The 61,180-nt window shown below is 39.1% G+C and overlaps 1 protein-coding gene and 1 pseudogene across 2 annotated transcripts; one reads left to right on the plus strand and one right to left on the minus strand.

Moving 5' to 3' along the window:
* Positions 1–23,258: 23,258 nt before the first annotated feature.
* LOC124863829 (coatomer subunit zeta-1-like) lies at positions 23,259–50,914 on the minus strand. Of its 2 annotated transcripts, XM_047358337.1 has the most exons (10): positions 50,832–50,914; positions 38,084–38,152; positions 35,187–35,271; positions 34,491–34,582; positions 33,600–33,655; positions 30,509–30,586; positions 30,250–30,301; positions 29,432–29,470; positions 26,486–26,518; positions 23,259–24,305 (listed from the first exon to the last, which is right to left on the minus strand). In XM_047358337.1, the coding sequence occupies exons 1-10, from the start codon at positions 50,847–50,849 to the stop codon at positions 24,258–24,260; spliced, it is 570 nt and encodes a 189-aa protein (XP_047214293.1). In that variant the 5' UTR covers positions 50,850–50,914; the 3' UTR covers positions 23,259–24,257. The 2 variants fall into 2 exon arrangements, with proteins under 2 accessions (XP_047214293.1, XP_047214294.1); XM_047358338.1 differs by lacking the exon at positions 26,486–26,518.
* A 1,862-nt stretch (positions 50,915–52,776) lies between these two features.
* Positions 52,777–59,400, plus strand: LOC124864016 (annotated as a pseudogene).
* The last annotated feature ends 1,780 nt before the right edge of the window (positions 59,401–61,180 follow it).

Here is a 61,180-nt window from a genome sequence, read left to right on the forward strand (position 1 = left end):
TAATATTGTTTTGTTTTTGTTCTTGTTTTATTTGTGGAGCATAATGATAATAAATAAACAAATATTAACTGTTCTGTGTTCAACTACCACTCAGTGTTGAAAGCCAGCGGGAGTTTGAAAACCCTGTGCCCGGAGTCAGGCGTTCTTTCCGGGTATAGCGAGCTGCAACTGTTCAGATAGCTGACAGCTGGCAAGGCGAGCTGGCTGTTAGGGGAGTGGGAACAGACTTCTCTGAAAAGGTCGGAGCACTTTCACAATTAAGCGGCATCTTAATAAACCAAGCAGATATTTCAGATTTGCAAAGCTACATTCTAAAAATATTGTAAAAGTAAATTTTGTTTCACAGAAAACATAATATATCAAATTTTATATATATGTTTATATATATATCAAACTATTCACAGTTTTTCTCTGTCCTCCACCCTTGCTACACGGCCGGTACAGTGAAACTGCGAATGGCTCATTAAATCAGTTATGGTTCCTCTGTCTGAACAATCCTCTTCGATCTGCAATGAACAATCCTCTTCGATCTGCAATGAATCATGAGATAGGGCTAAATGAAAACCATGTACCATGTTAAATTAAACCTTTGGAATGACCCAGCTAGATTTCAGAAGTAAAGCTGAAAGAACATCTGTGGGATCAACTTGGGCGGCAAGGGGGCTGTTATAAGAGATATATTTACAATCAGATACATTTTGAGAACCTTTGGAAGACAAATGCTGTCAAGTCTAGATGTGTGGAACTGACATACCCAAACTACCAATAAGACCAAATGCTGATATTAAATCAAAAGATTTCAACAAACTATTAAACAGTGTGTGGTATATTGTGGCCAAAGTGGCTGAAGAAGGGCAGCAGACTGATGTTCTCCAGTGTAGCAGGTGGTTTATTTACAAAAAAGAACAACCAAAAATATGTACAAAAAATGACTTAAACTTGAAAGTGACAAAATAGACATAACTATACTCAAACCAACCGAAATTAATGTCATGTGCACACAGCTACACTGACCTGGTCCTCCCCCCTTAACTTCTTTCCTGATCTGCTTCTTCTTCTTGTATTATTTTTGGCAGTTGGCAAATAACGTTATGATGTGCATTACCGCCACCGACTGATATGGAGTGTGGTTCTTCATGGTTTTAAATCTTATTTACTATTACAACAATCAAATTCTATTTATTAATTTAGTTTTCTTGAAAAATCTAATTATAATTTGAATATGTTTGCTACCTAAACTTCTTTGCAAAGTATCTATCAAAATAAAATTTTCTTTAATACCTACAAATTCTCTCCTTAAAATTGTTCTTTCTTGTTAATATTTCTGACACTTCAGTATTACATGTTCTATTGTTTCCTCCTCTCCACAATGATCAAATTTTCCTGTATTATGTTTCTTTATCTTGAACAATGTAGAATTAAGTCCTGTATGTCCAAGTCTTAATCTTGTAATTAACCTTTCCTCTTTTCTGCTCCTTCTTCCAGTTCTTACTTCTCCTACTACCTTGTTGATTCTGTAAAACCATCTTCCTTTCCTCTCTTCATCCCACCTTTTTTGCCACTCTTTCCTGATTCTCTGTTTAATTATATTTCTTGCCTCTGACCTACTAATATTAATTATAAAGCTAATGTTGTTTTGTGTTGCCTTCTTTGCTATCCTGTCCGCCTTCTCATTCCCTCCAACTCCTACATGTGCCGGTACCCATAAAAACACTAATATTAATCCCATTCTTTGTATTCTAAATAAAGTATGTTTTATTTCCAACAAAATGTCTGGTCTACCCTCTGAATGATTATGTTTCAAACTTAATAATGCTGAACTTGAGTCTGAACAAATTATTGTTTTTAATGGTTTTATATCCTCCACCCACTGCACTGCTAACAATATGGCTAATAATTCTCCTGAATATATCGATAATCCATCTGTAATTCGTTTTCCTACTTTTATTTTAAATTCTGGTATTACAAATGCTACTCCTATTTTTTCATCTGTTTTTGATGCGTCTGTCTGTGTAAATCTGGACATAATGATAGTAATTGTTTATATATTCCTGTATTTTACTTGAATCTAATCTACATTTCGTATCCTTTTTCTTTTCCATCAACACCATATCCACCACTGCTTCTGGTAACAGCCACGGTGGTATCACTGGCAAAGGCAACATTGAACTTATTTCTTTTTCATATATTTCAAATTCTTCTGCTATGTTATTGATAATCCAACCAAAACTCTTAACTTGTTTTTTTTCTTTTTCCCAGCATGGTTTTAAAATATCACGTGTGGGATAATCCGGATTATTGCTTTGTAAGTTTATCCAGTAATTTATTGCTAACTGTTTCCTTCGTAGATCTAATGGCATCTCTCCCATCTCTACCTGGAGTGCTGCTATTGGATTGGTTCTGATTGCTCCTGTACAAATTGTTAAAGCTTGATGTTGTATATTGTCTAATTTTATAAGATGAGTGTTTGCTGCTGATCCATAAACTATACTTCCATAATCAACATTTGATCTAATTAATCCTGTATAAATTCTTTTTAATGCTGTTCAGTCTGCTCCCCAATCAATAACAGCCATACATCTCACAATATTTAATATTTCTTTGCATTTATCTATGATTCTTTCTATATGTACTTTCCATATAATTTTTTCATCAAACCATATACCTAAAATATTTTATATTTTTTACTTGTTCTAAAACTTGATTGTATAATTTTATTTTTATATTTTATTTTTTCCTTTTCTGTGTAAACACCATTACTTTTGTTTATTCCACTGAGAATTTAAATCCCCTTCGATATGCCCATTGTTCTATTCTAATAATCTCATCCTGTATTTTCTTTTCAATAAGTTTGATATTACAACCCCTTTTCCATATAGCTCCATCATCTGCAAATAGTGAACAACCGACTTCCTTACCAATATTTTTAAATACATCATTTATCATTATAGAAAACAATAACGGACTTATAATACTTCCTTGAGGAGTACCATTATCTATTATATATTTACCTGACAATTCTTGACCAATTCGTACTTGTATTGTTCTATTTGATAAAAAATCTTTAATCCAGTTAAACATTTTTCCAGTAATACCCATTTTATTTAACTTAATTAATAATCCTTCGACCCACATCATGCCATATGCTTTATCTATGTCGAAAAATACATCTACTACATTTTCTTTTCTTTGTTTATTTGTGCTCTCCTTATTTCATATTCTAAACATAATGCAGTCATTTGTGCTTCTCCCTTTTCGAAACCCATTTTGATTTCTAGATATATATCAATTAATATTTAAATAATATGTTAATCTATTATTAATCATTTTTTCCATTATTTTACAAATATTTGATATTAATGCGATTGGTCTATAATTTTCTGGTTTTGTGTTATCTTTTCCTGATTTAGCTATTGGAATAATTATTGCTTCCTTTCAGTGCTGTGGCAGCTCTCCCTCCTCCCAGACTTTATTATATAATTCTAACATTTTTTCTTTTGCTTTGCCATTGAGATGTTCTATCATTGTATAGTAAATTTGATCTTTTCCAGGTGATGTATTTTTTGTTTTCCTGATTACAAAGCTCAATTCTCCTTGTGTAAATGGTTCATTTATTAATTTATTCGTATCTACATTATTTCGCATTCAATCTTTATATTTCATCTTTGTGATTTCCCTACCTTTCTTTCCCTCTTCACTAATATTATTTGAACTATGAATTTTACTAAATGTTTTAGCTAATATTTCTGCTTTTTCTTTATCTTCCGTTATAGTTGTATTATCTATTTTTAAAATAGGATATCCATATTCTTTTCTAATACCATTCATTCTTTTAATTGTTTTCCAAATTTGGTCAATTTTTGTTTCTCTCCCTACGGAATTACAAAAGTTTCTCCAATATTCTCTTTTTGCATTCTTAATGATCTTTCTCACTTTTGCTTGCTTTCTTTTGTACTCAATTAGGTTCTGATAAATTGGGTTACTTTGTAACGTTTTAAATGCTTTATTTCTTAATTTTATTACTTCACTACATTCTTTTGTCCACCATGGCACAATTTGTTTATCATTCTGTCTTTCTCCTTTTTTATTGATTCTTCTGCAGCCTGTAAGATATTTTTACAGATATTTATATTTAAACTATTTATATCAATTGACTCATCTATTTCTTCCAATTTCTTTTGACTTATTTAAATTTTTCCCAATCAGCCTTATTAAAGTTCCATCTTTTATATAATCCTGTATTCCTGTTATTTATTAATATTCCTGTTATGATTTTAATGGGATAATGATCACTGCCTACTGTTGTATCTTTGTCAATGTCCCACTCACAGTTATTAGCTAAACAATTTGATACTATTGTTAAATCAATCACAGACTCTGTACCTGTTTTTACATTAATTCTTGTTCCTCTTCCATCATTTATACATACCAAATTTTTCATTTCCATTATTTCTTCAATAACTTGTCCATTTTTATCATTACATTTTCCCCATAATGTGCTGTTAGCATTAAAATCTCCACACCAGATTACTTTTCCTTCTAAATACCCCATTAATTCATCCATCAACTCGAATGATAATATTTTACATGGATTATAAAAATTTATTATCTTACATTTTTCTTTTTTCTTGTAAATTTCAACTACTATGTATTCTAAAATTTCACCTTTTCCTAATATCTGATATTGTATTCCTTCTTTTATAAATATTCCACATCCTCCTCCACTTCCCTCTTGTCTATCCCTTCAGATACTATTGTACCCTTTAACCACAAAATCTAGGTTTGGTTTTAACCACGTCTCCTGTATACATATAACTTCTGGTTTTTCTTCAATTCCATCTATATACCCTTTAAATTCCTGTCCATTAGTTATTAAGCTTCTTGCATTCCACTGTAATATTATCATATGTTTCTATCAGCTGGGATTCCTCCTTGCCTTCCATCTGTTTCCAACTTTTTATTAATGTATTCCCAAGATCCTTCTTTACACCCTGAGAACTTTTCTGCTCCTCTGACTATTATTTTAATCTTTTCTGTTTTGTGTTTAGCCTGTTCAGTGCAGTTAATGACATAAGCTATAAATAATATCAATTTTTCCACAGACATTGTCACATTTTCCTCTGATTCTACTTTTCTTTGTTGATAATCTGGAGTCCTAATTTGACCTTCATCCCTTGATCTTTCATTCTGGACATTTATGACTGCTTCAGCATAGCTTATGTTTTTAGTCATCTTAATTTGTTGAATTTCTTTTGCTTTCTTCCTTACCTCACATCCCCCGAATGTTACTCTATGTTGCCCTCCACAATTGCAACATTTTTTCTGCACTTCTTCCCCACAATCTTCAATTCTGTGATCTTCTCCACACTTTGGACATCTTTGTTTACCTTTGCAGACAGCTGCTATATGACCATATCTCTGACATTTAAAACATCTTAGTGGTGGAGGAATGAAAGGCCTCACAGGAAAACTCAAATATCCTATTTTGACATTTTGTGGCAACACCTTTTCTTCAAAGTCTATTAAAATTCACAGGCTTCCTACTCTTTCTCCATTTACATTTTTTGTCAGTCTTTTGAGATTTTTTATCTTCGCACCAACAATGTTTTTTTTTTACTTGTCTATATCTTCCTCCAGAGGAATGCCATAAATTACCCCCCGAATGATTTTATCTTGTCCTATAATCTTCCTTGCTGTCACTGTTTTCTTGCAAATGTTTTCAACTTGTAAAGCCTTTCTTCTTTGTTCTTCGGTTTTACACAACATCATTATATTTCCATCTCTCAATACCTTCACCATTTCAACATCTCCTATCTTTTCTTTTATTTCTCTAGATAGTGAAATAGGACTCAGGTTCTCTTTTTCTTCTTCATTTTTTATCTTTAATATTATTTTACATTCTTCCGTTCCAATTTTCCTCCTAACTACTCTTTCTTCTTCAGAACTGTTTTCTTCCAGCTCTCTTTTACTCCTTTGGCTGTCTAACATTTTCCCTTCTTCTGCTACACCTCTTCCGCGTCCTCTCCCTCTACTTACTGACGTTCATTCATCAAAGTCCATATTGTCCTCCTGTGTATCCATTCTGAACCATTCACATATCAGTTTATGCCTTTTACCGCCACTTCCAAAAGTAAATAATCTCTGACACTGTGGGTTCTAAGGATTCCGGCGTTCGATACAAAAAACTTAAGGATAGCTTCCTTTGTCTTCCTGAATCCCTGGTTGCCAGTTAGCGTCCCCGAGTGCTTTCTATTAGCCAGGCTTGCTTTGTTTATTGTAGCAGCAGCTTCTGACGTCATCACCTCCTGATTTGCTTAAATACCTTCATGCCCTTTCAAACACAATTAACTCAAATGGAATCTTCCATCTTGCAGGTATATTCCAACATGAGAAATGATCTCAAATCTCTGAAGCCGCTTCTATATAGCGACAACCCTGTGTTTACAGTTTAACAATTATATCCTAACTCTAACACATCAAAACTGACAAACAAACCCTAAAGTTAACTTAATACTTTAACAGTTTCTTCTCCCCTCTTCACTTGGTACCTCCTGTGACATCACTTCCCTGAAACCTCCAAATACAGGAAGTTAGGCCACACCTCCTCCTTTAGTTCCTTGAACACAGGTAAGTGGTAAAATCACTAGCCAGAACTAGGCAAATGGTGTTCATCCATTTTACCACACAGTGTACACTAATGCAACCAATTTGCAACTTTTGTATTTCTCCCTCAAACAGATTTTTTTTTTTTTTACTAAGGCTATGTTCACACTGCAGACAAATGCAGCCCATTTTCAACTTTTTTGTCCATGTAAGACATATCTGACTTTTTCATGGCAGTTAGAATGACCCAATTCCGATCCTTACATATTCTATAGGGCTGACTATGAAGGATACATCGGACACATCCTTCAAATCTGGGGAAAAGAAGGACCAGTTCCACAGTCCACCCCCATTCCCCTACAACAAACACACCCTGAGATGGTTCCTGTTTTTCCTCTAGAGATTATTTTTGAATAACTAAGTCCTTCTGCATAGCTTTGTCAAATTGCTTTCCTGCATTTTTACTTTTGCAAACACATAAGCCACTGTTCTTCTGGCCACTGAATATCTATCAGAGTATCATGAACTGCAAGGCAGGATCTGGACCAACATGCAGACATAACCAATGTAGCGGCATTGTGAGTGAAACGGTTCAATGATGCAAAATACAAAAAAAAAAAAAAAACCTTACAAGGAGAACAGTGCATGAAACACTGACAGAGAACTGGCTTGGACAGTGAGGAAAAGAAGACATAGTAATAGAGGGATCCAGTGGAGAACAATGACAACCACAGAGCTAAAATACAGAGGCATGGGTGAAGACCTGACAAGCAAACCAGAAGAGTAATCAGTGGACATTTGGAACAGCTGTGACATAAGGAATGCAGAGCAGCTGTAGGAGGGAGGCTAATTAACACAGATGAGCTGAGCAGAAACAGGGAAACCCAAGGACGATATCAAACAGATCTAACAAATAATTTTCAATGTACAAAGAACACTAGAATAACATATGAAGCTAAATACTAGGAATGAAATATTAAGGAAAGCACAGACAATTATAAACTAAAGAAAGCAGGACCTAAAACAACATAATAAACTGAAAGGAATAGATAAAATATACACACAAAAGAAAATTAAAACTCAAACATCTCAGGATCGTGGCATACATTTTAGAAGCACACAAGGCCAACAAAGTACAAAAGACTTTGTTTTTCAACTGGACAGCTTCCATCATCACTGGTACCCAGCAACAGGTCTTCTGCTTTCCACCATCAGGCTGCAGCTCCAGGAAGCCGAATCTGCTATGGAAGCCCATTGACTAGTTAGATTCAATGTTCCCAACTTGTCTCACATGATAGGATAGCCTACCACAGAAGTCCAGCAAGAAAACATTGTTGGAGTCAATCGGGGAGGCAAATTATCATTCCTCTTGCAACTCAAAGCCGCAACAAGGCCAGATTATGATGTAGATCATGATGTAGAGAATCAGCATTCCCTCACCTGGCTCACATTGCACTCAACTTCAATTCCTCACCATAGAGGTAGAAGGTGAGGGAGTGGTTCCATAAGGCTGGAAGGTGGCCACATTCTCACCAATTATTAAATCTGGAGACAAGACTCTTATATCAAATTATCGCCTCATCAGCACATTACCAGTAGTGTCAAAAGTGATTAAAAAGTGGGTAGCCAAGCTGGTCAACCAACATCTCAGTCATGGCCTTCATCCAATGCACTTTGGCTTTCGCCAGTACCACTCCACAGAAAGAGCAAATGTTTCTTTATAGAGAACATTAAATCCATGCTTGACAAAAACACCTGTGTTGGTGCAGTCTTTTTGGATTTTAAGAAGACACTGTTGACCATCAAATCCTTCTTTCCAAACTGACTCGCGTAAACCTAGCTGATGACATTCTTGCTTGGTTTACATATTATTTGTCTAGTTGACAACAGTGTGTGAGAGTGGGAGGCTCCATGTCATCAGAATGCCCCACAGGTGTTCCACAAGGTTCTGTGTGAGGAGCTATACTTTTTTCTGTGTCAATGAGCTGCCATATGTCTGTCAAAATGTTCATTTTCAAATGCACACAAATGATGCTGTAATTTTTACACCTGCTAAAACATCAGAGGAGGCATAATGTATTCTCACAGCAGCTCTGGTGGACATACAGCAGTGGCTCACCAGCTCATCCTTACTGTTAAACAAAAAGAAAACTGTGTCAGTGATGTTCACAAAAAAAATAAACTATGAAATTGGATCGATCCGATGTGTTCCTCGGACCAAAAAAGCTTGACCTTGTTGAGGAGTTCAAGTATCTTGGGGTCACCTTGGACCCAATACTTTCTTTCAAAAACATGTTAAACTCACTGCTAATGTAATCAAGTTCAATTTACAGAACTTCGAACAAATCAGGCCATTCATGACAATAAATTCAGCAAAAATGTTTTTTACATTCAATGATATTTTACATATAGACGAATGTCTCACATCCTGGTCACTTACTGAAGAAAAAAACCGAAAGACTAAGAAACCCTTTTTAAAAAGTCCATCAAAATCTTAGATCGAAAGCCTTTGTCACATCTTCATTTCAATGTTCTTGAGAAAAACAAAATGCTCAATTTCCAAAAATTCTATCATTTTAAAAATTGCTGCCTTATTTACAAAATTGCTGCCTTATTTACAAAAAATTACAAAATTGAAGTTAAACCATTGAGGGGTCTCAGCACCAGATCCTCTTCTAGAAGAGATGTTGAGATCCCACACAGAAGAACAAAATTTGGACAAATGGTACTGTTACAGTGACGATTGCTCTAAGACTGCTAGGGAAGCTCGGCTTCCCCTAAAATGTCAAAAAATAAGTGATATACTGTTGTGTGTACATGTCATTGACTAAATATGCGCTACAACGCACTCAACTTTTGTTCAGAATCAGCTTATCACTGGTAACAACGCGGTTTTCCTCTCACTCATTACCGCAGCTTCACGGTGCTTTAAACAGTAAGTTCAATAGCGAAGCAAAAATGCTGGCCTTGTCCCGCCCATTGGACGCTCAGTGTCTCTGGGGCTCTATGGGGCAGCCATGGCTGCAGCGTAATGAGACGAGTCATTGGATAAATGCTGGGCTTTGTCCCGCCCATCGGATGCTCAGCGTCTCTGGGGTCTATGGGTCAGTGGGCTGGCCTCGGCTGAAGAAGAAGAAAAAGCAGCAGCACTAGGGCCAAGATGATGGACCAAGACTATATATTAACGACATTAAGACATGTACAAACTTTTCAACATTACCTGGCTTTGTACCGTAGTTTCTTGGTCCGTCATCTTGGCGCTAGTGCTGCTGCTTCTTCTTCTGCTAGCAGTTCGCAACAAATTCAGAGGTGCATACCGCCACCTACTGTACATTTGTATAACTCCACACTATATTCTATGTTTTAGTTTTGTATTTCATAAAAATAAGAACAATGTTTTATTTATAATACTCTTGATTCCCCCCCATCTCCCCTCTGTTCCTAATATTCCTTTTAGACTGAATGATCTCCCATTCCGGCACTACGTTTACTGGCAGTGAGGAGTGTGACAGCGCATGCGCAACGCAAATCGACTAACTGTGCTCCACTAACCAGCGTGAGATCACGTGATGCCAAGTCATTGATGTAAATTTGTATTCACATAGAAAAGAAATCGTATTCACAAACTGTTATAGCATATTGTATTCATAAAGAATAAACCACAACTGTAAACTTGAACTTTGTGTTTGTAATTTCTTGAAGCTGTAACATTTTATTTTGTATTCTTATAGAGAAAATATACAATACCTCTTTTGGATTTTACTTATGCACAACTATTGACTAATATGCACACATTTCCGTCTTTACATACACATTGTTTTTGACAGCGTTCTTACCCCATTTTCATTTTCTTCCTCATTTTGTAAGAACATACCGCCAACTAGTGGCGGGGCGGGGGAATTACATAATTTTCACATCTTTACTGTTGCCCTGTGAATGAATATTGTGTCCCTTGTAGTCCCTTGTGGAGAGGGCAGAGAATGATGTCTAGGTTTCTTTCTGCATCTGGTACCTCCATGATCCGATCTTGGATATGTGGAAGACATTGGATGGATGGATGGAATTAGGAATGGAAAAACACAAACCCTAAAAAAACTGGATACAAACTAAATATGTAAACCCTAAAATTAAAAAGAGTCATACTCTCTTTCTAGCAAGACTGTATACTGTGTCTGTTAATGAATTTTATGAATATTATATTCCTTATATTATCCAAGCTTTTAATCATGGACTTTTAAAACCTGACTCAAACCAGCTGTTTTAAAACCTTAACAAAGTTCTTCTCATATGTAACAAATATGTAGAATAAAGGAGGTCATTATATAGAGTAGAATTTAAAGGTCTTAAAAATGTCAGTCTCTGCCTCAAACAGATGTATCCTGGTGTCTTTTTCACAAGTGTTGTTATGATGGTGTGGGAGATTGACAGTCTGGTCTTTGGCCCTGTCTGCTAACATACAGCTGCTTCTCTGTTCTGTTGTTGTAAATAAAAGTTGAGGTAAAAAGCAAAGGTATCTATTTTTCAGTCCATATATATTCCGGTCCTCACCTATGATCATGAGACATGCTGGATTAGAGGAAGGCGATGTATGGATATATAGACGGATGTATGGATGTATGGATAGATGGATGGATGGATGGAGAGATGGACAGATGTGTGTATAGATGGATAGATAGATAGATAGATAGATAGATAGATAGATAGATAGATAGATAGATAGATAGATAGATAGATAGATAGATAGATAGATAGATAGATAGACAAAAGATAATCAGCAAATACAAGCTAAACTTCTTTTTGTCTTTTCATTCATTTGAAACTTTGAAACTTGGAGACTTTTTCAACCTGTAAGTGTGTGTTAACATAAGTTTACAAATTATTCCAACACCTTCCAAAAACATGACTTCAACTAGATTTATTTTAGAAAATGACAAATAGTAATTTAGAGTTGTAATGTCCGATCTTAAGAAACCACACATGCAAATAGAACATGAAGACTCCATGAAGAAAGGACCCAGTTAACCAGTACTCTCAAATGGAAATTCTAGCCATTAGGACAAAAAAAACAATGTTTTGCTAGTATTTTTCCCCTTCACATTTCAGAAAGACTTTGTTATGATACTTTAATAAATCAACATTTCATCGTAAAGCAAGTTTATCAGATAAATCTGTAGTTTTTATTTCTTTCGGCCATGTATATTTGTTGTTCTGTCAAGTTGGCCCTCCTCTTCACAGAACACAAAATGTACTTTAAAGCACCAGAATCCTCACACATTTAAACCAGCTGCAAGCAAATGTCAGTCAAATCATTCCTCAACCAACCAAAGAGGCCCGCCACTTCCCCTTTGTTCTAGATACGCTATGGTGATTTCAGACAAGCAGGACGGACAACTATTCAGAGGGGTTCTGTGTGTGTGTGTGTGTGTGTGTGTGCACATTTTAAATGCCATTGGGACAGTCACTAAGAAACAGTGGCTAGAAGGCATGTGTGGATTTATGTTCGACACATTTCACATGGGCGGAGTTAAACCAGGCACCATCGCTGTCTGAATGATACATAAAAATGTAATAACAAAACTTACACCTAAATTTAAATCAGTAAATTAATTTTACTTTAAACTTTGCAAAAAACAAAATGGTCAAGATTCGCTTATCTTTTCTGTCACTGTTTTGTCTCTAGTAGTGCTGTCTAGTATGAACTCCAATGATGTTTAGATTTATAATAGCTAAGTAAATGCATGCTTTTGAATGGTGGGAGGAAGCTAGAGGGGCAGTGAAGAAACCATGCATAGAGGTGGAGAAGATGCAAACTCCACACAAGGCAATGGTGATAACAACTGTGCCACCACCCAACATTCATTGAATGGCAAATAGAGCACTAACAAAATTTTATCTTGGTTTTAACTATGAACACAACTTGGGTTTTTGTGCTTAAACTAACCAAAAACTGGTACAATTCAGTAGGTTCATACATTTTTCATTTGCTTAAAGTTTTTCTTCCTTTCAGTGCAACTATTAACTTAATGGCCGGAAATGTCTTCCTTTCTGCTGTTGGCATTATTGACATGTACAGGGCTTGGACAATGAAACTGAAACACCTGGTTTTAGACCACAATAATTTATTAGTATGGTGTAGGGCCTCCTTTTGCAGCCAATACAGCGTCAATTCGTCTTGGGAATGACATATACAAGTCCTGCACAGTGGTCAGAGGGATTTTAAGCCATTCCTCTTGCAGGATAGTGGCCAGGTCACTGCGTGATACTGGTGGAGGAAAACGTTTCCTGACTCGCTCCTCCAAAACACCACAAAGTGGCTCAATAATATTTAGATCTGGTGACTGTGCAGGCCATGGGAGATGTTCAACTTCACTTTCATGTTCATCAAACCAATCTTTCACCAGTCTTGCTGTGTTTATTGGTGCATTGTCATCCTGATACACGGCACCGCCTTCAGGATACAATGTTTGAACCATTGGATGCACATGGTCCTCAAGAATGGTTCGGTAGTTCTTGGCAGTGACGCGTCCATCTAGCACAAGTATTGGGCCAAGGCAATGCCATGATATGGCAGTCCAAACCATCACTGATCGACCCCCATGCTTCACTCTGGGCATGCAACAGTCTGGGTGGTACGCTTCTTTGGGGCTTCTCCACACCATAACTCTCTTGGATGAGGGGAAAACAGTAAAGGTGGACTCATCAGAGAACAATACATGTTTCACATTGTCCACAGCCCAAGATTTGCGCTCCTTGCACCATTGAAACCGACGTTTGGCATTGGCATGAGTGACCAAAGGTTTGGCTATAGCAGCCCGGTCGTGTACATTGACCCTGTGGAGCTCCCGATGGACAGTTCTGGTGGAAACAGGAGAGTTGAGGTGCACATTTAATTCTGCCGTGATTTGGGCAGCCTTGGTTTTATGTTTTTTGGCTACAGTCCGGGTTAGCACCCGAACATCCCTTTCAGACAGCTTCCTCTTGCGTCCACAGTTAATCCTGTTGGATGTGGTTCGTCCTTCTTGGTGGTATGCTGACATTACCCTGGATACCGTGGCTCTTGATACATCACAAAGACTTGCTGTCTTGGTCACAGATGCGCCAGCAAGACGTGCACCAACAATGTCCTCTTTTGAACTCTGGTATGTCACCCATAATGTTGTGTGCATTTCAATATTTTGAGCAAAACTATGCTCTTACCCTGCTAATTGAATCTTTAGACTCTGCTCTTACTGGTGCAATGTGCAATCAATGAAGACTGGCTACCAGGCTTGGCCAATTTAGCCATGAAACCTCCCACACTAAAATGACAGGTGTTTCAGTTTCATTGTCCAACCCCTGTAGTTGCACATGGAAACACTTCTTTTCTGTATTAGGCGCCCATAGCGACTACTGATCTTGGCTTTTGGCACCACCCTGTGGTCCAAATTAGTCATTGTATTGCCCATGTAAAATACTCTGACACCATGGCATGATATAATTGAAGACAAGGTAAAATATCAGATTTGATTATTTCAAGATCAATCTGCAGCATTTGATTTGAAGGAGTAAAATGTGACTTAAAAAAGCAACCAAATGAATGACTTAAGAGGTATATAGGAAGAAAACAAAATTATAGGAACATTAAAATGTTAACCCAGAACACTCTCCTGCTTTCCAGCTTTACCATCCCCTCTGTCTCCACCCAATTTTCTATTTATCACCTGCCTGTCTCTGCTTGTTTACCTTCACACTGGGATAAATGGTTTCTCTGCTGGTAATTGCTTCTGTGTGTTTTTCTGTTGGCTGGTTTTGTGTTTCTCCAATCAGAGCACTGAGATCCTGCATGGAACCCGTTTGTTTTTTCAAGGGCAGAGGAATCATTTATAAAGTGTGTTTGTGAGTGTGTTTGTGTGACACTAACAAGTTCACCCATGACTGTTTGTTAGAAGCAGTATATGTATAAGCTAGGGTTACATTTAAATTAAACTGAGTGGAACAGAAAGTCAAGTTTAAACCTCTGACCCTGATAGTGTCTTTCTTTAGCAAACACACAGACACACTTAGCAAATCACTCATGTGATGCCAAGTGCAAAGATTGACATATCAGTATTTTAATGATATATTCATATATGACAATATATCCCTGAGCCTTTTTTGTTTGTTTGGAACACCAATGAACTTCATCCAGATGTTAGCATGAACAGCTCCTCAGTTTGCTACAGCCAAAGTCTGCATTCTATTCATTTTGTTGGTATTCGTTTATAAGGGACCCATGCAGTTCACCTCTATAGAGGCCATGTGCTTTGTGAATGAGGAATGATTGGAGCTTTGAGCTGGGTGGGGCTCCCTGATGGGGCCTGGTGGTTTTAGTTTCTACAGTTTCTTCTTCAGGTTTATACTGTAACTGTGCCAGTCATGTAGCACTGTGCAGGCTGATTTAACAAGTATGATCGATGAAAAACAATGTGTGTCAGTGTTCTGTTGCCCCATGCTGAAATGTTTCCTTTCAAGTTTCTTGATTTTCCTGCTGATATGAAAAGATACCACTAAATGTTTGAATGTTTTTGAAGTACTTAATGTAAAGTGTTTTAGGTTGAGGTTAGCTTTGAATGCCACCACGAAGCAAAACATCAGGTAATAAGTAAAAGAAAACATGACATGTTGAAGAAAACATTCTCCACTTTTGAGGATTTCTCTATCTTACCAAAGAAAAACAATTCAATCGTTTTACATTTTATAAGCATTTTGCACACCAGTCTCAAGAAAGTTCCTGATTCTGATCAAATAAAACACTCTGCAGAAAACCCAGTTAATTCTTGGCCACTTTTTTCTTACTAATTTAACCTAACCAATGCTATTGAGGAACTATAGGTGCTTAACTATTATGTTTTGAAAGAGATTCCCCTTTTAGCTTCAAGCCCAGCATATTTTGTATTGCTATGTGAGTTGATTAAGCTTTCAAAAAAATACAGCTACTTCTTTATAGAAGGTCTTGGTGTTCACATCTGGGGTTTCGGGAGATGTCCTGATTTTTGGGAACTCTGTCTGGAGTTTTCTGGAGGCTGCAGCTGCCTGCTGTTGTTGGCAGGGACTCTTGTGCTGTCACCGGACTCCTCTTGTTGTCGGCGACTTGGCACATTGAAGATGCTAATTAATTTTTACAGCCAGTGTTCCAGCTGGAGCCTGCTGTAGAAGAATTACATAATTACATTTCCACGTGAAATTAAAGGTGGGACTTTGCAGGCAGATCATTTGGCCGAGCAAAGAGGAGCCTAATGAAAAGCTGAAATGTCTCTATGAGGTTACAATATTGCTTTTGGAAGGAAGTTTATATTACAGCAACAAAGGCAGGACAATCATTCATAACAGAGTTTACAAAGCACTTAATCAGTCTCGACACTATGTTTGCATTGTTAAATAATGTCTCAAGTTATTCTTGGTTGTTATCCATAATGTTCTGCCAGAACAAGGGAGGTCAAGTTGAAAGTCAGGAGGTTACATCAGTGAAGAGGAAAATGCTGTAGTAATAGTTTCTGGTAAAAACTCCTATATAATGTATAACCAGACCTTTAATGTTGTGAAAAAGATACAAACACCTCAGTATGGTTACTGGAACCTGTTCCACAATGGAGGTAGAAAGGACTTTAAGTGCTCAAACACGCTAAAACCATCTAGGTGTTTAATTTTATAAAAGCAAAGCAAAATATAATCAAGCTTATATTTTGAAGTACAACCCACAACAGATATAGGCGAAGATCTCTGAATTTTAATCAGTCTGCAATTAGCCAGTTCACAGTATGTAGTAATACCATAACTCTTTTTATCTACACACACACACAAACAAGCAAACACACACACATACACAGAAAGAGAGAGAGAGAGAGAGAGAGAGTCCCAGTTCTGGCCCCACCCACCCACTTCTGCTTTTCTCTCTCACTTTCTCTCTCTTTCTTTCCAATGTTTGGGCAAGGTCTCTCTATCTTTTTTGTCCCTCCTACATGTTCGTACTTATTATGCATGAACGAACATACACTGCTTCTCTCTTTCTCCTACATCCAGCCCACAGCTGGTGAAGTCACAGTGTAATGAACCAATCACGAGCAGCCCAATCAATCACTGTCACCACGTTGGCCAATCAGCTGCTACATTATAATTGCGCATCCAGCCAATGGAAGTGGGCCTGACTCCAGTACATATAACAGCAGGCAGACATTCTGACTGTGGGATATAAACTGCTAAATAAAACCAAATGACTCAAGGTCAAAAAGAATGTACTGCATGATGACTGATTGGGAGCTGTTATGTTCCTCCATCTGTGAAGTGTCTAAGGATAATTTCTGTAAAATTTTGTAAAAATCAATTTACCTAATCAAAATAATTGTGATTAACCAAATTTTTGCTAGTCTCACAGACCTGGTTTTAGCCAGACTTTTAGAATAAAGAAATCACTTAGAACCTGTATGACAATACTAAATAGACTAAAAGATCTTGAAAAGCAACATAATGAGCCAATCTAAATTCAAGAACAGATAGTCAGTGAAGGGACTGTGGCTCGGTGGAAAGAGTAGTTGTTTTGTAATACAAAAGTTGTGGATTTTGTTCCAGCTTCCTCCTACCACATGTCAATGTGCCCCTGGGCAAGACACTTAACCTAAAGTTGTCTACTAATCTGCGTGTTGGTGTGTGAATGTGTGAGTGTTTGTGAGTGTCACTGGGTGATTGTGGAGATAGTGTAAAATGCTTTAAATGGTTGGTATGACTGGAAAAGCGATATAAATTCAGTCCATTTACCATTTTATGTTATCTATCAGTCTGGAAAGGGAAATAGAACTATTTCTAAGGCTTTGAGGCTCCAGAGAACCTCACTGAAAGTCATTATCCACAAATGAAAACAACATGGATCAGTGGTGAACCTTCCCAGGAGTGATAGGCTGGCCACTGTGCTCCTCGATAAGTGCATCGGCTCTTCCTGGAGATCACAAAAGAACTCTAAAGCACTGCCAGCCTCACTTGCCTTAGATAAGGTCAGAGTTCAAGACTTAACAATATGAAAGAGACTGGACAACAATAGCATTCATAGGAGAGTCCTAAGGCGAAAAACAGTGCTGACCAAAAAGAAAATCAAAAGCCCGTCTTAAATTTGCCAAATACATGTAAGGTGTATATCCTGCTGTAACTAGTGTAAAATGAACATTGCATTTTAGAAAATGAACATCTATCTTACATTTAAATAGGTGGTGGTAGTTTGATGGTCTGGGGCTGCATTGATGCTGTAGGTCCTGGGTGGCTTTATTGATGGAACTATGAATTATGCTTTCTAGAACATGCGCAGAAGGAGAATATACGACCATCAGTTTAGGGCTTATGCTCAAGCACACCAGGGCTATACAGCAAGACAATAATTCCCCCTCTCAATAGCAAAAACAACAGAACGGTTTTGGAGTGGTCTAGTCTGTTAGGAATAACCTTTATTAATATGCTCATAGCTGTTTTTCCCTTTTATAGTATAGTGAAATAAAGTATAAGTTCTAATGTTTCCCTTTTGTTACAATAGGATAAGAATGCTCATAGACATACAGTACAAAGATAAATGGCCCAAGGTTTGTCATAAATGACCTGAAGCTGGGGCCCTGGGGTTGATAGTGGAGCAGCTGGTATAACTGGTTTGATTAGAAACCTACAGCACACTTAGATTAAGTATGGACACCCGCTACTACACAACCTAACAGATAGACACCACAATGGTGACACATAGTCTACTGATAATCACTGAGGGAGAGCACATCCATTGCATTGGAGTGCCAGATATAAAACTACATGTGACCTTCTATCGAGGCTCTTCGTCATCCTCTAACAGATGGCGACGGTCCAAGACAAGTTTATGAAGCAACCAACTTTGCACAATAATCTCCAGAGGCTCCAGAGCAGTACGCAGAAGTCATCACTTGTATTTTCTCAGGTTATCCTTGTATGAATTTTTGATGCTCTAAAGTAAATCAGTTGGGCTTCTTCTTGGCACTCAGACAATAATTTAGTGCTACTCTGTCAGACAGGACAAGTAAATTTAAAAAAATCCAGAACAGAATTTAAAATTCTCCTTCTTACATACAAGGCCCTTAATGATCTAGCTCCATCATACATCAGATCTGATTGTTCCATACATTCCTAACAGAGCACATCGTTCACAGACTGCAGGTTTACTGGTGGTTCCTAGAGTCTCTAGAAGTAGAATGGGAGGCAGATCCTTTAGTTATCAAGCTCCTCTCCTGTGGAACCAGCTCCCAGTTATAGTCTGCCTCACAGACAACAACTTAATGCCCACCTTATACAGATTACATTTGGTTCTGTCTTTCAGTGTTTAACCCTGTCTCTCCTAGACATAGCTACTGGCTGAGCTTCTACTGTAACTAACTGTATGTGGTCTCTTTCATACTCTAGACTATAAACTGGTTCAGAGTTCATCTGCATAGCTGTTTTTCTCTGCTAGATGAAGCCTCTAAAGGAGCTATAACCATTATAGTTTTACTAGTAAGTGCTTCTGGATTTTGTGTCTTTGCTCTGTTCTCTCAAATCCCCAGTCGGCCGTGGCAGATGGCCCCTCACACTGAGCCTGGTTCTGCTCGAGATATCTTCCTGTTAAAAGGAGTTTTCCTCTCCACTGTTGTTACATGCATGCTCAGTATGAGGCATTGCTGCAAAGTCAATGCAAGCGACTGCCCAGAGTCTCTACATGCTCATCCAGGAGGAGGGAATGCTGTAAGTCACTGGCTCGATGCAGTTTGCTGGGTTTCCTTTGATAGAAAAAACCTTTTAACCAATTTGAATAATAAACTGAATCTGACTAATTAGGATTAATTGGAATGAATGGACCTGACTTGAAATCTGTATGATTCAAACCACCATCAGTATCCACCATGAATACTGATGGTGGTCAGAGGCCTTGGTGGCACCTGTGTATGGCAGCCTCACTTCTGTCAGTGTGCCCCAGGGCTGCTGTGGCTGCAATGTAGCTCACCACTGTCAGTGTGTGAATGTGTGTATGAATGGGTGGATGACTGAATGTAGTGTGAAGCGCTTTGGGGTCTCTGGGGACTTGATAAAGCGCTATACAAGTACAGGCCATTTCCCATTCGATTAAACAGACTTTCTAAAGTGCCTTGAGACGACACGTGTTGTGAACTGGCACTATATAAATAAAACTGAATTAAATAAAAAACAACTCAGCAGTATAGGGGACAAAGCAAAGATGTGGAAGAAGGTGCTTTGCTCAAATAAGACCAAAATAAAACCTGTTGGCCTGCTCACAACACTGCACATCACCTAAACACACACTATAAGACATAGTGGTGGCAGCGTGTAGAGTGAATTACTTAGCGGAGAGGATGGATGGAGCTAAAAACAAGACAATTCTGGAAGAAAACCTGTTAGAGCCTACAGTACACTTCAATTCAATTCAATTAAAAAATACTTTATTAATCCCAAAGGGAAATTAAATGTTGTTATAGCTCATATTATGAAGGTTTCCTCAAAGAGCCGTTGTAGATGCTGATGGCTGTGGGCAGGAAGGATCTCCTGTACAGACCTCTGCAGAAGCCTCTGACTGAAGACACTCTGTTGTTGTAGGACAGTCTCGTGAAGAGGATGCTCAGGGTTCTCCATAATGTTCTTCATTTTATGAAGAATCCGTCTTTCCACAATGATCTCCAGAGGTTCCAGAGGAGTCCCCAGAACAGAGCCAGACTTTTTTATCAGCTTGTTTTGCTTTTTTAAGTCCCTGGTTCTGATGCTGCTTCCCCAGCAGATGATGGTAGAAGAGATCACACTCTCCACAACAGACTTATAGAAGATATGCAGCATCTTACTGCAAACACCAAAGGACCTAAGCTTCCTCAAGAAGTACAGTCTGCTCTGTCCCTTCTTGTAGATGGCTTCACAGTTGCATCTCCACTCTAGTCTGTTGTCCAGGTGAACACCGAGGTATTTATACTCCTCCACCACCTCCACTTCTTCTCCCATGATAGAAATAGTTTTTGACTTATTCCTGTTTCTCTTAAAATCTACAATCATCTCCTTTGTTTTAGTCATGTTCAAAATGAGATGATTGTTTCCACACCATGCCACAAAGCGGTCCACCACCTTCCTGTACTCAGCTTCTTGTCCATCTCTGATCCACCCCACGACTGCAGAATCATCCGAGTATTTCTGCAGATGACAGGAGTCTGTCTTGTACTGGAAGCCTGAGGTGTACAGAGTAAAAAGGAATGGTGAGAGTACAGTCCCCTGTGGTGCTCCTGTGCTGCTGACTACCTGGTTAGACTCACAACCTTTCAGTCTCACAAACTGTGGTCTGTTTGTCAGGTAGTCTTTGATCCAGGAGATTGTTGAGGCCTCCACCTGAGTCTTCTGGAGTTTCTGACAAAGCAAATCAGGTTGGATTGTATTAAATGCACTGGAGAAATCAAAGAACATGATCCTCACAGTGCTGCTGGCTTTGTCCAGATGATAGTGGGTTTGTTGAAGCAGGAGTATGATGGCATCTTCAACTCCAACTCCACAGCGATAAGCAAACTGAAGGGGGTCCTGATGGTTTACTGTTTGCTTACTCAGGTGGGCCAACAGGAGTCTCTCTAGGACCTTCATGATGTGAGATGTCAGGGCAACAGGTCTATAGTCATTGAGGACTGATGGGTGAGTTTTCGTTGGTACTGGAACAAGACAGGAGGTCTTCCACAACACCGGAACCTTCTTCTGGGCCAGGCTAAGGTTGAAGAGGTGCTGCAGAATCCCACAGAGCTGCTCTGCACAGGCCTTCAGGACTCTAGGGCTGACATGATCTGGACCTGCAGCCTTATTCCTATTCAGTTTCTCCAGTTGTCTCTTCACCTGACTTCTGGAGACACACAGGTGGAAGGGGGAAGCAAAGGAAGCATCAGCATCTTCTGATATGGTTGAAGGCAAACATGTAGAAGCAGAAGGGTCTAGGGCTGAGGTGGAAGATAAAAAATGTGAGGTGTTACTGGACAGCTGTGGGTCAAAGGAAGGTGGAATGTCTGTTTGGCTGTGAGCAGGAGAGGAGGATGCGAAGCTGGTTTCTGAACTGAACCTATTGAAGAATGTGTTCAGTTCATTAGCTCTGTCCAGACCTCCATCGGTCTGATCATCCTTCTGCTTGAAGCCGGTGATCTTCTTCATCCCTGTCCACACATCTCTGATATTGTTTTGCTGGAGCTTGCTCTCCAAAACTTGAGAGAAAAAAAGAGTAAGTCTTGAGACTCGGGCAGAGGTTCACCTTCCAGCACTACAATGACCGAAAGCATACAGTCAGAGCTACAATGAACTAGTTTAGATCAAAGCATATCCTGTGCTAGAATGGTCCAGTCAAAGTGTAGACCGAAATACAACTGAGAATCTTTGCAAGAAAATTGATGTTTATTGCATCTCTCCATCCAACCTGGTATAACAACAAGATGTGTGCCTCCACCTGTTCTGTGAAATGAAGCATCAAAACAGATCAGCACCAATTTTGTTTTAATCAAAATATAAAAAGCTCCTGAAACTTGGAACAACTTGGGTTAAAGTCAGGTTAAAAATACTTAAATGTTTGAAAGCAATGCAGTTTACTAGCTTCTCATTTTTGGTAAAATGTAATAAATTAATGGCACATTTTCATTTTGATATTCTTCTATCCTCTTTGTCATTAGTCAAAAGTAACTGTGGAAAAACACAGATATTCGTAGGTGTGTTTATACTGCTAGATCAGTTTTTGGGTGGAATTGAGGAACTAAATAAAAACAAAGCCAGAAAGTGAGATCATTGTTTGATCAGTAATACATGACTGTAAGAAACTCTACATCCTCCGGTACAATAATGTTTTTGTCCAACAATTGTACATTTCTAACCTTTATTGTTTTTATATGGAGCAATACTCTTCCACTGCCTAGAGGACAGAATCAGACCTCCAAGGAAATGTGTGCACACACTACATTTAGATTTTACTTTGTGTTTTTCGTATGTACTTTGCTACAGAAAGAAGAAAAAGGGAAAAGAGTGGGTGGGCCTTTTCTGAACAGCAGTAACTCTGCAAAATAACATGCCTTTATATATGTACCTAAAAAAAATTCAAACATTTTTGGAAAAGTGACATTTTCAAAAGAAATGTGTATTTAATATAAGTAAAATCACAATTGTTGAGATGAAAATGTTTAGTCATTTTTCCAAATACTGAACATTTAGTTTTTTGTTTCAACAAATATTACCTGCTACAAAGTCTTTTACCATTTAATTTTTTGCTATGTACTAGGATTTTATTCCACTTTTAATCTATAATTTATAGATTATTTTGGGTGTTTTGTAGGATCATTTTCAGGAAGGTGACACACCCACCCAATCAGATCACAGACAAGTGAAAGCAGAACAGATTATTGGCTGGAGTACGCTAATCACGTGCTGACTGACATTACATGCCTTAAGCCAATTACAAACCCCCTGGTTCTAATTGGTCCTTACTGCTCATAAATATTCACAACCATTTGGGGATTTCAATTTGATTGGCTGAGAGGTCTCACATGTCCTGCTCTTAATGTTTTGTGTTTTTGCCAGCTCTTTCAAAGTCTTCACAAACTATCCTGCAAAAAATAATGAACAATACTAAAAACAGACAAAGACAGGAGACTGAAACCAGTATAAGATTTTTTATTTATTATTGTCACCAACAGCAGATCAAATTAGCTTGTTTCAGTAACATCCCCCTCCCGAAAAAGTCTTTGCCATTTTTACACTTTCAGCTATGAAAATATTTATTATATATGAACATCTCAAGTTCTCACTGTAAAAGTAACACATTCTCTGTAACACTTGGCATACATTTCCAGGTTTACCTTCTTGACATCAAAAATCAATTTATACTCTTATCAAAAAAAAGAGAAATTTTAGTTTTGCATGTTTTGTTCAGTGCATCTGTGCTGCAAACTGTTGTCTCCTAAACAGCCTGTCAGCAAACTTGGTTAGTGTCATTAGGTTTCATAATAAAGATTTCTTCACAAATTCTCAGTTTTTAAAAAAAATACAAACTCACTGCTGTTTAAGAAGGCTATTGGAGCAATGTTAAAGCATAATTGTATTACTTTCCAAACTTCCTTTAGGAAAGTTAAGTTTCAGTTTCAAATTTTTTTAAACAAACGTTTAATGGTAATTCTGAATATTTGTGCTATTATTGTGTTTCTTATTCTGTAAAATAATTAGCAGTGGACATGCTTGTGTGACAGTGGGTAAATAAAATAAACGGAATATATCAGTTTCTCTTTTTCTGTTTTCCATTTGCAACCCCTATGCTGACTTGTTAATTTCCTGGTTATCCCTTTAATAACCAGCAGCGCCATTTAGCTTGCTACATTTTTTTTCATTTTCATGTCTACACTACTATCATCATTCGTAAAGAAAAACACGACAAAACAAAATCAATCTTAAATACACGTCACACAAAATGAAACAAAATACCGTCACACAGACAGACCAGGAAAAAATATTTACTGGCTACTTATTAGTTAGATTAGGCTGACAGTCTGCTGATGACCTGCCCACATGGATCTAGAAAAATAGCTTAGAGACAGAAAATATTTACTAGAGATCGTTTGACAAATCATCCATTTTTTTCTTTTCTTTTGCTTCTTCTCAGGTCATTTAAGTATGGACCATTTTATCTGCTCTTTAGCCGACTGCAGAATCTAAAAAAGGACAGAGAGGGAGATAAAAATTCTATCAAAATAAAACTTAATTTTTACAAGCCATCTTAAGGAACCGAACAGTGCTGCAGTACCAGAATTCTACCATAAGAGGTCAGGCAACATGTTTAGAACCTTTGTAGCTTCATGCCTTCATGTCAGAACAAACAGAAACAGAAACAGATTGAATTAAAAATATATAATTGCTATTATTTCTACTTCTACTACTAATGCCCCCTCTCATCGGCTCAGCGGAAACATTGTGAGACAGAAAAGGGATTTTAAGAGGACGTCAGGAGGACTGCTGCAAATTTCAAATAAGTAGTATCGTCATCAGTGGGGATGTTGTTCTAGACTTCGTCAGCAGAGGGTGCGGTGTGTTAATTTAACACTAACAGGCAGCAAGTATACAGTGATATTCAGTCAGACCCATCTGACCATCTATGCATAGATTAAGATGTAAACAGAATGTTAGTAATGGACTGGCAGCCTGGATGTACTCTGCCTATTGCCTGCTGGCTCTTGATATAGGCCCCAACCCACAGGGCCCATCTGACCCTGAACATGATTAAGGGTAACAAAAAATGTTTAACAACTTCATTGTTGCCTGCTATTAGTAATGCAGGCAGGCAACAAGCAAACAATGCTGTACAATACACATATTTGCCTTTACATGGAAACTACACACATTTATTAATTATTTTAACTTTCTGCACTACAGTGGCTGTCAAAAGTGTACACAACCATGTTAAAATGCAAGGCTAAATTACGAGACTTTTAGAAATCATTTCTAAACTTTCCACATCTAATCTGATTTGGCACAGTATTGCCAAAGGTATTGGGTCACACCTCCAACTCAATGAAGTCCAGCATTCCAATAACTTCCATGGCAGCAGTTGTAAAAAGTTTGGTGTCAGTTTGGTTCTGACCTCAACCTTCTTGAACACCTTCGGGATAAATTAGAACAGAGGCTGCAATCCTGGTTTTCTCATCCAACTATGAACACACTCCTAAACCTTGTGGAAGATGTTTACAGAATAGTTTAAGTTGCCATGGTTGGAAAAGTGGTATGAATAACATGCAGCAACCTTGTATAAATGTGCACATCCTTAAACTAAGACTTTGTTAAAGCAGCTTTTGATTTAACATTTGATTTAACTTCACACCTGCCTTAAGTTATCATGTCTCTGATTAACATAAGATAAACATTTAGCTTCCCTAGTAGGATACTTACATCCTTCAACTGATGTCGCAGTTTGTAGAGAGGTTAAAAAGGTTCAAAAATATCTGATGTACAAAGATTTCAGTCAGGACATGAGTATAAAAAACATCAATTGCATTATTACAAAACCAATGAAAACATGAGTCAGACTTTTCATGGAGGCTGCCAGGAGCCTGGCAGCAACACTGAAGGACCTGTGGGAATTTCTGGTTAGTACTAGTTGTATTCTACATGTGACAGCAATCTATGTTTTCCTTATGCCTGGACTATGCAGCAGGGTTGCACCACAGATTTCTTTAGCATCATGCTCTGGAGTTATTTTATTCTGCAGATGGAGTTGAGATTTTGGTCAAAATGGATGAAGTTATTAATAATTGGCTAAAAATCTACAGCTGAAGAGGGTTTTTTTCAGCATCACAGTGAGTCAAAGTATAAAACCAAATCAACAGAAGAATAATTCTACAGGAGAAAATGTAGGTTTTGAAATGGCCTTTCCAGAGTACTGAATTAAATACTACAGAAAATCCGCAGGGTCACTTGTGGAAACGAGTTGCCCTCAACATCGAGTAGAATAGGTAAAGTAGGAGATACTATCAAGTCATTCTGAAATTAAAGCAAAATGTGCCTTTTTTTGTGTACATTTTTATTTTGTTCTTTTAACAGATATTTGTTTTCCAGCTGAATTGTACAGAAATAATACATTAAGTTTTGAAATAGTTTATTGTGGCATCATTTTTTAAATACAGAGTGTCATTTTAACAGGGGTGTGTAACCTTTTTAGAGCCACTGTATATACCACTGAATGTATAGAGTTGGAAATTACTTGGAAAACCTAAGAGAAAAAAGTGTCAAGCAACAAGCCTTTGGAAATATTTAGAGATGGTAAAGAGTAGCCAAGCCGGCAGCACTGACTAATACAGCTTTAATACTGGCTTGCTGTTAAGACATTAATTACACTTACATTGGTGGTCAGTGCCAGCTTCTCCGTTAGGTGCTGTTAAGGTTAAAGTAGCAAACAGAAACTTAGAGATTAAGTACACACACTAAAAAAAATACACAGACTACAACAAACAAGATGAAAAAGTCATGCAAAAGTGTTTTTAATCACAGCTAAGAAATCAGGGGAGAATATTAGTCCCTGAAAAGTTGCAGTGATTGAGAATAATCAGCACTTATTGTCCTATAACAACATGCATTCACACTGGAGCCTGTTTTGTGCTGTTATGTGAGATAGCATGAAGATCAGCAAATGTGGAGTCTGTTGCGGAAAAGCCAGAAGTCATCCTGTACGGTGAGCTTTCAGCCCTATACTATGTGTATGTCTTATTCATTAGTGATGGAATTTGGTTGTCTTCCATATCAGAAAAAATAGTTTATATGTGTATTTGTATGTAAGGTTTTCAGTCTGTGTACTTGTTGAAGCATGACCAAAACGCATCTTAGTGGTAACTTGAATATAGCACATGCTCATAAATATAGTAGATATAGTAAATATTGTTTGTAAATATTTACTTCAGGGTAGTAATTAATGCTTTTAAGTATGGTGTGGATGAATTTGGGAAATATTTTGAGCATATTGTTAAGTTAGATTCTATATCAGTTGATGTTCTCGCATTGAACTATAACCACTATGTATGCCATCATGTAAAGGTCATAACAGGATTAAGTGATGGACATTGAACCATTCCTTCAGCTAAATGTCAGTTTAGATATTTTGTTGTTAAATAGCCTCCACCTGTTTAGCTCATCCAGAGCCAAGAAATCCTTCCCTGGCTTTTATCATTGGGCTGGTAAGAGAAGGCTGATGATTAATTTGTTAAAAGAACTTCAGACAGATTTTCACACATAGAATTACAGGTGCTGGTCATTTTGCCCCTTCACCATTTTGTACTTTTAATTCAATTCAATTCAGTTTTATTTATATAGCGCCATTTCACAACACATGTTGTCTCAAGGCACTTCACAACAGTCAGGAACATACATTCCAATTAATCCTAATCATTGAACAGTGTAGTCAGATTCAGTTATTTATTCAAAATAATTTTACTGAAATCTTTTGGATAAATAATGGAACCCTCTTTCAGGCGACATTTCATACTGATAATACATAAACTTTTACACATCTCTGGGGTGTTTTGAACCTGCTTTGACAGCTCAGGTTTAAAATAATTTACTAATGTCTGCTCAGTCTTCTGTAATAAAATTTGGCTACATGGCTCCAATTAATAAAATCCATCAGCAGGAGCTTGCTCAATTATTTTGGTTTGATCAGGGCTCAGAATCTGTCATAATTAGTAGGACCCCACTGGCCCAAATAAGGATCAGAACCACAATCAATTAAATGGGTGCAAAATAAAGTCTTTAACAAACAATATACGACTAAAGTGGAAAATGAGGGGAAATAGGTACAGGTTAAAATAAACAGCAAAGCTATAACCCCTTTCCCATATTATTAAATCGAAACACATTTGTTCAAAGACTTTTAGTCCCTGGAGTGTCCATTACTGAATTCACATTAGTGCAAATTCAGGCTGAGACAGAATATTCTCAGTTTCTTTCATTTTCAATAAATGAAGAATGGAATATCTACCCTCAGTATGTAAACTTCTTCAAAATCATCATAGACTAAGAAACTCTTCAATACACTAGTCTGTTATACTATTTAACCAAGGTCAGTGAGTGGCTGTCATGTGCCAGATGGAGATTCTAATGGTTTAATAAGTCAGTATTTCCACAACGATTAAAAACTGAAATTTAAAACATGATCAAAGCGTTTTTATACAAGACAGAGACACAATAATTATTTATAGACTGAAAAACATAATCCATTTATTTATATAATACTTAAGTTATAATACTGTTCTCCACCCCATATTTATTATTTTGATGTGGACTTACGCAAAATTTTCAAATAAAATGTCTTATTGTATAGAATATTGGTCATATTTTGCTGCTGTTCCCTTCATAGAGTAATACAAGGAATCCAGTTGATAACAGCTGGTTAATAACTAGTTTCCTGATGTGGCAGAGTCTGCAGTGTGAGCTTAAAAGCCATAGCTTTAAACTGTAGCTTTAAAACAGTGTTACCTTGATAAAGTTGATAGGCTGTGCTCCTTTAAGGTTTCACTTTATGACTGAATGTGTTTTTCACTACGGCAAATATTTACAAAATGCTAAATGTATTTTTTGTAGGCAAGAGAAAAGTGTAGTAGCCTTTTTTTTTGCCAGCTGACAAGCAATGCACAACAACAAGTGGGGGAAGCTTGGAAGCTGTATGGGACATTTTTCTATGCCCCATACACCTGAAACTGCAGTAGAGATTCAAAAATTTCTTCTCGTGCATGTGTGGCTTCTCTGAGTACTCCTGCTTCCTCCCACATTCCAAAAACATGACTATTAGGTTCATTGGTCTCGTTTAATTGTCCTTAGATGTGTGTGTGTGTGTGTGTGTGTGTGTTTGTGTGTGTGTTTGTGTGTGTGTGTGTGTGTGCATGGTTGTTTGTCCTGTGTGTCTGTGTTGCCCTGGACTGGCAAACTGTCCAAGATGTATCCTGCCTCTCATTCAATGACTGCTAGAGATGGGCACCGGACCCCAAGCAACCCTGCGATAAAAGGGGGTCTAGACGATTACTTTAGTATCAGAGGAGTTTTAACAGGAAGGTCAGTACCAGAAAAGTTTTCTATAGAATTTTTAAATACGTTTTGTATTAATCCCTTTCTGTTTGTGTTGACGTATTGGGAATAACTTGACTAAAGAAGCAAGGCTCATCTCTTAGAATGACACTGTTGCATGGTGTTCAACTGCACATCTAAGACAATATATAAAATAAAATAATATAACATATTATATCCCCTCCTATAATCATATGAACTGCAGTAATGTTGCTTGACCAGCTGTATGAGTTACCTGGGCCACACTTTGTTCAGTTAATGGGTTGTCATCAGCCTGTAAAAGTAAACATTAACATTTGAATGAAGGAAAAATACAAAAGTAACACTTCAAGCACAAAGTGCCAGTGCAAAGCAGAACAGGCACCATTAGATGTATGACAGCAGTTTCCCATACAGTATTCCAGAGACACTATAAACTAGTGTTTTTAGCAAGCTAAAGGTGCGGCTCTGGGGTTAGAAGACTCTCAGTCAGTCCAGAGGCATCATTATTAGATGGATGGTGGGTGGGGTCATTTGCACAATTATGTTTCAATAAAGCTTAAAAACTTTGATCAAGGTCAATCAGAGGGTCAGTCTGCATGCTCTCAACGTGCATTCATATAATCTTGTTTTCTTTAAAGCTCCTACAGCCCCCAACTGTCTGCATCTCACATTCATTCAGTCAGTCTCTCTTTCCAGCTCACTGTCTTCCCTGAGAGCTCCTCCATCTCTCTCTCACTCTGGGTTTGTCTGACTGTCTACAGCAGCTGGCTCCTGTCTGTTTGTGCCTCTAGGTTACCGGTGATGTAATCAAACAGGACGAAGCCATAGGCTGGCTCAGACATATGCTGACACCAATCAGAACAGGAAAGACAGGGAGAAGGAGAGACAGAAAGGTGAGGCAGGAAGCCACTGAAAACACTGTGGGCAACTATAGCCAATCGTAGCAAAGTCCTTTAAAACAAGCTAAGCAGCTGCTTGAATTTTAAACTGTTAATGTGCTTCCTATTCCATTTTCCTATAGTTAAAAACATTGAAACGGATATGATTCACAATGATTTTTAGCGTTCCTACCCTGTAATTGACCTTTTGTAAGACCTGTTGGGGGTCACTCTCCAAAATAACACTGGAAACAGAAGAAAACAACCAAAACAAAACAAAAACAATGATTTATGGAATTAATTTGGACATATCTCAAGAATAATGCAACAGAGAGAAAACATTAACATGTGAATTAATGAATATTCTATACTAATAGAAATGTATGTTTTTGAGAAATAACATTTATATTAAGATTTTGGCTAAAGTGATTGCTCAGTAAATGTTTACTTACCCCCCATCAATGATTTCATCCACTACAAGGAAAACTCCTTCCATGTTGTCCAATAAACACCTCCGCTCCACATTCTTTCTGAAGAATAGAAGCAACTTTTAAACAGAAGCATACGTAATGCTTACTAGTTTTGTGATGAAGACTATCTAACCAGAGACCAAGTCAAGACCACAATCAGACAAGGCAAGACCAAATTCAAGACACATATCCTGTTCAAGAGAACTTCTGTTATACTAATATAGCTGTTGGTGCAGATGTTGAAATAAAACCAGCTATATGCTAAACGACAAACCACTCGCTGCAGGCAGAGTGAGTGGGGGCAACAGATGGAGGTGAAGGACTCATCTTACTTAGTGTTCTGTGTGTTGCACAGATAAAAACTAGATTTGCAGTGGAAAACATTTCTCCCTCTTGTTTTCTCATTCTTCGGCACAGATAGGCACACATCACAGCATTAAAGTTTTCAAAATAAAACCTTATCTGTCACAATTAAATGCAGTCAGGACTTTCACACCAAGTTTATGAGAAAAAGGATGTAGCAGTTGTAGTCTTGACTGATCTTGAGAAAAAGTCCTGTATGTCAGAGAACAAGACAAGATCAAGACTTTGAAAATGTGCTCTCAACACCAATGCAGGCCTTAAGTGCCACAACAGACATCCTCTTTCAGGGCTTTGACTTTTATATATAGAACAGCTGACAGTTTTAAGTTACAGTATGTAAACCTGATTGCTAAATTTGAAGAGCCAAAAAACAGGAAGAATCTAAAATGTGTGTTTTTCAGCAGTTCCTTGCTCTTCATGACCCCCACACTTCTTATCCTAGTCTTTGCATCAAACAGTGCCTTGTAAAGTATTTATATTCCTTTACATTTTTGCATTGCAACCACAAGCTTCAATGTATTCTGTTAGGATTTTGTGTGATAGACCAACACAAAGTAGTGTATAATATGAAGTAAAATGAAAGGATATACGGCTTTAAAAACTTTTTACAAATAATTTGAGAAATGGGGTATCAATTTGTATTCTGACTCAATCCTTTGTAGAACAACCTTTCACTGTAGATACAGCTGCAAGTCTTTTTGGGGCATGTCTTCAGCAGCTTTGCATATTCAGAGGCTTTGTTCAGGGTTGTTGTCCTGTTGAAAGGTAAACCTCTGCCCCCGTCTCAAGTCTTTTGCAGCCTCAAGCGGGTTTTTTTCTAGGATCCCCTGTGCTAGGTTTCATCCATTTCTTAATTAGCTCTAACCAGCTTCTCGTTTCCACCACCCAACAGTATCAATGTACAGGTCCTTCTCAAAATATTAGCGTATTGTGATAAAGTTAATTATTTTCCATAATGTAATGATGAAAATTTAACATTCATATATTTTAGATTCATTGCACACTAACTGAAATATTTCAGGTCTTTTATTGTCTTAATACGGATGATTTTGGCATACAGCTCGTGAAAACCCAAAATTCCTATCTCACAAAATTAGCATATTTCATCCGACCAATAAAAGAAAAGTGTTTTTAATACAAAAAATGTCAACCTTCAAATAATCATGAACAGTTATGCACTCAATACTTGGTCGGGAATCCTTTTGCAGAAATGACTGCTTCATTGCGGCGTGACATGGAGGCAATCAGCCTGTTGCACTGCTGAGGTCTTATGGAGGCCCAGGATGCTTCGATAGCGGCCTTTAGCTCATCCAGAGTGTTGGGTCTTGAGTCTCTCAACGTTCTCTTCACAATATCCCACAGATTCTCTATGGGGTTCAGGTCAGGAGAGTTGGCAGGCCAATTGAGCACAGTGATACCATGGTCAGTAAACCATTTACCAGTGGTTTTGGCACTGTGAGCAGGTGCCAGGTCGTGCTGAAAAATGAAATCTTCATCTCAATAAAGCTTTTCAGCAGATGGAAGCATGAAGTGCTCCAAAATCTCCTGATAGCTAGCTGCATTGACCCTGCCCTTGATAAAACACAGTGGACCAACACCAGCAGCTGACACGGCACCCCAGACCATCACTGACTGTGGGTACGTGACACTGGACTTCTGGCATTTTGGCATTTCCTTCTCCCCAGTCTTCCTCCAGACTCTGGCACCTTGATTTCCGAATGACATGCAGAATTTGCTTTCATCCGAAAAAAAGTACTTTGGACCACTGAGCAACAGTCCAGTGCTGCTTCTCTGTAGCCCAGGTCAGGCGCTTCTGCCGCTGTTTCTGGTTCAAAAGTGGCTTGACCTGGGGAATGCGGCACCTGTAGCCCATTTCCTGCACACGCCTGTGCACGGTGGCTCTGGATGTTTCCACTCCAGACTCAGTCCACTGCTTCCGCAGGTCCCCCAAGGTCTGGAATCGGCCCTTCTCCACAATCTTCCTCAGGGTCCGGTCACCTCTTCTCGTTGTGCAGCGTTTTCTGCCACACTTTTTCCTTCCCACAGACTTCCCACTGAGGTGCCTTGATACAGCACTCTGGGAACAACCTATTCGTTCAGAAATTTCTTTCTGTGTCTTACCCTCTTGCTTGAGGGTGTCAATAGTGGCCTTCTGGACAGCAGTCAGGTCGGCAGTCTTACCCATGATTGGGGTTTTGAGTGATGAACCAGGCTGGGAGTTTTAAAGGCCTCAGGAATCTTTTGCAGGTGTTTAGAGTTAACTCGTTGATTCAGATGATTAGGTTCATAGCTCGTTTAGAGACCCTTTTAATGATATGCTAATTTTGTAAGATAGGAATTTTGGGTTTTCATGAGCTGTATGCCAAAATCATCCGTATTAAGACAATAAAAGACCTGAAATATTTCAGTTAGTGTGCAATGAATCTAAAATATATGAATGTTAAATTTTCATCATGACATTATGGAAAATAATAAACTTTATCACAATATGCTAATTTTTTGAGAAGGACCTGTAGGTCAAAAGGGTTCAATATTGGTCCTATCTGACCAGAGTACCTTCTGCATGTTTGCTGTGTCCCTCTCAAACTTTGGTGGAAACCCTCTAGGGGTACATAGCAACCCTTTTGTTAATGCTGCCAGATATAATTTATATACTTTTAGAACAGGTTATTATTTCACAACTTTTAAAAAAAGAATCTGAGAAAAATACCTCAGGACGTGATTGAGGGAGTCAAACAGACAGTTCAGAACGGACATCAGCATCAACTACAATAGAAAAAGAAAGTAAGATGAAACAGTATTAGTAACGGATTTTAACGTAACAAAACCTAACTTCTCCTTAAACCACCAATGGATGGTTGGTACTTCTTGTAGCTCAATTTATGTCTTGTCTGACTTTTACATTTTCTCTAGAAAACATTTAACTTGCCGATACAAGTCTGAATTGATCTTGAGGTGGATTTTTTGGAACAAGAGCTCATTTCTTGCTTGGCACTGTCTCAGTCCACAGTGATGTAAAACCTGCTTCACTCTGGACATTGATGTTGATGTTTAAGCAATGTTCAGTTCAGGACAGGCTCCAGCCTTGGTGGTGGCAGGTTTCTTTCTAATCAAATCTAGCCAGTCTTTCATTTAAGGGGAGCAGTGCAGGTCTTCTTCCAGACCTTTGTAAAGTGTTGACACTTCTTAGATGTTCACAGAGTTCTTTGTATTTCCCTATGGTTGTGAGAATCTATAAATCTAATGACTGCTGTCAAACTTCTCTTTTATATGCTGGCAAAGAAAAAATATCATCTGCCTTTAATTATGATTACTACCCAAAAACCAACAGGGCTTTGTGTTGTCTTGATAAAGATATTTTAGAAATTACCACTTAGGTTACAGAAACCTAAGATTTAACAGAATGTATAAATATATTTGTGCATGTGGGTATAATTGAGACCCACATGCATTTATTCTTTTATTCTTGTTAAAAATCATTGACATTTTATGTCATACAACAATTCCACCCAGGAAAATGAATGGTTCAAATTGAGTGGTACTGAATATTTTTCTACAATCTTGACAGGTGCATTATGAATAAAAGCGAAAATCACTGTACCTCATTTTCCTGAGCACTTCCCACCACGTAGAAAAAAAGATCTATGCTGTTCTTGTACACGATAGTCATCCCCTCTAGGAAAGCTATCTCATCTACAGATATATAAAAAAAATGGATAGTTGGCATGGTAAATGCTTTTTTTCATTAATTCAAAAATTCTATACAAGGAAGGAGACTTGATGAGAGGATGAAATTGGAGAGTAGCAGAGAAAAAAATGGATAGATGGGTGGGTGGACTGGGAAAAAGGAAAAGAGAGCAGGATATAAAGTTGAAAACCGGGTGCAGAAAAGGAGTACAGAAGGTGGAGTTTGGAACCAAGGGTGGCATACTGGGTGGGGGACAGGCAAGGCAGTGGGAGATCAGGTATCAATGCTGTGAATTCTATAAAACCCAATGGACGGGTGATCAGGTTTCTCTGAACATCATACTAAAACTGGTTAAAGTCTCCCAAAGTAACAGCTAAATTTGACAAGGGTCACCCAAAAGCCCAGTGTTAGAAAAACAGTTCACCTAACAGGGTTTATTTCTATAGCAGAAATCAGCTCAGTGTAAAAACCGCTTTAGGTAACTGACAGAAGAATGCACAACAGCTGACACTGGAGATGTGTGTGAGTGCTCTATACAGTAGAACTTAAGGCAATGAGGGTGTGAGATATATAAGTTACAACAGAAGACTTGAAAAGAAAGACACTTACTGTCTGCTTTGTGTGTTTTGCTGAATATGTTGCTCTCAAAGTTCTTCTGCTCCTTCATTGTCGGGTAAAGCTCAGGGTCATAGTACTAAAACAAAGGGAAATCAGTTTAGAAGAGTAAACCCTCTTGGTGGACTTTCTTGGATGTCAGAAGTTGCTGTTTGAGTTCTTATTGCTTATTAGATGTTTATTCTACTGTGTTGGGACCCACAGCCATGAGTTACAACGTGAAAGGCCAGTACAAACTTTCTAGGAACTTTCAAAATAAATTGCATTAACCTACTTCCGGCACAGCTAAGAAACGGGATAACGGCGGACTTCCTGTGACGTCACTGCCCGAATAAGAGCACAGCTTTTGCTACATCCTGCCTCTTCCACAACGGTGTTCATCGGGATAAGAGGGGGACAAAGCGCGCTGATGTCTCTTTGCTGGCAAAAAGACAAACTCTTCAAACTGGATCCAAGAGTGTCATAGGATCATGCAATCATATGCACAAGATAAGTAGAAATAAATCACTGTCTGCGTATCCGGTGATTTTCATTCATGAATGGGGTAATCAAGGTACAAGCATCGCTTGACTGTTCTCTCTGAGATCTGCAGAAGCGAACTGTTTCCAGAGAGTTCCCAGCACGACGCCAAGTGCAGCAGTTTCCCAAGGAAGGACAATGGAGGCCGCATCGCCGTGGTAACGTGCAGTTTTGTGGGCCCGACATAGCGACTGCACCTTCAAACCCCTCCGCAGCTAAGGAGGTTAACTGTAGCTAACCATTGTTCACTGTGGATGCTTTCTTCAAACTTCGCCGCCCCAGACATCTTTTCCTCAGCATGGTCAGAGGTTAGGGTTTGGGCAGAACAATAATAGAAACGTTTAGATTGAAATTATCTAAACGTTTTTCATTTTAAGAAGTTGGGTTTTGTTTGTGTTGAACTCAGCTATCTGGATGCTAGCAGAATATCTGCAGCACACGTGTTCAGGTTGTGTTCTTTGTTTGTGTTTTTAAAGTTAAGACAAACTTTATTTAAAGGATGATATTAAACAGAAGGTTGATCATAATGTGCCATCCGCGCTTATGCATTTTAACCCTTTTATTAACCCTGGTATATTAAAGGTGTCCGTTCAGACAGAGCAGGAAAAGGCAAGGTTAGAGTGTTAAACATTCAAACTGAGAACAGGCCTAAGAAGAAAAGCAAAGTCAGTCCCCAAGTGATGCATCAGAACCAGGGGGATGGTAACTGGCATCAGCCAAAACCCAAGCCACCAGGTAAAAGACAAACACCTTTTCACAGTGCAACATCAAACTGTAAGGTTGGTGGTAAAGAGTGGAGCCACTCCAAAGATGTCATCACAAAGGAGGAGTTTGAGATGATCTGCAGGTGTGTTATAATCCTAACAACTGGCTGCACATCATCTCAAAAACAGCTAATTATTTGGGTCTGACACAATTGAGATGTCAAACCTATGAGATGAAAATCAACTAAATAGTGTGTTAGTTACAGATTTTAAATAATAAGATATCCAAAAACAACAACTTATTCGATACATAGGCACTTTGATTATTAATAAGTGTGGAAATTGTATTGACATGTGTCAATTATGCCTTGGCTGTCTTTGACTACTGCTGAACAAGTTCTGATTTCTATCAAAAACTGGAAATATGTTTTTGTTTTGGTATCTGAATTTAACTATAATCTTTATGTTTGAGTATTTTTGTACTGTTTTTAAATAGTGATTCTATAATGATACAATAAAGTGTAATATACTATTGTAATGAATGTGACTTTGGGCTGAAAACAAAGACAATTAGAAGTAAAAAAATGATACTGGAAATAGTAAAACGGCAAATATATTCGTCTAAGATCTTTTGTTAAACCTTTCATGGTACAAAAACATTTAATTAAGACGTTTTCGGATGTTTGGTCACAAGTTATTGCTTGAGGAACAAAGAAATACTCAACAATATCACTGTAACTGTACTAGTTTTTCAACCGACACTATCCTGGTATCATTTAAAGGTTTTGGGTTTGTTCCTTTTTCAGATGATACTGTAACCTTTGACATCAAAGAAAATGTTAAAATAACTCAGTTTAGGTCTGTGCTACTGAATTTGTCAATTCAGATTTTCTTCTAAAACATTTATAACCCAAATAAACTCATTTATCCAATCATTGCTTCAGTTTAACAATACAATGTAACAGACACTGACCATAAAACGTACTGTGGGTTCCTTGATAGATGTAGCAGATTGAAAGCCAACAACAAATGCAGTCAATCATCGTTTATACAATAAATAAAATAAAAACAACTTAAAATCAAATGCATGAAAGAACCTGCAGTTTGTTAAAGTGTTTACAGCTCAGATCCCAAAATGCTGGAGATTATTTGTTTTAAAACAATTAAAAATATTGCTATATTTAAGCTGCCGATCAATAGTCAGAGCCGATCATTGATTACTGGCCGTTTGATTGGTGCATCACTGCTTTTCACTGTGACAAAATATTTAGGGGGTCCTGATCCTTTGAAACAAAAAAACTGCACAAAGTGACACACTTGAAATCCGAGACTCTTAATTAGCTATAACTTAGCTAAACTCAATGGGCTGTTTCCTGGTCAGAGCTTGAATAAAACCAGGATTTAGTGAATCTGGTGTAAACGAATTCACATTATTCCAATGTCTTTCTGAGTTTTTATTGAACCTCAGATTAACTAGCTCCAGACTACACAGCATCACATGTGTCTTTAGTAAACAGCGACAACCCAACAAGGGTGATTTTTGTGGTGCCAAAAATAACAGCAGTAAATGGTTGTGAACTAACTTAATATTTAAATTTGCTAAATGTTGAGAAGAAAAAAGATTTTTTATTTGCAATGAAAGTGCTAATAAAATCCTTTATACCTTACCTTAGACAGACGTCTGTTGCCATCGTTATCAAGAATAAAAACAGCTTTTACTGTATAGAGGGAAGGTTCCTGCAACAACAAACAAAAAGAGGTTTTAACTTACATTTGTTCAGCTTTCGTTATGGGACATAATGTAAGAGCTCCAGTTACTTTTGACCACACCTGGCCATTGTGTCAATGAAGACGTTACTATCCAGGTAAAGCTAGCCTTTTCCATTAGAGAACTGTCTCATGGCATAAGGCACATACAATATGAGATATTTTTATTCTCAGGCTGCCAGTTAACGGGTTCTAAAGATTTCTAAGCCAGCTTCCTGATGTTAAAATGCTCTGTCCCTGTTATGCTTAAAATCTGTCTGTTTGGTTAAAGTTGGTACTTGGCTCTAAACTTTCTTTTTATTCATCTGTAAGCTAAGGCTGTGGACAGACATCTTTAATCTCTAGGTCACGTATCGCTCCATGATTGTGTTCCATTACTTCTACAATTCTTTTCTTCTTTTTTACAACAGGTTTTCCTCTTAAAGTGTCTATGTGTTTGTTTGAATCTCTAAACTGTACTTTTGTTTAGCAAACTGCTTGAAAAAGATCCACCCAGACTGCTTCTGCTGGAGGTCTCCTTCAGTTAAAGGGGGTCTTCTCTCCACTGGTGGAAGCAATCAATTCTAGGTACTTACTCCAGTTTGTTCTTCAAACAGCTGTGTTTTATCCCTTTTCAGGAGTAGAAAAGTGACACTTTTATAAAAAGGAAAAACTCCAACATTAATCACACTTCCTAATCTATGCATATATCTGTGCTACAGAAGAGTTTTCAGGACCGGGACAAAGTTCTGTTATGCACTGACCAGCAGAGATTCACAGTCAGAGTGTATCACAGAACTTAGACCAGAAACTCAGCCAAAAAGGCAGAGGATGATGATGGATCCATTCAGCCTCACCCTCCATCAGATTCAGAGACTCGTTTTAGAAAAGCACTAAATCTTTAGTTTATAAATAAAACATGTTGAATAAACCAAAAAAAGAGCAACTTTCAGGTAGGGTGCTGTTCTGACACTTAGTAGTGATGCAAATAAAACAGGTGTTTACAGAACCAGCTGACTGACTTTTCTAAAACAACTAATGCTCAGAAAAATACCCATAAAGAGGTGGATGTAGAATGAAAATGACAGCAAGATGGAAGATGTTTGATTCATTTACTTTCCTAACAACCATGGGAAGTGCTAAAGGAAAAACATTAATTGAATTATTGAAAGCACAGTTTATGGCATTTGCAGGAACATACTCTGGACTGCAAACAGAGTGGCAAGAATAAAGCAGAGAAGCTTTTACATGGTGAGACTCGTGAAAGGGTGTCCTGCTTCCCTTCATATTGAACACTGAGCTTTGGTGCATAATACTTATAATAGTTTTGTCTGTGTAATTTATTATTGGATTACTTCCTGGCAAGGCAATACAGAACACATCAGTGCAGTCAGTCCAAATACAGAAATGTTCAAATAGTGATATGCATTTTACATCCAGACAAAACTAACTATTAGGCTAGGCACACCTGCCCTGTCTGACTCTTCACCCTAAGTGGACTGAGTATACACCAGAGAGCAAGCCGTACTATACAAGCAGAATACTGAGATATTCAATTGCTTAAGAGTGCTGTGAAGAAATTTTTGCCCCCCATAAATTATTTTGTTTATGCTTTTTTCCCATTTAAGCGTTTCAGATCACTAAACAAATTTTAATATTGGATAAAACTAACCTATGCAAATACAATAAACAGTTTTCAAAAAATTATTTCATTCATTAAGGGAAACAAAAATTATCCAAACCAACCTGAGTCTACATGGAAAATAAATTGCCCCTAAACCTAAAAAGTAGTTGTGTCAACATTAGCAGCAACAACTGAAAACATAGGCTTGCCATAACTGGCAATGAGTCTTTAACATCACCACTGAGAAATTTAAGCCCACTCTCGTACTCGTCGTCTTCCGCTTCATCCAGGATTGGGTTGCGGGAGCACCAGACTCAGTAGAGACACTCAGACTTCCCTCTCCTCAGACACCTCCTCCAGCTCCTCCGGGGGGAGCCCAAGGCTTTCCCAGGCCAGCTGAGAGACATAGAACCTCCAGCACCTCCACCATCCAACTGGCTCCTCTCGATGTAGAGGAGCAGCAGCTCCACTCCGAGCACCTCCCGGATGACCGAGCTCCTCACCCTATCTCTAAGGGAGTGCTCGGCCACCCTACGGAGGGAACTCATTTCAGCCGGGATCTCGTTCTTTCGGTCATGACCCATAGCTAATGGCCATGGGTGAGGGTAGAAATGTAGACCGACCAGTAAATTGAGAGCTTTGCTTTTCGGCTCAGCTCTCTCTTCACCACAACGGACCGGCACAGCATCCCCATTACTGCGGCAGCCGCACCGTTCAGTCTGTCAATCTTCCGCTCCATTCTACCCTCACTTGTGAACAAGACCCCAAGATACTTGAACTCCTCCACTTGAGGCAGGAACTCCCCTCCTGGAGCACCCCTCACAGGGCCCCAGGAGGGACACAGTCGAATGCCTTCTCCAGGTTCACAAAACACATGGAGCAGTTGGGCAAACTCCCATGAACTTTCGAGTAACCCGCAGAGGGTGGAGAGCCGGTCAAGTGTTCCATGGCCAGGACGACAACCACACTGCTCTTCCTGAAGCCGAGGTTTGACTATAGGCCGGACTCTCCTCTCCAATACCCTGGCATAGGCCTTACCAGGGAGGCTGAGGAGTGTGATCCCCCTATAGTTTGAACACACTCTGCGGTCACCCTTCTTATGAAGGGGGACCACCATCCCAGTTTGCCAGTCCAGAGGCACTGTACCCGACTGCCACACAATGTTGAAGAGGAGTGTCAACTGACAGTCCCACAACATCCAGAGACTTGAGGTACTTAGGGCGAATCCCATCCACCACCTGAAGCCCTGCCACCATGGAGCTTTTTAACCACCTCAGTGACTTCAGCCTGGGTGATGAAAGAGTCCCGCCTCTGGTTCCACCAGGGACTGCGTGACGGCAGGATTGAGGACATCTACGAAGTACTCCTTCCACTGCCCGAAGACGTCCGCAGTCGAGGTCAGCAGCTCCCCACCCACACTGTAAACAGTGTTGGCGCCAGACGTTTTGCCAGAATCGTTTTGAGGCCAACCAGTAGTCCTTGTCCATAGCCGCACAAACTCTTCCCAGACCCAGGTTTTTGCCTCTGCCACAGCAAGGCCGCAGCATGCATGGCCTCACGGTACCTGTCAGCTGCCTCAGGAGTCCCAGAAGCCAACCACAGCTGATAGGCCTCCTTCAGCTTGACAGCATCCCTTACTGCCGGTGTCCACTGCGGGCGGCAGCATCAACAATAGACGAGGAGAACATGGTCCACTCTATGTCTCCAACCTCCCCCAGAATCTGGTCAAAGCTCTCCTGAAGATGGCCAAGGGCTCCACCAGATGTTCCCAGCAGTCCCTGACTATACGCTTGGGCCTGCCAAGTCTGTCCGGCTTTCTCCTCTTCCATCGGATACAACTCACTACCAAGTGTTGATCTGTGGACAGCTCAGCCCATCTCTTTACCAAAGTGTCCAAAACATGCAGCTGAAGGTCTGAAGACACGACAACGAAGTCGATCATCGACCTCCTGCCTAGGGTGTCCTGGTGCCAAGTGCACTAACGAACACCCTAATGCTTGAACATGGTGTTCATTATGGACTATCCGTGACTAGCACAGAAATCCAATAATGAAACACCACTCGGATTCAGATCGGGGAGGCCATTTCTCCCAATCACGCCACTCCAGGTGTCACTGTCATTTCCACGTGGACATTGAAGTTCCCCAGCAGATTAACGGAGTCCCCGGGTCGATATCTCTTTATGCCAACTCTCTTTTGCAGAAATGTTTTAATTCAGCCACACTGGAGGGTTTTCGAGTATGAAGTAAAGTCAAACTACAGTATATGACCTGGATTTCAGTCCAGACTTTGGCTAGGCCACTCCAAAACTTCATTTACCTTTTTTAGTCATTCAGCGGAGGCCTTGCTACTGTGCTTTGAATCACTGCCCATGCTGCATACCCAAAGTGTGATTGGGCTTAAGGTAATGTACTGATGGCTGGACATTCTCCTAGAGCATTTTTGGTAGAGAGCAGAATTCATGATCCCATCAACTATGCCAAGTTAGATGGGTCTTGAGAATGCAAAGCAGCCCTAAACCCAAATGTCAATATGATGATCCATTTCTGAAATGCTCTGTTAGTTTTAGGTCAAATGTAACATGACACCCACCTTCAAAAAATATCTTCTTTTGTCTCTTCAGTCGAGATAGGTACATCTGCAGACTGTAAGTGGGAGGTTCGAAGGTTTAGGCATTTTGTCCGCACAGACCTTGATTGGTTCATTCATTTGGCCCAGTTTTCACTCTTTTTTTTCTGTTTCCCCTCTTTTTCCCTTACTTTTGGCAGTTGCAAGGCAGAAAGAAAAGAATGAAGGTAATGCATTATTCAGTCATGAAGTTGACGTTTCGGAATTAGATTTAAAATGGTAAAAGGTGGATGCCCTGCACTTGTATAGTGCTTCATCTGGTCTAAGGACTCCAAAGCGGTTCATACTACAACCAGTAAAGCATCCATTTATACTCACACACACCGGCAGTGGTAAGCTACAATGTAACCACAGCTGCCCTGGGGCAGACTGACAGAAGTGAGGCTGCCATACAATTGGTGCCACCGAGCCCTCTGACCACCATCAGCAGGCAAGGCGGTTGAAGTGTTTTGCCCAAAGACACAACGACTGACACAGATGGAGTTGGGGCTCCGAACCAGCAACCCACAGGTTACAGGACGAACCCCTACCACCAAAGCCACCATAACCCTAAAACGGCATCGGTTTGAATAGTGTGCGTGTTTGTAAATATATGTGGAAAACTAGCTAATCATTTAAAATGTCATCCAATCAGGCTTTGAACAAAACATATACCCATGGTGACATGATTCATCCAATCATGTGGTTCACTTTACTTGCGTTATGACTTCCCTCACTTTTGTTACACATTCCATAGTTACAGATACCGCTTTGTTTCAGTCCACAGAATATTCAAAAGTCCTGGGGATTATCATTGGCAAATATGAGATGGGCCTTTATTTTCTTTTTTGTCAGCATTGGTTTTGTCCTTGAAACTCCCCAATGGATTCCATTTGGCTTTCATTTTGGATTGCTGGCGTCCCAAAGTCTGAGGTTATGTTCACACTTAAGGTCTTGATGATCAATTTAGATTTTTCTGAAATTTGATTTATTTTTTTGCGTCATCGTTCACATTACTTTTAAAATGTTGCCGATATCTGACTCCAATGTGAATTGTTTGCGGTTCCAAACTTACCCACATGAACAAAAGAACAATGGCGTCACACACAGTACGCTTTGGTTCACCAATATGGAAGAAATAGGAGTTATTGTTTTTGTAGTGCCTGTCCAACGGAAGCCGTTTAATCTGCTAGCAGGTGCTCACGAAAAAATGCATGAATGTATTCTGGGATTTTGAGGAGCATTTTTGCTGCCAGTTCATCACAGAAGGGCTGTTTGGATGCAGGGACGATACAAATTCCAATTTGGCTTTCATAGAAGTGTTACTCTATGTATTAATGAGGTCTAACATGCCACTGTCCCTCCACTGTGCAGTACAATTGCAGTTGTCGTCCATCTGGCTGACCACTATCACTTCTCGCCGGCATGAAGTTGTGACAAAGGTCAATGGAAAGTGATGTCAAAGTCACTTAAAATCTACACTGGTTGTTCCCTCTAGAATCTATTTCAAAAAGATTAGATACGAGTCAGATTCAGGACCACATACGGAAGTGGCTCAAATCTGACTTGGAAAAAAAATAGATATGGACCACAGCTAAGTTTTCATGCTTGTTCTACAAAGCCTTACCTGGCGACTTGACCCCCCCCCCAAAAAAAAGAAAAATCAGATTTTGACCACATTTGCCTGCACTGTGAGCAGGGCCTTAGAAATGGCCTTGTAACCCTCTCCAGACTGATAGATGTCATAGACTTTGTTTTGTAGGGTTTTTGAATTTTGTTTTGTTCCTTTTTGAGATTTTGTAGCCATCAGAGAGGTCCTATTTAAATTCTTTATCATATCTGCAGGTCATATAATAATCAGACCTGGGTTTTGGCATATGGAATTGAGCTTAGCTTTCTAAAAACTTTAATAACATTTGATTAATGATTTAACCAGGGATGCAATTTACTTTTTCACATATGGTCAAGTTAGTTTGGATAGCAGTTTCCCTTAATTAATGAAATATATTTTTGAAAACTCCTTTTGTCAAGTTAGCTTTAACCAATATTAAAATTTGTTTGATGATCTAAAATATTTCAGTGTGATTGAAGAAATCTGTAAGGGGGCAAACTCTTCCACAGCCCGTAATCCAGAGATGCTGGTAACATCACATTTATTAGGAAAAACATTAGTCTGTGGTATCAGCAATGGTCATGGTGTAGGCCTAACCTGTCACAAAATATTAGTTTTACAGAATGTCTGAAAGAAAGGTCTGCCTTTCCATGATTCCTGCATAAGGCCTGAGATGCCTCATTATCCATAGAGGAAAATGGTGACCATGTTAAGAAGAAACAATAATATGAGGATCACATGCAATCCACTCTGTAATCCAACATTCTGTTAGCATAAAAAGCAGTGGTGTGATGCTTTTTGAGCAGGTCAGTTCAAAGCTGTGCCTGGCTAACGGCCCAGCTTCACAACCTCTGTCTCCAAATATACCCCATTCTGTGTGTCCTCACTCAGTCAGCTGGCTATATCCTCATCGGTTGTTCATGCAGTTTCTTCTCCACACAAGGAAGGCTATTACTTACATAGGAAATGTTTTCCTGAGTAAGAAAGCTGGCTGCAGATGGTATGTTGATACAGTCAGTTGTTTAAATAACTTTACACAGGGGATTTGTTCCATTACAAGAACTGCAAAGAGATGTCGTTTGACAAAATCGATTTGATTGTCAATATAGTGTCATCATTAATGAAGTATGATGAACTATTTCAGAGGCCTTTTTTTTTTTTTAAATCAGGCCTGGCAATCAAATAAACTCTGATACAGTTTCCAACCACTTAATTTTCATTTTTATATTTGTGTTCTAAGAAATTCATCTTAGATTCTTTTAGGCAATTGAAACATCTTAAAATACAGATTTACTCTGTTTCATTTTTATTCTGATGAACATCACTATGCAAAAGGAAATAGATGACAGGGTAGAATGATACAGGAAAGGGGACAGCCACAAAGAGACAGACCAGCAAGCTGTGATGATGGTGAGGTTTAAGTAAGAACAAAGAGTTTACTTGAAGAGATACAACAAGACCTTAAAAAGACCAGAACTTGGATGACTTTCAACAGCACCTGTTTAAGCTTTACTCAAATTGGTGGTGACCACAAACAAATCACAGACTAGCCCTGGCAGAGTAAAAAGAGCAGACTGTGATGTTACAATTGAAGCATGAGTATCCTCAGAACGATTACTGTCACAAACTACAATATGATATTTAACGTTAAATCTGAGTGTAATGTTGGGAGAGTAATGTACTGCTCACACAAAAATCTTAAAGTGGTTCAGTATCGTCAGCTGCAGATGTGTTGCACATACCGACTCCTTGACATGTCCTTGTTCTATCACAGCTAAACCAAAGCAACCTGCTTCAACAAACCAGATTATTTTCAAACAAGTGTGTTGAATTATGGACATCCATTAAAAGGGAGTCGTTCCTTTCCACTGTTGCTTCATGCTTGCTCAGGATGAGGGATTGCTGCAAAGTCAATGACTTGATACAGTTGACATGGCTTTCTTATATTATGAACATTTGAACAATTAGCATTTTAAACTGAATTATACAGTTCTGTATAAGATTTAAGAACAGACTGAACTGTGTGTCACTGAATCCAATACCTATACATGACTGGATTGTACTGGTATGAATTTGATTCATTGAGTATGTCTGTAGAGATGATTTGGACCTGACTGTATTGTAAACTGCCTGGTAATGGCATCAATTGTGAATTGGCGCCACATTAAAAAACTGAATGGAATTAAACTGAATTAAAACATGCAGGATGGTTTGCCCACAACTGGACAACACACAGCTAAAGGATAGCACTAAGTATTGCTCAAGTTTGCAGTCTGTGTTTACTTAACATGTGTGAATGCAAGATTCAGATTCATTCCTTTCTAAAGATCAATAGGATGACTTGGGGGTTACAGTATGCAGTGTACGAATGCAGGGTTGTATTAACATGTACAGGTCCTTCTCAAAATATTAGCATATTGTGATAAAGTTCATTATTTTCCATAATGTAATGATGAAAATTTAACATTCATATATTTTAGATTCATTGCACACTAACTGAAATATTTCAGGTCTTTTATTGTCTTAATACGGATGATTTTGGCATACAGCTCATGAAAACCCAAAATTCCTATCTCACAAAATTAGCATATTTCATCCGACCAATAAAAGAAAAGTGTTTTTAATACAAAAAACGTCAACCTTCAAATAATCATGTACAGTTATGCACTCAATACTTGGTCGGGAATCCTTTTGCAGAAATGACTGCTTCAATGCGGCGTGGCATGGAGGTAATCAGCCTGTGGCACTGCTGAGGTCTTATGGAGGCCCAGGATGCTTCGATAGCGGCCTTTAGCTCATCTAGAGTGTTGGGTCTTGAGTCTCTCAACGTTCTCTTCACAATATCCCACAGATTCTCTATGGGGTTCAGGTCAGGAGAGTTGGCAGGCCAATTGAGCACAGTGATACCATGGTCAGTAAACCATTTACCAGTGGTTGTGGCACTGTGAGCAGGTGCCAGGTCGTGCTGAAAAATGAAATCTTCATCTCCATAAAGCTTTTCAGCAGATGGAAGCATGAAGTGCTCCAAAATCTCCTGATAGCTAGCTGCATTGACCCTGCCCTTGATAAAACACAGTGGACCAACACCAGCAGCTGACACGGCACCCCAGACCATCACTGACTGTGGGTACTTGACACTGGACTTCTGGCATTTTGGCATTTCCTTCTCCCCAGTCTTCCTCCAGACTCTGGCACCTTGATTTCCAAATGACATGCAGAATTTGCTTTCATCCAAAAAAAGTACTTTGGACCACTGAGCAACAGTCCAGTGCTGCTTCTCTGTAGCCCAGGTCAGGCGCTTCTGCCGCTGTTTCTGGTTCAAAAGTGGCTTGACCTGGGGAATGCGGCACCTGTAGCCCATTTCCTGCACACGCCTGTGCACGGTGGCTCTGGATGTTTCTACTCCAGACTCAGTCCACTGCTTCCGCAGGTCCCCCAAGGTCTGGAATCGGCCCTTCTCCACAATCTTCCTCAGGGTCCGATCACCTCTTCTCGTTGTGCAGCGTTTTCTGCCACACTTTTTCCTTCCCACAGACTTCCCACTGAGGTGCCTTGATACAGCACTCTGGGAACAGCCTATTCGTTCAGAAATTTCTTTCTGTGTCTTACCCTCTTGCTTGAGGGTGTCAATAGTGGCCTTCTGGACAGCAGTCAGGTCGGCAGTCTTACCCATGATTGGGGTTTTGAGTGATGAACCAGGCTGGGAGTTTTAAAGGCCTCAGGAATCTTTTGCAGGTGTTTAGAGTTAACTCGTTGATTCAGATGATTAGGTTCATAGCTCGTTTAGAGACCCTTTTAATGATATGCTAATTTTATGAGATAGGAATTTTGGATTTTCATGAGCTGTATGCCAAAATCATCCGTATTAAGACAATAAAAGACCTGAAATATTTCAGTTAGTGTGCAATGAATCTAAAATATATGAATGTTAAATTTTCATCATGACATTATGGAAAATAATGAACTTTATCACAATATGCTAATATTTTGAGAAGGACCTGTATATCACATTCCTGTTGTAGATGGATGGCCAGCTATGAGCTGACTTTAACAACATCATGGAGGAAGTACTCTATTTTCTTGCATGCACAGATGTTCTCCTCTGCTGGAAGGCACACATTAGGCAAGAGTAAGCGTTTGTAAAGGCAGACAGAGCACCCTAAAAGAGAAAGAGGAAAATGACCTGCAAAGTCCTTTTATAGAAATGTATCAATATAACCTCCATCCTGTAAAACTCAATCTGCAATGTGAAACATGAGAGTAGTTCACTGAAACGTTCCCATATAGCATAACTGAACACGCAATGCAAAGGTTCTCCCATTGACACAAACATTGTGGTAAAATGAAAGGATCTTAAAAAGAAAATACATCCTTTTAATGTGTTTAAAGTAAACTTGTTTTATAATGTGGTGTTGTCACACATTTTAGACTAGTATTACAAATTCTTCTTCCTCATAAAGGGCACAGCAACCTATGAAATCCAAAGAGTTGTTTTTGCCCTCACTCCTTTACAATTTGTCTAGAGCCACAGAACACTCATGACCCTTTAAAGGAATATAGCTTCTGAAATTTTATGTACAGCTACTATGTAAAATGTGTTTGATTCTGGTTAGAGAATCACAATTTTATAGCTAATTTTAGCTTTTAGAACAAAGAAAAAGAAAACTTTCACTATTATATAAAAAATCTGTCCTGGAATAAAATTTTCAGTGTTTGTGAGAAATTAAGAAAAAAAGCATAAACACTTACCACAAAAAGTAAGGAAATTTGTGTCTGGTCTATCTGTTTCTTTCCATCTTGTAACAATGCTTCTTGCCAATAAATATTATACTGTTGGTGCCACATTTCTAAGAAAATGCATTTATGTGTTGAGCTCAATAGAGTTTGTGGGTTGGAAACTTTTAAAATTTTCTCTGCCACTGTCAAACAGCATTTGGTGGAGGCAGTATGATGATATAGGGCACCCTCTTCCTCACTAGAAAAACAAGGTTTGTCATCATTTGAGGAAATCTCAATGCAGAGACGAGATTCAGCAACCTGTCTCCACTCTTAGGGACTGAACTCTAATCCCGAAGATGTCAGCGTTCACTCTCCATACAGCACGTTTATCAGAGACTACCTGCAATTCAGGAGTGGAGAGGAGGGAATGACCTGCCTGTAGTCCTGACTTCAACCTCACTGAACACTTGTGGGACCAGCTTGGACATACTGTTCGTGCCACAGTGACCAACACAGCCACACTGGCTGAGTTGCAATAAATGCTGCTTGAAGAATGAGATGCCATCCCACAGCAGTGTACAGCCAAACGTTGACCAACATCAGGATGTGGTCCTAGCCTGATGTGGCCGTCTACAGTTCTCACACGTACTGAAGCCCCTACTTGTTAAATTAATTTATTGTTAAATTATCGTTTTGTCTTGTTTTGCTCAAAATTCAACAAATTACACCAAACGAGTCAGTAGCAGAAACTGTTGTTTAGCATTGGCAGAGGGGATTTGGCAAGTTTTTCATGGACACTACCTACAAACTTAAGTCTGCTGCTCAACGCACACACCCATTTTGCTTATAAATGTGGCATCATTTAAATGAAAAATAAACAGGTTTTCCTGCTGTGTAAGATTGAAACCGTATTTTCACAACCAAGCAATAATAATAATGACCAAACACAATTTTCCACAGTTTGCAGTCCAACGGCAAAAAATATTAACAGAAAAAATGATTCCTTGTAACATCAGTCCCATTTTGTTGTAGCACTTTTATGTAAATATTAAATTAAAATGGAAACTCGCTATAACTACTTTTTAAAAATGTATTTTATGGCTAAAAACGTTGAGTATAACATTTGTCCAAAGTTATTATGAGCCACTGCGGAAGGCCTGAAGAGACTTCTGAGCCGCAGGTTGCAGACCCCTGGCAAAAGTGTTTATCATATTCGTCATATACTGGTTTGCGATCTAAGGACTTTATTGTTGGTTACAATTACAACGTTGCGTGAAGAACGACAAATCGTTTTTCAGTAACATGTGTCCTGGCGTTGAACTTTTCTCACCGATTGTTCCACATTAAACAGTTCTGCGCTCTATGAGACTGGTGTGAATACAGCGCATGAAAAACATAATAACCAGCAAACATAGTTTTATGGGAGGGCAAATGAGCGTCAGAAACCCTGAGTGAAGCTGAAGGCAGAAAGGTGGACGTGGCACCTACCCTGTTACACACGTCACTACATCAACGCTCCACGCACGCACTGAAACACGCAGACCGGCTGGAAATACGGTTACCGGATTAAAAAGTGCAGGGCTGTGTGTCTGTGGCTGCTGAATGTAAAAGTGATCTGTGCAGACAGAGATCCTTGACTTCCACTTTCTGTCTTGTTGCGCTCCATTAAGGACCAAACAGCTGGGGATCAGCTAGTCCGCTGTAATGGAGTTAACACCCGGGGAAGTTCTTAACATGACCAGCACACACTACTATTTTTAAACAAATATAGGATTAAAAATAAATCGAACGGTTTTATTGATGCATCAAAGCACTGATCAAACCAGCGGCTGTGAGCTGAAAACAAGTTGACAGTCACCGTGAGATCCAATCAGCTTTGAGGATGAAATAAAATCGATCCTATGGAGAATATGCAACCAAGCTCCGTCCACTCCCCCGCTTGGCTTCTTCAAGACTGCCTCCTGTAATGTCCACCACCGACACGCCAGCAGCCTAATACAACACATGCCCGGCACATTGACGGCAACAAGCATTCTGCACCCTAACATATTACTGCCTCTGCCCACCAACGGAGCTGCTGTGTCCGATCAAACAGCGAAGAAGCTTACCAGGTACGTGGAATCCATCTCTGCTGCCGCTGCGCTCACTCTGTTGACGTGGACTGCTCTGAGATGTCACACGGAGCGCGCTCCCGATCCTGAGCCACGAGCAAACAACCGAGCGCTCTATGGGCACGCGCCCTTTCCTCTTCAGACCTTTCACAATAAAAGTCTGTTTCTCTCCTGCTTGGCTTTTAAAGTGAGAAGGGCTGAATGAATATGATACTGTATATTAATCCATCCATTGTCTTTACCCGTGTATATGAACGTATTTTATCTTTTTAGATAATATTTATTGTTTTATAAATGCTAATGTTTTAGAATTAATTTCTAATTAATTTTAAATTAATTCTAATTTCTTTATATAAAGCTAACTCAGGGCTGCAGTTGTTAGCATTGCTGCCTTGCAGCAAGAGTTTGAATCCCGGTCGGGTGTCTGCATGGCATTGCATGTTCTCTCTGGGTATTGCTTCTCTTCATTAACTTTCCACTAAATCCAGGGTATGATTTGTTTAAAAATGTTAACGTTTTTATGTATAAAGATTTAAATGAGTGATCTTCATATTTATCTTAAATAAATCACTGTCCTATATTTTCCTAACAGAGCAGAGGTCTCAGTCAAAGTTCCTGTGCAAGTTAAGGTAATTCAAAGAACTTTTCCGGTAAATAAAGAAACATAGATAAACTGAATCACATTAAAAACACAAAACAATTTAAAAAACTCAAATTTGCTGAGTTGCTCCTCTCCACATTCCCCATGTGCAATCTCAAGATGAGTGACTGTATTCTGCTGGTTTCTTCAGACAGACTACTTTATACTAACTGGTATTGTGTGATCTACCAAATCTCATTTTACTGACTAATAATTTGATGGAACAGAAGTGTCTGTAATTTGAATCTGAAAATGATTCTGCTGTATTCGATTGTATTAGAGTAAATCAGACTGAACAGAGTGAATATGGACTGGATTAAAGATGTTTGGATATAAATTGGATTTATTGTTGATGTTTGTTGTGAACTGGCATCACACACCATCACAGGGTTAAATGAGCACGGGCCTGTCGCCCTGACGTTTGTTATAAGGAAATCCTTTGAGTGACTGGTGTTGAAGCATCTGAAGGACCATCCTGTTTGTGGACTTTAGCCCGGCATTCAAAACCATAAACCCAAATATCCTCCACCAGCAGCTCACCCAGCTCACAGTGCATGCTACCTGTCAGTGGATCACTAGAACTTCTGACCAGCTGGCAGCAGCAGGGGATACTGGGGAGCATCTCCTTCCACACAAGCACCATCAGCGCCGGCGCCCCCCAGGGGTGTGTTCTCTCCCTGCTCCTCTTCTCCCCTGTAGATGACATCACTGTCATTGGTCTGTACCAGGACAGTGACATGCCTGCATACAGAGCGGAGGTAAATTGGCTAGTCCACCACTGGTGTGGTCAGAACCACCTGGAGCTTAACCCGCTCTACACTGTGGAGATGAAGGTTGACTTCCAGAGAACAATGGATGTACTTATACATACATGTACCTTCTAGTCCTTTTTTTCTTATTTTTATTGACTCTAAGGTTAATATATTTATACTTAATTTCTGTACGTTGAGAGCACTTGGAACATTGTTTGTGCACTCAGTTTTGGCTCAGTTAAAGCTAATAATGATTCTTCCAAAAAAAAAAAAAAAAAACGATTGAACTGAGATAGGAGCTTTGCTAGTGCTGATAAGCGTGTGACTATTGAATTAAATATCTGTCTTTCGACGAGAGTTTCGTTTTATTTATTTATTTAGGCTTTAATTAGCAATAGAATCCTCAGTATGTTGATACGGTGAGCTTAATCAAGCAGGCATGATAAAATTCAGCAATATGAAGTTCACTTCCGTTAAACGGATGCGCGCCTATCCACCTCCCGTTCCCACCGCGCTGCATTCTGGGTAACAGTTTATTTCTGGTTTGGGAAAGATGGCAGGCGTGCAGCCGCCTCCCCTCCGCAGCCTGGATGATTTTCTGCTGAGCTCGGCTTGGTTTGCGGTGCCAGATGTGCGAGACCTGGAACGCCCTGGAACGTATGATAAACAACCTTTTATACTATCAGACCAATTACTTCCTGTCCACACTGGGCGTCCTGCTTATTGTGGGGTAAGTTTCATTATTATGACGTCTTCCCGTAGATCTTTCCTTTCTCTCCATCTCACACACTTCTTAACTTTACTGAACAGTGTATACAGGTCCTTCTCAAAATATTAGCATATTGTGATAAAGTTCATTATTTTCCATAATGTCATGATGAAAATTTAACATTCATATATTTTAGATTCATTGCACACTAACTGAAATATTTTAGGTCTTTTATTGTCTTAATACGGATGATTTTGGCATACAGCTCATGAAAACCAAAAATTCCTATCTCACAAAATTAGCATATAATTAAAAGGGTCTCTAAACGAGCTATGAACCTAATCATCTGAATCAACGAGTTAACTCTAAACACCTGCAAAAGATTCCTGAGGCCTTTAAAACTCCCAGCCTGGTTCATCACTCAAAACCCCAATCATGGGTAAGACTGCCGACCTGACTGCTGTCCAGAAGGCCACTATTGACACCCTCAAGCAAGAGGGTAAGACACAGAAAGAAATTTCTGAACGAATAGGCTGTTCCCAGAGTGCTGTATCAAGGCACCTCAGTGGGAAGTCTGTGGGAAGGAAAAAGTGTGGCAGAAAACGCTGCACAACGAGAAGAGGTGATCGGACCCTGAGGAAGATTGTGGAGAAGGGCCGATTCCAGACCTTGGGGGACCTGCGGAAGCAGTGGACTGAGTCTGGAGTAGAAACATCCAGAGCCACCGTGCACAGGCGTGTGCAGGAAATGGGCTACAGGTGCCGCATTCCCCAGGTCAAGCCACTTTTGAACTAGAAACAGCGGCAGAAGCGCCTGACCTGGGCTACAGAGAAGCAGCACTGGACTGTTGCTCAGTGGTCCAAAGTACTTTTTTCGGATGAAAGCAAATTCTGCATGTCATTCGGAAATCAAGGTGCCAGAGTCTGGAGGAAAAATGGGGAGAAGGAAATGCCAAAATGCCAGAAGTCCAGTGTCAAGTACCCACAGTCAGTGATGGTCTGGGGTGCCGTGTCAGCTGCTGGTGTTGGTCCACTGTGTTTTATCAAGGGCAGGGTCAATGCAGCTAGCTATCAGGAGATTTTGGAGCACTTCATGCTTCCATCTGCTGAAAGGCTTTATGGAGATGAAGATTTCATTTTTCAGCACGACCTGGCACCTGCTCACAGTGCCAAAACCACTGGTAAATGGTTTACTGACCATGGTATCACTGTGCTCAATTGGCCTGCCAACTCTCCTGACCTGAACCCCATAGAGAATCTGTGGGATATTGTGAAGAGAACGTTGAGAGACTCAAGACCCAACACTCTGGATGAGCTAAAGGCCGCTATCGAAGCATCCTGGGCCTCCATAAGACCTCAGCAGTGCCACAGGCTGATTGCCTCCATGCCACGCCGCATTGAAGCTGTCATTTCTGCAAAAGGATTCCCGACCAAGTATTGAGTGCATAACTGTACATGATTATTTGAAGGTTGACGTTTTTTGTATTAAAAACACTTTTCTTTATTGGTCGGATGAAATATGCTAATTTTGTGAGATAGGAATTTTGGGTTTTCATGAGCTGTATGCCAAAATCATCCGTATTAAGACAATAAAAGACCTGAAATATTTCAGTTAGTGTGCAATGAATCTAAAATATATGAATGTTAAATTTTCATCATGACATTATGGAAAATAATGAACTTTATCACAATATGCTAATATTTTGAGAAGGACCTGTAATTCTCGGCCTAGAAGGACATTTCGTATGGGGTCGATCCGCTCCCCCTTTGCAGCGTGTTTCATGCAGCTTTTACAAACATCTCCACTGCTGGAACCCAGAAGGTGTGCTGTGGTTTCTGGCACCAAGATGTTAACAGCAGGTCTTTAAGTTCTGGAAGCTGTGAGATGGCGCCTTTATGGATTGGAGTTTTTTGTCCCACAGATGCTGCATTGCCTGGGGACTTAGGGAATTTAGAGGCCAAGTCAGCACCACAAACTGATTGTTGTGTTCTTCAAAACAATCTTAAAGCATTTTTTAAGATTGAAGGCATATTATCTATGCTAGAAAGGACAGCAATACTGTTTACAGGAAAGGCGGAACATGGTCTGGAGCAACACTTAGGTATGTGATACATGTCACAGTAACATTCACATGGCTGGCAGAACCCAAGGTCTGCCAGCAGAACATTGCCAGAACCTTCACCAGTCTCTAGTGGCTTGTCGTCTTCCCATAGTGCCTCCTGGTGCCATCTCTTCCTCAGCTAAGGGATGAACACCCACCCAGCGATCCACATGATGGAAAAGAACGCACAAACCCAACCAAGTCTTTTTGAGCTGCATGCTCCAGTTCTCCCCATGTCCATTCTTGGTTCTTTCTTTGGTGGACCAGCATGGTCACCCTTATTGGTTGGCAGCAATGCTGCACCATACACAACAAACTGCAATACACCGTGTATTCTAAGACATTTCTTACAGAACCAGGAATAACTTCTTCGTGCAATTTAAGCTACAGCATAGGCCAGATTTAGTTGTGCATCATCCCCCCGGTCACTCATGGCCCTGTCTTCTGTTCATCACTGTTCCTTCCTTGGACCACTTTTAGTAGATACTGATCACTGCAGACAAGTTACTCCCCACAGATCTGATCCATTCGTTTAGCCCTTGTCAATCTTGCTCAAATCCTTATGGGGCCCACTTTTTCTTGCTGCACATCAACACTGAGAACAAAACGTTCACTTGCTGCCTATGATATTCGACCCACTAACCCACTGTTATGATGAGAAAATCTGTCATTGAATTCACCTGTGAGTAGTCATAATGTTATGATGGGTGTAATTGACTAAATCTGAAATTTGTATTCAGATTTAAGTAATTGTCTTTTTTGGGTAAAGGTTAGGACACTCTCTTTTTGTTTAAAAGGTTTTTTTTTTTTTTTACAGAAGGTTGTGCAAAAGAGGTCCACATCACTGATTCAGCTGCTTGTAGAACCACCTTCAGCTATTAGTGGTAGTAGGTGAAGATTATTAATTTTAGTTGTAGTGGAGAAGGCTAAAGTAACTAGAGCTGTAAAAGGCACAATAATTGGACATTTAAAAAAATAAAAGGAAGTGCTTTATCCAAGAAAGTCTAATGACTCATATTTATTCAACTTAAAATCTGCCCTTAACAGTACAGTGTCTGCAAAGGTCATCGCTCAAAAAGCTGTGTGACAGTTTTTATTCTCGTAGGGCAATAAGGCTGAAGCAGATTTTGGACTTCTGCATGTGAACTTAATTCACTGAAGATGTTCATAACTTCCATATCTGTTTCTTCCCTCAGGTATTTCCAGCCCCTCCAGCTGTTTGTTGGGATGACAATGGTCACTGTGTTATTCCTGGGCTTTGTTTGGGCTGCAGAGAACAAAGCTTCAATCCGTCGTTTTCGTAGAAACCACCCATTAGTTATTGTGCTCACCATCCTCTTGGCCAGTTACCTCTTCATATCAGCTTTAGGAGGAGTGGCCGTGTTCCTGCTTGGTATAGCATTCCCAGTACTGAGTAAGACAATATACACCTATATGCTGCTCTATATTTACCATAAACTAAAACTCTTAAGTTATCAAATAAAAGTACAGTTACAATGGGGTGAACAAGTATCGAAAACACTGGTCCCAGCTCTCTTCAGGTCATTGACTAGGTCCTGCCGTGTAGTTCTGGGCTGATCCCTCACCTTCCTCATGATCATTGGTGAGATCCTGCATGGAGACCCAGACCGAGGGAGATTGACCCTCATTCTTCCATTTTCTTATAATTGAGCCAACAGTTGTTTCCTTCTCACCTACCTGCTGGGCTATTTTCCTGTAGCCCATCCCATCCTTGTGCAGGTCTACTATTGTATCCCTGATGTCCTTACATAGCTCTCTGGTGTTGGCCAGTGTAGAGAGGTTGGAGTTTGAAGTGTGTGGACAGGTGTCTCTTATACAGATAACTAGTTCAAACAGGTGCAGTTTAAACAGGTGATGAGTGGACAACAGGAGGGCTTCTTAAAGAAGAACTAACAGGCCTGTGAGAGCTGGGATTCTTACTGGTTGTTAGATGATCAAATACTTATGTCGTGCAATAAAATGCTAATTAATTACTTAAAAATCACACAATGTTATTTTCTGGATTTTTGAATTAGATTCCGTCACTCACAGTTAAAGAGAACCTATGATAAAAATGGAAGACTTCTACATGCTTTGTAGAAAAACCTGCAAAATCTGTAGTGAATCAAATAATTGTTCTCCTCAATGTATATCTTTGAAGATTACAGCTTACAACGAATGAAAAGACAAAATCTGGGTTCTCAGAAAATGTGATTCATTAGAAAAATAAAAAAGGATTTTTAACACAGAAATGTGGTCCAGCTGAAAACTGTCCATGCGTATGCACTCTAAAGTTGGTCAGGGCTACTTTAGATAAATAACTGCATCAGTGCAGCTTTGCATGGAAGAGATCAGTCTATGGTTCTGCTGAGGTGTTCTGGAAGGCCTAATTGCTTTTTAGGGACCTTCAGCTTATCTGCTTTGTTGGGTCTGGAGCTTCTTGATAATACTCCACAGCTTGTTCATAGTGTTTAGGTCAGACCAGTTTGCTGGTCAGTAAAAGCACCTTAATCCCATGGTCATTAAAGCAGGCATCGGTACTTCTGACGGTATTGGCAGGTTCCAAGTCCTGCTGGAAAATGACATCACCATAAATCTTGCAACAGAGGAAGGCATGACCACCTGGATGCATCTGTGTGTGGAGGCTTTGCTTCACAATTCTCTGTAGGCTGCAGTGATCCGTGATGCAGAGTTTTTCCTTTCTCCCAACTTTCCCTCAATATGCTTGGATACAAATCTCTGTGAACAGTGAGCCTCTTTAGCAATTACCATTTGTAGCATTGCCTCTTGTGGAGGGTGTCAGTGACTGCTGCCACCAGGTCAACGGTCCTCCTCATGGTTGTGTAAACCACAGCATATATTCTGTTTTAAATCCCTTTTAATTTGGTCCGATGTAATTTTATCATTTTCTGGGAAACTGAACCTGGGTTTTCATTAGATGTAATTCATCTTCAAAATTAACAGAAATAAACAAAAAAAAAATATCACTACATAACGAAACTGCTATAAAGCTGTTTCACCGTTTGAATTAAATTACTTAAATAAATCGAACGTTTCTATGATTTTCTTTTATTTATTGAGATGAACTGGTGCATGCACACTTGAGTGCCTTTTAGCCATAGAGATTAGTGAAAATTATTTCTGTTATAGTAAAGAATCTCATCATTTAGTTTTTTGTATTTATACATTGTCAGAAAGCAACATTTTATCTCGGGTCATTTTTTTTCTGCAACAAAAGAAGAATAAAGAAAAAAAGTTGTGAGATAAAAAACACTAATATAAAAAGTACTTTCTTGTTATAACTGATATGTGTTAGAAATGTTTATTTAGGAGAGTGAATTTATTCATCTTTCTGCTGGTCTGTGTTATCAGTGGTCCTTGTCCATGCATCAATGAGGCTGCGGAACCTAAAGAACAAGCTTGAAAACAAACTGGAGAGCATTGGTCTGAAAAGGTCTCCCATGGGACTCCTGCTGGAGGCCCTGGGGCAGGAACAGAAGGCTGGGTCCTAAACAAGGAGGAGAAGGTGAAGACGGGTCAGAAGATGAAGTAGGAGGTAAAGTGAAGATGGAGCAGGGGTAGACATGCTTTTTAAGTTTGTGGGTATTTACAACAAAACAGGATGCCTTTTTGCTGTGGACCCATTTGTAGTTTCATCTGTCAATTCTACATAACTAATGTAAGCTGCCTTACATTCATGTTTACATGATATACTGTTGGGGGAAAAATGTTATTTTATATAACAAAAATGTTATGTTGTAACAATGAAGGAGTAATGAAGTAGTGCTTAGCTAGCCCAGTGATCTCTAACCTGTTTTCCTGGAAGACCTGTACGAGACCTCCAAACAACCTGAGTCTCCAGACCCACTTCAGAGTTGTTGCGACCCATCCACATGCTCATGTAAGAACAGTGAAAAATACCCTTTCTACAACAGTTACTGTAACTATCATGATTTTTTTTCACACCTAAGCCCAGGGATAAGACGTAGGTCGAGCTGTGACTGACAGGCTTTGGATCGTATTCTTAGATAATGAAGAAGGCTTTAGCAAATCTTTGATCAGGGATCAGTCACTTTTTTTAACCTCTGTCAACTTAGAAATGTTTTAGAGATAAATCAATTTCCTATTCCCAGCTCTGATACTGTTATCAAGGCAGAAAATACAGAAGATCTAAAATATATAAGTGCAACATATGTGATGCTTTCATAAATCCTTAGTTAAACTGCATGTGTTTTCTTTTTCATGCTCATGGAAATTGGATTATAAACACATACTTACATTGTCTATGGACTGCATAACATTTTAACTTCAGTTTGACATTTACAAACTCAGTTTAGATATGTTTAAATGTAGACCGTTGAGGTTTTAATTGAAAACATGTCAATCAATATTTTTTCCGGCAGTGCCGTGTGTAACAGCAGTGTTTTAATGTAATCATTATCTGGATTTCTTATAATTTAGTAACTGAGTTGTTATTAACAAGGTTTTTCACCCTCAGCACTACAGTGATATTTTTGTTGCCCTCTTTTGGGTGATGGGGACAGCAGTTTGGGGACCACTGCCACACTAATGGGCTCAAGGTGATCGGCTACGAGGCTTCTACTTGTTAGTCCCTGAAATAAAATTCACGTGGAATGATGAAGGGGCAGGGCTTAGTTGAGGAATTTTTACTAGGCCTTGATATAACACTAAAACACCATATTTGTTAGGATTTTGCTGCATTATGTGCTTGCACATTCATATTAAGTCATTTATCAACAAACAGCTTCAAAGGCTTGCTATCTAAACCAGGGAGTGAGCATTTATTTAATAGTGCCATTTGTTCTGCGCTGAAGACCAACTTGTTACTGAAATGTATGAAATAAATTATAAAATGTTGAATTGTTTGTTGATAAAATTGCTGCATTTTACATACACTCTTACTGGTTTGAGGACTTGAAAGATGTTTTTCTTATTTTCGTCTTGTTTTAAATGATAAGGTATAATTGTATAATGTGGTGGAAACTATTTTCACTTCCTAATGTCCAGCAGTGCTGCAGAAGTTCAAGCAGCCACAGCCACCTTGGTCACCATAAACCAGTTTTCTGTCATGTTTATCTCCTGAAACAGAAACAACAGTTGTGTTGTACAGTGGCAGTTTTGTTCAACATTATTCAGTTTTAATATTGCATTTTTGATCAAACTTACCAAGCACTTGGACTCGGAAGTTCCTCCTTTCACTCTGCATGCAGCTGAACAAACACATTTTCCATTAGTCTCAGCTGTACTTTGGGTTTGTGCTGCTATGGTTAACGAATTAACATGTAAAACACAGAAATACATAGAGATGGTGTTCATTTATAGAACAGATCAACTGGCTATTGTTGAACTGTAGATTAGCACTAACTTGGGTGGAGGCACATACCATCGTTCTTACTGACTAAACCAGAATCAGTGACTCTATTATCCAGACAGTAAAAGTTTTTTAATTGATTAAATATAAATTTGCTAAGTATCAGCTTCATTAGTTTAATTAAACGTATCGTAGAAAATCAGTTTTATAAATCTGCAGATGAAAAATCTAATTTTAGGCTAATCTGATCCCAGTTATTAGGGATCTTGGTCCTGATTTATTTGATTGGTTGATATCTGAGTCCGTGGTTACATTGAACTCTCTGTTGTTGGCTTGTTGTCTGTGGTTTTCCTTAAGCTACATTACAGTACAGCTGCAGTGAAAGGTTGTGCCGAAATGGATCAGCTGTATGGAACAATAATATAGAAGATGAGAACAGTTCAGTGACAGTTTGGGAATTTTTTGGAAACATCTGGGATAGAGTAACTTTCTACATCAGTTTAAATGAGCCTTCAGACACTCAGCTAAACACGTGTTCTCCTACATGTGTCTGTGTTTGTTTTAAACCTTGTTGATGAATAAGAAAAAAACTATTTAAGGACTCACTGGAAAACAAGTATTCTTTGCGTCATTATGGTTTGGCTGAGATGTCAAGCACTTCTGTTTGTACGATATTAACCCAGTGCCATAACTTGCACTATACATTGTGTATTTGTGAACATATTCTTTTTGTATTAGAACACATAAAACCAACTGTTGCAAATACAGGTCCTTCTCAAAATATTAGCATATTGTGATAAAGTTCATTATTT

This window comes from Girardinichthys multiradiatus, chromosome Y (assembly GCF_021462225.1).
Source record: "Girardinichthys multiradiatus isolate DD_20200921_A chromosome Y, DD_fGirMul_XY1, whole genome shotgun sequence".
NCBI classification, from domain to species: domain Eukaryota; kingdom Metazoa; phylum Chordata; class Actinopteri; order Cyprinodontiformes; family Goodeidae; genus Girardinichthys; species Girardinichthys multiradiatus.

Excerpts from the sequence above, each read along its gene's own strand:
- LOC124863829 (XM_047358337.1), bottom strand. Across the intron at positions 34,583-35,186 it reads CAAAACACACAAAGCAGACA|ATGAGATAGCTTTCCTAGAG; the intron begins GTAAGTGTCTTT and ends ATATATCTGTAG. Across the intron at positions 30,302-30,508 it reads GATGAAATCATTGATGGGGG|TGTTATTTTGGAGAGTGACC; the intron begins GTAAGTAAACAT and ends TTCTGTTTCCAG.